We start from the raw sequence: 72089 nt of genomic DNA on the forward strand, positions 1-72089 counted from the left end.
TGGATCTTTGTGGCCCAATAAAGGTAAGAAGTAGAGGGGGATCCAGGTATGTCTTCGTTCTCGTTGATGATTACTCTAGATATATTTGGCCTATATTTCTCAATTAAAAGGATAAAACTTTCGAAGAGTTTGCAGTTCTAATGAAGCTTGCCCAAAATAAGTATAAATTAAAATTAGTTTCCATTCGTACGGATCATGGCACCGAATTTGATAACCATGCTTTTATAGAATACTATAGAGAGAATGGTGTTGGGCATAACTTCTCAGCACCACGAACCCCATAGCAAAATGGTGTTGTTGAATGTATGAATAGAAAATTGGAGGACATGGCATGCACGATGTTGTTGTGTAGCGGCCTACCTCGAAATTTCTGGGCCGAGGCTATTAGTATTGCATGCTATGTTCATAATCGAGCTTTGATTAGACCCATTCTCAAGAAGACTCCTTATGAGCTTCTTAGGGGACGTAAACCTAACATATCACATCTACGTTGCTTCGGGAGTAAATGTTTTTCCATAATAATGGCAAAAATAGATTAAGCAAATTCGATCCCAGAAGTGACGAAGCGGTGTTTGTCGGTTATTCTTATCATAGTAAAGCATATAATGTTTTCAATAAAATAACCTTATGTATCAAAGAAAGTGTTCATGTTGTTTTTGATGAGAATAATATGTTTGACAAAGCTGAACAGGATAAGGAAGAATATTTGATCGAACCTGATTTCCGACTATCCAGGGATGAACTTCCAGAATTGGATGAAGTAGATAACGAAATTGAGGGCACAAATGATGAACAAGGAAGTCCTTAGAATGATAAAGGAAAGAGAACTAAGAGTTTAGTTGATGATACCAAAACCTCTTCTCAATCTAAGCAATTGGAGGATAAAGTTATAACTGATGAAGATATAACTTCAACTCCAAATCAATGAATTAGATCTGATGTTATAACTGATTCTGTTATAACTCCAGGATTGGATTCAGGGGGAACAAGGCTTGAACCTCAGTCATTCGAAGAAGGCGAGACTAGTTCAGATGAAGATGTGCCTCCTGTTTCTAAGAAATGGAAATATAAGGATTCTCAGCCAATGGAAACCATCGTAGGAAATTTGAATGAAGGTGTTCGAACTCGTAGAAGACTTAACAACTTTTGTTCATTCTACTCCTTTCTCTCAACCATTGAGCCAACAAATATCAAAGAAGCACTTGCCGAACCAGATTGGATCGTTGCTATGCAAGAAGAGCTTCAACAGTTCGAACGGAACAAAGTGTGGCATTTGGTTCCAAGACCTAAAGACAGAACGGTTATTGGTACAAGATGGGTCTTTAGAAACAAGCTGGACGATACAGGAGTTATTGTACAAAATAAAGCTAGATTGGTTGTACAAGGGTATAATCAACAAGAAGAAATTGATTATGATGAGACCTTCGCTCCTGTAGCCAGACTTGAGGCTATTAGAAATGAGGAGGTTTTCGTCGAACAACCTCCAGGATTTCATGATAGCAAGTTTCAAAACCATATTTTCAAATTTGATAAAGCCTTGTATGGTTTGAAACACGCTCCGAGGTCGTGGTACGACAGATTGTCAAAATATCTTCTTGAAAGTGGTTTTAAAAGAGGATCTGTCGATAAAACCCTATTCCCGAAAACTGAGGATTCCGATTTATTAGTTATACAAATATACGTTGACGATATTATTTTTGGTTCAACTAATAATCGTTTAATGACCTCAGAATTCGAGATGAGCATGATGGGAGAACTCAAGTTCTTCCTTGGACTCCAGATTCAACAAACTTCTGAAGGAATTATGATACACCAACAAAAATACATCAAGGAGCTAATCAAGAAATTCGGTATGGAAAATTCTAATTCTAAGCCAACTCCTATGGGTACTGAGAAAAAGTTGACTTTTAATGAAAACGGTAAGTCTGTCGATGAGACGACTTATCGAGGTATGATTGGCTCACTTCTTTATTTAACTGCAAGTCGTCCGGATATTATGTTTAGTGTATGCGTATGTGCTCGGTTTCAATCATGCCCTAAGAATCGCATTGATTTCAGTTAAGAGAATCATGAAGTATTTAATCGGTACCTCTAAATTATATCTATGGTATCCTTTTGAGTGTACTTTCGATCTCATAGGGTATTCAGATGCACATTATGCAGGTTGTTCACTTTATAGAAAAAGTACTTCCGGCATAGCTGTGGGAAATAATCTGTATACATCCCTTTAAAAAAAAGGTCTATAACGAATTTATGAGATGATACGATTCAGAAACCTAAATGCATAAACAAGATCGTAAAGGATTAAGAAATAACCTTTGGTCCTTGCTAATTCGGCCTAAGAACAATATCGCAATAATATTCGCCTATTAGTTGCACCCAAGATGCTCCGAGAAATCCCCTCAAATTGCTAGAATGAGATCCTTAATTTCTGTAAATATTAGGGTTTATTTTTGTGTGGTTTTCTGATGAGAGAAATGATGAGCAAAAATTAGGTTAAGAGAAAATGATCTCCCTTTCACCTCTTATGCAAACCGAAAATGGGAGTGAATTAGGGAGATATAATCTTCCCTAATTCGGCCCATATCACCGAAATAAGGAGAATATTTTCCTTATTTTCGGTTATTCCAAAAATGTATAAAATGTTGTTAAATTGTCATCTAGTGAGGATCGAACCCATGACCTCTTGGTTTGTGTACCCTCACTATTACCACTATGACACATTCATCTTGTTGATATTAAATATAACCAATTACATTTAATTACGAATTAACAGATTAATTCGTCCAAGCTAACATTACATACATTTAATTAAATATAACTTATTATATTCAATGTTACGAATTGACAGTTAATTCGTCTCAACTAATATTATTTAATCTTCATTAAATAATTGTCTCATCAACACATTGACTAACTGTTTAGTCATATTAGGCATCAATGTGATCATATTTCTATAACCACATCTCTCAAACACATCCTATAGGTGTGACCTTTAGGGACAAATTGATCACCGCCATCTGTATGATAATAACATCAAACTGTCTAGCAAGCCAACCGTTATTAGGTAAACGTTAATCAACTGATTAAATATACGAAATATACGATGTATATTTACAAATGTTATCACACTAATTTGTGGAGGACACAAGCTCCAACAAACTTCCACTTGTCCTCACAAGTGTATGTGCGATAACCGATTCTCATATCCTAAAATTTCTCCCACTCAATGTAAAACAATTTGCAAATCCGTATTCACAAAGGTCGTATTTTACAAGCGATCATTATCAAGAGTGGTTTCCCCGACTAGAGAGTAACTTAACTGATAAACGAATCATCATTCGAGCATGGCCATGCATTTCGATTCAACTCCTCGAGTGGCCCCGAGAAATAACTATACCGATAAGGGTTGGATATTTTCCTCAACTCGAATCCTGCCGATGTAAGCACAAAAGATGAAATGACCCGAAAAAAATCAACTTAGCCTCCATTCACTGGGACCGTGAGAAAGAAACCAAAGTCACCCAAAAACTGCCTTAATCTCAAGAGACAGTCGATAGTCAAAAGAATCGACTCTAGGAACACAACGGATGTCCTATCCACGACCTGGCACCGAATGTTTTTAAACATTTAGGACTCCATTACGTTGTCACAAAAATTTGTCCTACGAGCTATCGTTATAATCTCGCATCTGTGATCGATCAGTCAACCGTTTGACTTATGGCTCGTTGAACCCATCATCAATCGACTGCACAATATAATAGCCGGAGTTATCAGCTCACATTGGCGATTACGGACCAAAACAAATATAATGTAATTCAGTTCACTTTGTGGCGTTCAATGTTGTCAGTACAATCCACATGAAAAACAAAATATTATATATAAAACGATGAAGTTATAAATAGTATATGAAAAAGATAATGTATCAAATCCATAATCAAGTACTACAACTCAGGAACACGTTTAATTCCCATGGAATTAACGTGCCCTACATGCTTATCATAATTCAACGATTCAGTAGTAGAATCTGCTACAACACTCTATTTGGAACTCTTCCAGTTGACCGTAGCACCATTAAGAGTGAAGACGAACCCGGACTGAGATTTTGAATCATCTCGATCCGTTTGGAAGCTAGCATCTGTGTAACCGATTGCGCATAGCTCAGTATCGCCTCCATAAGTCAATACCCAATCCTTAGTCCTTCGTAGGTACTTGAGGATGTTTTTGACAGCTATCCAGTGTGTTCACTTGGAGTCTTTTGGTATCGACTCGTCATACTCAATGCATATGCCACGTCTGGACGTGTGCATATCATGGCATACATGATCGATCCTATTGCAGATGCATAAGGAACACGACTCATGCGCTCAATCCCTTCAGGCGTCGTAGGTGACTGAGACTTGCTCAACTGCATCCCAGTCGTCATTGGAAGGTTCCCCTTCTTGGAGTTGGTCATGCTGAACTTCTCAAGAATCTTATCCAAACAAGACTCATGACTAAGTGATAACGTTCGTCGTGATCTATCTCGGTAGATACGGATTCCCAAAATGCACTGTGCCTCACCCAGATCTTTCATCTGGAAGTGGTTCTTCAACCATTCTTTAACCGAAGATAGGAGAGGAATGTCATTCCCAATCAAGAGTATGTCATCGACATACAATATCAAGAATACAATCTTGCTCCCACTCGACTTGATATATAAGCATGGTTCTTCGACCGATCGAGTGAAACCAGACTCTTTTATCACCTGATCGAAACGATGATTCCAACTCCGGGAAGCTTGATTAAGTCCATAAATGGAACGCTTAAGCTTGCATACTTTCTTAGGATGCTCAGGATCTATGAACCCTTCGGATTGCACAAAGTACAACTCTTCCTCCAAATAACCGTTTAAGAAGGCGGTTTTCACATCCATTTGCCAAATCTCATAATCATGAAATGCGGCAATCGCTAAGATTATCCGAATGGAACGTAGCATGACTACAGGTGCAAAACTCTCATCATAATGCAATCCGTGCACTTGAGTGAAACCTCTTGCCACCAGTCGTGCCTTATAGGTATCTGGTTGTGCGTCTACAGAACGCTTTATTTTGTAAAGCCATTTGCACTGTAGAGGTTTTACCTTATTAGGTAAATCAACTAGATCCCATACGTCATTCTCATACATGGAGTCCATCTCGGATTGCATGGCTTTGAGCCATAGCTTTGAGTCGGAACAGGTCATAGCACCTTTATAGGTAACGGGTTCATTACTCTCTAGGAGTAAAATGTCATTCTCCTCGACCATACCAATGTATCTGTCCGGAGGATTAGAGACTCTACCCGACCTCCTAGGTTCCTCAGGAATATTAACCGTATCATCAGTTGGAGGAACAACTTCATTCATCTGTTCCTCGGTTGTTGGTTCTGAAATCTCTAACAGCTCGAAGGTTCTATTACTCGTCTTGTTCTCGAGAAATTCTTTCTCTAAGAACGTCGCACTAGCCGCAACAAAAACTCGATGTTCGATAGGCGAATAGAAGTAATGACCAAATGTCCCTTTTGGATAACCTATAAAGTATGTCTTGACCGATCGCAGGCCGAGCTTATCCTCGTGTCTCCACTTGACATAAGCCCCGCAGCCCCAAACCCGAATAAAGGACAAGTTAGGTACCGTTCCCTTCCATATTTCATATGGAGTCTTGTCGACAGCTTTAGACGGACTTCGGTTAAGTATAAGAGCAGCTGACAAAAGAGCAAAACCCCATAATGAATCAGGCACTACCGTGTGACTCATCATGGATCGAACCATATCAAGTAAGGTTCAATTTCTCCATTCGGACACACCATTCAATTGAGGTGTTCCAAGTGGAGTTAACTGCAAAATGATTCCACAGTCTTTCAGGTGTTGATCAAACTCATTTGAAAGATATTCGCCACCCCAATCTGAACGGAGTGCTTTAATCTTTCTACCCAGTTGGTTCTGTACCCTGTTCTAGTATTCCTTGAATTTTTCAAAAGTCTCACTTGTATGCTTCATTAAGTAGACATATCCGTATCTACTTAAATCGTCCGTGAAAGTGATAAAATATCTATAGCCATCTCTAGCGGTAATTGACATAGGTCCACAAACATCAGTATGTATGAGTTCTAATAGGTCACTAGCGCGCATTCCTACACCTTTGAAGAAAATTCGAGTCATCTTTCCAATGAGACATGATTCACACGTGCCATATGAAGAAAATTCGAATGCGGGAATAGTCCCATTATCGACGAGTTTCTTTACACGTTTCTCATTTATGTGTCCCATTCTACAATGCCATAGATAGGTTTGATCTTTGTCACCAACCTTTAATTTCTTATTATTCACGTGTAATACTTCCGTGGTTTGATCTAAGATGTAAATTCCATTCATGGAAACTGCTTTGCCATAAATTATTTCATAAAAAGAAAATACAGCTATTATCCTTTATTGAAAATGCAAAACCAACTATATCAAGTACGGAAATAGAAATACAGTCCTTAGATAAACTTGGTACATAGTAACAGTTATAAAAATAACTCAAAACCACTAGGGAGTTGGATTACGTATGTTCCCTTCGAGACTGCAGCAACTCGTGCTCCATTCCCGACTCGCAGGTCCACATCATCCTTTGCGAGAGGTGTGATGTTCTTTAGGCCCTACAAATGATTACACAGATGAGAACCACAACCAGTGTCTAGTACCCAAGTTCCGAAACTTGCATGGTTAATCTCAATCATATGAATATAAGATGACATACCAACAGGAGCGACGCGGCCTGCTTTGATGTCCTCACGGTAGACGGGACAGTTCCTCCTCCAATGTCCAATCTTGTGACAATGGTGGCACTCATTGTCACCGCACTTGCTCTTTGCCTTGCCCTGTGAGCCACTAGTCTCACCAGGCACACTCTTACCGTTTCCTGGCTTCTTAAACTTTGGCTTACCTACAGCTAGGTCGCCATGAGCCTTGCCTGTACCTTTGAACTTGTTTGAAATCATGAGAACATCCTGCTTCATGCTCCCACTCAATTTCATATCCTTCTCGGTCTGTACGAGAAGGGAGTGTAGCTCATGAGGACTCTTTTTCAAGTCATTCATGTAGTAGTTCGCCCTGAAAAGGGCAAAACCATCATGAAGAGAATGAAGCATTCGGTCAATGACAATGCTCTCACTGATTTTACAATTCAGTGCCTCAAGCTTCTCGACATTCTCAATCATGTGAAGAATGTGTGGGCTAACCGGTTGGACCTTCTGGTGTTTCGCATCAAAGAAGCGACAGGTATGATCATATGTAACGATTCTCGGTGCTTTTGAGAACTCGTTAGTGAGCGTGGTGAAAATCTTGTTTGCACCTTGGGCAATGAAGCGTCTCTGCAAATTGGTTTCCATTGCAAAGATGAGTACGTTCTTTATCGCACCCGCTTCCATAACGAAATCACTATAAGCGAGTGACTCGTTGACTCCTGCATTGGGGCATAGGTTAACCGGTATTGGCTCAGTTAAGTACTTGAGCTTACCGTCAGCAATGGCAGCATTCCGTAGTGCCGCCTCCCAGTCCCCAAAGTTGGACCCGTCGTTTTTCAGACGTGTGAACTGATTCATCTGGTCCATAAAAATTTTAAGCCAGGACGCGCGATCAAGTGTGGCACTAGGCATTGGGATTGCGTTATTTCCAGCCATTTAGTTGTAACAATATTATCAAAATATACGTGTTCTACACTGCGAGAAGAAGAATAAAAATAATAAGCATGTGCATCGTTTATATTTTTAAGTCTAATGAACTACTGTCATAACGCGAAGACTCAAAACATTTATACAATTGATCTCCCTCAAGAATTATATAAATGATCCCAAGACTCAATTCTCTGTAAATTGATAAGCTAACCTTTTAGCTAATTCTACCGTTAGAATTCTTGGTCGATAAATTTCTGTAAATTCTATCTTTAGTCCATCATAATCACGAGAAACTCTTCGGACTATGATGTTGAGGTAAACTAAGTCAACACAACTACTTACCCAGAGTAGAAGGGGTCATATTATGCCTACCGACGAAGAAGAGATTCATAGTTGTTTGCCCTTATAAAGACTAATCTCAATTTCCGTTTTAGAGGAAGATCCTATCAACTTTATTTTAATTCATTTTAAGTGAAATAATATCTAGCATGCGAGAATGAATAAACTAAGGTGATGGCTTAAAGACTGTGACATCTGTATGTCCATGAAAACTAACATACAACCTATATGAGTCAATTTTCATGCATTTTAGTAGTAGGTGGTTTGGTTTTAGGCGGAATATGATGCATAAACTATCATGTGAATGAAAAGCAATAAGAATGAAAACGTAAAAAAAAACAAGAAAAGTCCTAGTGTGGCCTATCCTATCAAAATGAACAATAAATACAAGTTTGGAATCCATCCTTGGACCCGAGAAGCTTGTCTTGATGTTCCATCTTGATCCATGTAGCGGGAGTGAGCTCCAATCTCCATCTTTAGTCTTCTTTTGAAAAATATAATAAATAAAATTTACATAATAAACCTATTTATTACATTCTAATTTCAAAACCCAAAACTAAAGAAAAATAAAGGAGATTCGAGATCTCATAATTACATAAAAAATCATGTTTCCTTGATTACGAAAACATAATTTGACTAAGGCCACACTAAGTATTACAAATTACAACCGATTGCAAAAAATAAATACGTAAATAAATTCATTCAATCGATTCATTCAACAAAATTAAAGTAAAATGCATAAACTAAAAATAAATTAAACATACATGACACAATTCCTTAATTATGTTAATTAATTTATCCAAACCACCTTTTTAAATGATCAAATTAAGTGACAATTCCTCAATTAATCACATTAATTTCAATCTTAATTCATATTAAACTTGTAATATGAATTTAATCCAATCATTATTTTAAACCGCTTTAAAATAATTAGTTATCTTTATATGTGAACCTTTTCACTACAAATAATCATACATTAAAATGTATAATTATAATTATTGGCCAAAAACAACAAAAAAATTTTCTTTAAAAATTTTTCTCGGCCAAAAACCGAAAAACCCAATAAAAAAAACTTTTCTCAGTTTTACAGCTAAAACCGAATGAAAAAAAAAAACAAAAAAAAATTTTTTTTTTTTATATCTGCTGTACGTGAACAGTACAGAAACGAAAAAAAATTCCACGGTTTAAAAAAAAACAGGAACCCTAATGCCCTTTTTTTCTTTTTGCGGCAAACATGCCCTAAACAAAAACATTAAGATGAAAAAAAATCGTTTATAGATGCTATTAGAACGAGATTAACATATGGATTAATGAAACATGATTAACTGTATATGCCAAATCTATATAGCAAAAACAAATTTGTATATCATCAACAAGACGATTCCATTTACAGTTTAATTTAATCCGAATTAAATCAAAGCTTCTACCAATTCTTCATATAATCATTCTAACTGATTAAAACAACAATATGAAAAATCAAAATGGAAATATCGCATCAAAAGAAGAACAAAAACACGGCTGCCAAAATTTTCATCTCGGCAAAAAATTCAGACGGCAAAAATTTTTTTTTCACTGCTGGAAATTTTTTTCGATCCTTCAAATTTTATTGTTTAAATTCAATTTTATGAAAATCATCAAAATAAAAATCGTGGCTTTTGCTCTGATACCACTTGTGGGAAATAATCTGTATACATCCCTTTAAAAAAAAGGACTATAACGAATTTATGAGATGATACGAGTCATAAAACTAAATGCATAAACAAGATCGTAAAGGATTAAGAAATAACCTTTGGTCCTTGCTAATTCGGCCTAAGAACAATATCGCAATGATATTCGCCTATTAGTTGCACCCAAGATGCTGCGAGAAATGCCCCTCAAATTGCTAGAATGAGATCCCCAATTTCTGTAAATATTAGGGTTTATTTTTGTGTGGTTTTCTGATGAGAGAAATGATGAGCAAAAATTAGGTTAAGAGAAAATGATCTCCTTTTCACCTCTTATGCAAACCGAAAATGGGAGTGAATTAGGGAGATATAATCTTCCCTTATTCGGCCCATATCACCGAAATAAGGAGAATATTTTCCTTATTTTCGGTTATTCCAAAAATGTATAAAATGTTGTTAAATTGTCATCTAGTGAGGATCGAACCCATGACCTCTTGGTTTGTGTACCCTCACTATTACCACTATGACACATTCATCTTGTTGATATTAAATATAACCGATTACATTTAATTACGAATTAACAGATTAATTCGTCCAAGCTAACATTACATACATTTAATTAAATATAACTTATTATATTCAATGTTACGAATTCACAGTTAATTCGTCTCAACTAATATTATTTAATCTTCATTAAATAATTGTCTCATCAACACATTGACTAACTGTTTAGTCATATTAGGCATCAATGTGATCATATTTCTATAACCACATCTCTCAAACACATCCTATAGGTGTGACCTTTAGGGACAAATTGATCACCGCCATCTGTATGATAATAACATCAAACTGTCTAGCAAGCCAACCGTTATTAGGTAAACGTTAATCAAGTGATTAAATATACGAAGTATACCCTTGTGAACCTGTAAGAGATTTATAAATGTTATCGCACTAATTTGTGGAGGACACAAGCTCCAACAATAGCCACGTTTGTTGGACCGTGTATTATTACTTGGGGGTCAAAGAAGCAAAATTCCGTTGCGTTATCTACAGCTGAGGCCGAATACATTGCTGCTGGATTGGTATGTTCTCAACTTTTATGGCTTAAGCAACAATTATGTGATTACGGTGTTAATGTTGGGTGTATACGTATTTTGTGCGATAACACGAGTGCTATAATCATATCTAAGAACCCGGCACAACACTCACGAACTAAGCATATAGACATCAGACACCATTTTCTAAGTGATCATCTAGATAAGGGCAACATAAGACTGGAATTTTGTAGTACAGAAAAACAATGGGCTGACATTTTTACCAAAGCATTGGCTAGAGAACGTTTTGAGATTTTACGGTTGGAAATTAGTTTAATTTGTGGCAACTAAACTTGTCACAAATATTCTACTCTCCGTATGACTGACTATATTTGACGAGATTGTATGACTGTGTCCGTATTTTTCGTTGCAAGTTTATTTATGTCAAATGTTATTTTATAATATGAGAATATTCTATTTGCTAGTCATGAATATTTTGAGTTTTATTACGAATCATAAAGTCGTAACAAATTGCCTCTTTATTTTTTCCCTTAACCGAAATTCTCTACCAAAATTTTATCTCTTGCCATATCTTATCTTATCATATCTTATAAATTATCTACCCTAACCACTTATATTATTTTATGGTATGTAAATAATTAACAAAAAAAGGAGAATATTTACCTACCTAATTCCACACGTCACCTCCACCTTCCTTATCTCACTCAACCTCTTTTACCATAATTCACAATTAACACTCCCCATAAATACCCCACCCTCTACCGTCACCATCAACACACAACTCTCAATATTTACTTTTTCTTTCTACACCATTCCATAGTCAACCTCCAAAATAAAATCATCATCATGACTCCTCCCTCAACTCGCCTCCACTCACCCTCAACTCAGTCCAAAACTCGGAAAGGATCCTCCAAATCACCATGAAACAAAACATATGTCCCTCTCAAAACTCCCTCACCTTCATCAAACCAAAAACCAACTAATCCCGATCATAACCGGGTTGATCCTAACTTAGAAGGGAAAAGACGGAAGTTAAATAAGGGGAAGAAGAAGGCCGTGGGGTTTGAAGGCTCGGTGGAGGAAACCGAGGTCGTAGCTACTCAAGAAGGTCATCAAAGAGCAATGTTCCGAGAGTATATGCCAAATGCAACATCATTGGGACTTGATAAGCTTCGACTTACCGCGGACGAAAGAACCCGAGTCAACAATGTTATGCGGTATGGTATTCATGGTGGTCGTTCTTACTCCGAAAGATGGTATGGGAAAATTGTAGCTTTACAATTTTTTAAGGATTTCTTGAATTTTCAAGAATGGAAGAAAGGTAGTTCCTTTGTTGGTCCGGTTTATCCTATTGAGGTAATCTAGTTTTATTCTTCTGTCTCCGTAAAAATAACGTGTTGCATGCTATGGTGAATGAATCAGAAGTCAAAATCTCCCTTGCCGATTTTTGTACTCTGTTTTCGGTCCCTAATGATGGGATTGAAATAAATCCGAGTGCGGAATGGGGAGATGCGACGGAGGAAGAACAGCTTAAAATTAAGAAGTCTTTTTATGTTGATGCTACGGGGTCGAGTAATATGCTTGCGGGGTCGTTCACTCCAAAATTGAAATTCTTTCTCAATTTTCTTTGGAACATGGTTGTCCCGAAGAGGGGTGGTCGTGATAAATTGTCGAGTTATGAGATGGTATTGATGTCTAAGTGGCTTGAAAGGTCAAAAGTTAGTCTTCCTCGTCTCGTGTTTCATAAAATCGTCCAAACAAGTATTTCCGTCACCGAGGAAAAGTTTTATACTACTTTGGATTTGCCGTATGGTATGTGGGTCTCTCGACTTTTGGAACAAAAAGGGGTAATTGGGTCTTCTAGCTATGGTGTAATTGTCAAAGATGAGATGTGTGACACTCATCTTAAATTCATGAAAATTGGTGCAATTGGACCCGATTTGGTGTTTTTGGCTAAGGGGAATGTGGTGGAGAAATCGTCGGATATGGTCTCGGTTGTTGAACAAAAGTTGGACTCGTTTATGGCGAGTATTTGTGAGAAAATGGATGCACAAAATAAGATGGTTGCGTAATTGGTCTCGGGTTTGGATCAAGACAGGAATAGGGCTTGGGGTTTAAAGGGTTCGGATCTTGCCGAGGTCTTCTCCTATTTGCATGGGTTGGAAGCTCGGGTTGATGCTATGGCTCAGGATGCGGCTAGGGCGGCTAAGAAGTGTGTCCGTCATTCCTGGTCATTGGCTAACTTATCTAGTTAAGGAGGGGCAATATGGTGTGAAGGGAAGGCTATGCATGAGGATATGCGGGTTGTTTACGAGGCTACTAAAGCCTTGTCATTGAAAGTGCTCAATTTCGAGACGTGTCTCACGGCACAAGCTAACCATGTCCGCTCATGCTTTGATCGTCTTGACTCTCTTGAGTTTAGGACCCGCCCCGGTTATGTGAAACCAAATGTCGTGAAACGCGACTACCCTTAACCCGTCATCATCCTTACCTTGCTTTTATTTTTATTAGACTTTCTATTTTGAATAATTGTCTAATTCGGCCCATTTTGGCTTGCTCTTCCATTCGGCCCATTTGGCTTTATCACTTGTCTCTTTATTCAGCCCATTGGTAATTAGACTACTTTGGTTTGTAGTACTCTTATATTATATTTGGCATGCTTAATGTAGATTATCTTCTTGTATTATAATCTTTCTTTGCATGATTAATACGTGTCTCGATCTATATCATTCTAGTTGTTTTATGTCTTTTCTCGTCTTTTCGATGATGTCAAGAGGGGGAAGAAAATTATCGTGACTTAAATATTTGCCTAAGCTTACTCCTTGTCAGAACCTTTAATCTCTTAAGGTCCTTAGATGCTATACTTTGTATATTAGTGGATTGTTCTTGCGTTTGACTGGCTATAACCTTTATAGTATTATGTTGAGGGGGAACGTTCACTTAGTCACAAATCATAACATACTTGTCATCATCAAAAAGAGGGAATTTGTTGGACCATATAGATATATGATTAAGTTTTGATAATGACAAGTGTGTGCTTCGTTATATATACTCTTGCTCGTAATCATTTGTTTAGTCTTTGTTAGATTGAGTTAGGTTTACAAGTTTAGCAAGTAATGTTGTATCATTCTTAGCTATAACATTGAAGATTTGTGAGGCATCATTCAAGTAATGTTATAGCAGCTTGAGCTATAACATTGAAGATTCTTAAAGCGTCATAGTAACTGTAACAAGTTTCAAGTATGATGATCACTCAAGCAAAAGGCTAGATCAAATCTTTAACAAGCTCAAGATGAAGAGCTTTTGGTCAAGATAAAGAGAAGATCCTATCACTGAAGATCTCTAGGAAGATTAGCTAGTATAGGTCTTCATCTAATGACGACATCTTAAGAAAAGAATATTGGGAAGGTAAAGTTATAGCTATTTCACCTATAACTTTACTTACCAAACTTAAAGTTATAGCTTTTTCTACTATAACTTTGGGTAGCATTTTAATAGCACGATTTTAATAGTTTTAAAATCATTTTTCAAAGGATAAAATTCTTTAAACATATTTCGAAATCATATGTATCTATAGTGGAGTTGATATATGGGTTGTTATAATGGATAACTTGCATATCTCTATTGGTTAGTAAAACGACTTATGGGTCGTCATGCTACCTAGGGTTTGCTAGTTTATTTTAACCTAACCCTAATCCAAGAAGAGGGATTTTCGTCTAGATGGACACGGACCTAGGGTTTCGGCCGCTGGCTTTGAACCTTTAGGTTTTACAAGTCCTCTAGTACAAGTAACCTATCTAGTTAAATCTAGCTTATATTTTTATAAGATATTTTCTTATCTTAAATATATACATGATTTAATTTGTTTACTTATCTGAAAATCTTAAAGATATAGTTATAGAAAAATAAGATTCACTTTTATCTTATTTACCTAATCTAATATATCTTGGATTGAATTAGGAAAGAGATAGAGATTTATCTCTTGCAAGATAAACCGCCTATCTCACGTCATCCTAGGGTTTCGTGCAAACCTTAGTTCTTTTCTCTACTATAAATACATACGATCATTCTTTATTCTTGTTAAGCTTTTCGAAATATTAAAAATCCCTGGCAAACAAAATTGAGTTTAATTTTTAATTGGCTATTCTTATTGTTTTGCGTTTGGAAATCTTGCGAAAAGTCGTGCTCTTTAATTTGCTTATTTTCTTAAGGTTACATCATAAGATAATAGTACTTCATATTGTTTCTTACTCGTTCAATTGTGTAAACACTTAGAAGAACATTCAAGTGCTTTCTTAGTAACTTAAGATAGTCATAACCGAATATCTAGTGATATTCAAATTGAGTTATAGCTAGAGTTAGCTATACGAGTTGGGTTGATAATTTTGTAATCCAGAGAAAGGTACTAAAATTATTAATCGAGAATAGTGGACGTAGGCTTCGACATGTGAAGCTGAACCACTTCAAATATCGTGTGTCCTTGCAGTTTTTCTTTTCGTTCATTTCATTACGCTCATAATCACTTAGTTAATTAGTTAAAGTTAAATTAATAAACTTTAAGTAATTAATCATTGATATAAAATAAAAAGTGGGCTTAAGTTTTTAAATATTCAATTCACCCCCCCCCCCTCTCGAGTATTTCGGATGTGATAGACTCTTCAGTAACTCTTGCCACGACCAGGCTTTATAAATATTACCAAAACTCTATAAGTGGTCACTGCCCGACAGAGTGTCCCATACAGTCTGCCTATATGATCGACTAGTCATCCCTTATGACCCTATGGCACTTGAACTTGCCATCAATCGTATCACACTCAAGTTACTTCGAGACGTCACCTCATATAAGCTACTAGGGGCAAATACTATGTTAATCCAGTTCACTTTAATAGGGTTCAAAGTTGTCCATACAACCTATTTGGATATAACAAAGTAATAAAAGAGTTTAATATAAAACTCAAACGATGAATGCATTATCACATATGTAAAATTGATACCATATCAATTACTTCATAATTTATAATCCATACTTAATATTGTATATAACTATACATCTCAACTCAATTGCAATGGCATGACTTATCATGCTTTGCCTATGAAAAAGCCTTGGTTAGCAAGTTTTAGCAATACTTTGCACTTTCCCTAACCTTACTATATACTATTTCCCATTCTTGTGAATAATCTTGTATTATAAGAACTTTTTTGAGTACGTGTGAAGATCCAATCTGGACATAGGCTCTGTTGCCTTTGAATAACTCCCACTGTCCTCACAGTGTGTAGGGATAGGACTTTCGGTTATTGGAACGAACTACCATAGTTCCTGCAATTCATAAAACCGAATCCTAATATCATCCCCTCCTTCTTGCATATCTCATTATCGCAAGTGAACTCAATTTTCGTTGTGTATATCTCATTTTTCAACTGCCTACGATGTTCCTAGCAGTTATCCTCCTTAAATAATATAGCCAAGATGGTTCTCTAAACATCCTTATGTGTTTATGATATAGTTTTGTGCAACTCCTTGCACATAAATCCATCTCATTTCTAAATGCTCAACTTCATTTCTTTATTACTTTCCTGAGTACTAACCAATGAACTATGTGGCTATATGGAGACTTCTCTCAAGGGTTCGATTTATAACTTCTCGTAATAATCCAAGTATGCGAAGTTTAAGAATGGTAATACATGTTAGCGTAACGAATTAATTTTGCAGCGGAAGCATGTGATTCAATTTCCACATGTTCAATACTGTTGAACTTGTGAAGATTCTTATTAATATAAGAATATTCATTTAACGCTAATATCATTTTAGAACTATCTTTATAGGTCTGGATTACTTAGAGATGTATTATTCTTCTCCTAAGTCTTCCATCATTCAAAATGATCAATATGTCCCTTACATATAAGACTAGTAATACCACATTGCTCCCACTAAACTCCATGTATAAACAGAACTACTCGACAATTCGAGAAAAGTTTATCACATGACTCATGACCAAAACACAAAATTCAACTCTTTGGTATCTACTTAAGATTTCTTCTTAAGTTTGTATCCTACCTTAGGATAGTTGCGATTTTTAAAACTCATGCAAGATGATTTTCAAAATCTAACTATAAAATCCAAATTTAATGAGGCGTTGTTGTTGCGTGCAAAACCCTTTGCCACCAACCAACCAAGCTAAATAAACATCTTTATGTTTACGCTTACTTCGGATTTTTGCGGAGTTGAAACTAGATAAAGCATCTTAATAAGTTACAGGCTTGTTACTCACAAAAATAACATGACACTTGTCCACTTTAGATTTCGAAGAAATAATTATTGATTTTGACCAAGAAGGAACATCTTCCTACGTCTTATTCTCAGTTTGTGGCTCTTGAACATTTTCTCTCACTCTGTCTTTAAGAAATACTCCTCATTTCTTTAATAGACAGCATCACGAGGCACAAACCCTTTGTTCTCGTGATCATGTAGGAAGAGAGAGCACATGTTTACTATCGAAACAAGTTACAACTTAGGTGCCTGGCCTAACCATATCTCATATAAATTGTACTTGATTGCCTTAACTATATTCTGTTTTAGTGGAAAAAAATGCTAGACAAATTAGCGACAGAAACTATCTCCAATTTAATAGTAAAGATTAAATCATATCATATAGGATTCTTTGTAACTTTCTAATACACCTTATCTTGATAGGGTGTGATTATGAAAGTGATCTTGTGATACCATATCACACTCCTTTTGGTGCAATTAAAAGTCTTCACTTTATTCTTCCCTATATAAACAAAGTACTAATACTTTGGTTTTAAACAGTCATTGAATTTATTCAATGAATTTGTCTTCTTACCTCATTAAGTGGATACCAAGTATCTACCTAGTTCTTTGGTAAAAGAGATGAAGAAGTAATAACCTTCTCTGATTGAAATTTTATTCGACCATACACTTCAAAGTGTAATTAGGGCGAATATCTTGCTCTATTCATAATCATTTTCAAGGAAAAATCATGAATTATCTTGCTTTGAATACAAGATTCGTACACACTAAGAGATTTCCAATCAAATGGTTTGGGAAACTAGTCAAAATTAGTTTCTAAATGCGATTTTCAATCAAGAATTGAGAAATGATTGGGGTCACTAACTTGAGTCTTGTAAATATGACATTTATTTCTAGTTTGAATATAATTACCATGATTTGTATGGTCTCACCATAAACTTAATCGTGGTATATTAGGGCACAACGCTTGTTTTAATTGCATAATAGAGAAACCCTTTGTGTTTTATGCAAAACTTGAATTATATTCTTATTTAGAGTTAATGTACATCATAACAATTATTGAGGTACATTTCTAAATACAAAACTAAAATGAGTACACTACAACATTCATATGTTCATGGATGAAATGGCAACTACCCTAGTTCCATTCATGCAAATTTCTAAACTTGTTTTTTGCTAGTCGTTACACGATAATGCCAAAAATCACAAATTTGTATCAAATACTCATGACGTGGTGATTGGTAATAATGCAATGTCAATGTCATAGATATTCAAGAAGGAATATGTTGGAGTCACACGACCAACTTCCTTGATCTTTACCTATTGGGGTTTGTATCTATTTTAGTGTCTAGCACCTTCTCTTTCGAGCCTAGTTCTATCCTTAACAATTAAGATAGGTACTTACTTCTTATTGCTACCACTTACTTCAAGAATTTCTACTTGATGAAAACTTATCTTCATATAAATTTCTAGTTAATCTTTCACAAGGATGAACTCTGTCGTGGTATTTGGTCAATCAAAATTTCTAACAAATCAATTTACCAATTTAACATTGTCATATTCCTAACAACTTAAGTGCTTGAAGACAAGTGTTTAGGTTGAGTAATAAGACTTTTGAACCATGGATGCATAGAATATATAATCAAAACATATTTTGACTAATCATTACTGTAAGATTCATTAATCTCTTATTAGACATTTCTAATAACTATATATGTTTAGTTTAGTCATAAACTAATAAGATCTTATGCATGCATAACATTATTAAAAAAAACTAAGAAGAAATCAATCTACTCCTCAAGGATTTGTACCAAGATAATCACCCTTAATACATATACTAATTTGAATACTAGAATTAGTATATGAGCCCTTAAAATAACAACTAATATTATTATTTACAACTACTAGTAATGGTATAATAATATTGGAGGTGTTGTGAGATTATTTTTCTAGTGTGTTCATAACAAAAACTAGAGAGTGAAATAAATTATCAATCTCATAATCAATATAGATTGAATTGTGTGAAATAGAAGTGAATAACTCTACCAGTTCACAAGGAGTGGCCGGAATGGTCTAGAGTAGAATGCCCAATGCTTTTTCAAGTTTCTCTTCTCAAGAGTCTAGGCATGCAACCCTATGATTAGTAGGGTATGATTGTGTTCCCTTCAATTAAATGAACACAACACAACCAACTCCCTATCCACCCCCATTTACACGGCACCCTAATGTTAATAAGGGTCCATTTTAAGTTTCTCAATTGTTCAATTTGAGTAGTGTGATATATTGGGCATGTTACTAGACATGTTATTAAATAATGCATTTTTAACTTATTAAAAATTATTATATTAACAAAATAAATCACATACAAAAATTAACTAGTAATCCATGATTACATGTACTTAAAATGGGTCATAGAATTATAAATCACAACAACTTATATTTATAATAAACCATTCATTGTTATTTTAATTGTTTCATAAACAATAACAAAAACTAAGTCATAAAACAATTTAATTACTTAGCACGAATCTTATTATTTAATCAAATTATAATAAGATACGTATTCTCACTCACAAAATCATTTGTTCAATTTTAAGAAATTAATTAACTTGTATCAACATACAATTAATTAATTAATTAATTAATTAATTAAGAGTGTTACCCTAGAGGTATGACCTTAAGGGATCAACTGATCACCACCGTCATACGATAGTAATGTCAAACTCTAGTTAGCCAATCATTACCAATTAATGTGGATTAGTTGAAAATAAATATTACTTTCCCTCATGCATTCTTAATATGAGATTAAAACATGTGATCGCATTATTGTCGAAGACACATACTCCAACAATCTCCCACTTGTCCGCGACAAGTGTACGTCACCAATTCTCTTGTCCTATTACAATCTCCCACTCAATGCAAGGTGTCTTGCAGGTCGTACTTGCATTTGATCATATCATGAGTGGTTTCCTCGATCCGGAGAATAACTGTCTGACCGGAATTATCTACCGTAGATACCTTCCGAGCGAGGCCATACATTTCCAGTTCATTACTCCCCGAGTGGCCTTGAGATATAAGATAACCCTGACAGGGATGGATAATTCCTATTGCACTCTTCCCTTCGAATAGCCACAGCTCATCATAACCCAAAATGTGCCCATTTGACCCCAATTATGAAGGTCGTAGAACATAAATCAAAGTCATTCTGAAACTGTGCCATCTTAGGCGAACAATCTTTAGTTAAAGAATCGACTCATAAGGATACTATAGTAGCTCTCGCCACGACCAGGCTATAAAAATTTCCAGAACTCTATAAGCGGTCATAAGCCCGATAGAGTGTCCCATACAGTCTGCTTATGTGATCGACTAGTCATCTCTCATGACTCTATGGCACTTGAACTCGCCATCAATCGCATCACACTCTAGTTACTTCGAGACGTCACCTCATATAAGCAACTAGGGGCGAATACTATGTTAATCCAGTTCACTTTAATGGGGTTCAATATTGTCTCAACAACCTGTTGATACCCAGTATCTGCTGAGACTCCAACAAACACACGATGATTATCGGACTAGAACATGTTTTGGGATCGCAGCGTTTGATCGACAGTTTGTGTACAACTTTACGTCGGAAAACTTAAAACGATTTCGAAAACAAAACATTTCAAAACATTTCAAAAATACCTGTAGTGTTTAATGCACGACGACGGGGTTGCGATGACACTAACTAGAGTCAAAACCGACACCGGACCAAAAACCGACTCGAAAATTCAAATCCCGACTCCAACAACGAGTCAAACCGAGTCAACCACAAAAACAAAATATCTTCAAGCCTTCTATGCTAAGTTTTCCCGAATTCATGAATGGTCAAGTACCAAACATGTGACTACAAAACCTAGGATAGAACAAATCACGATTGCATTTGTTGTGAAAGCGACAACACCACTCGAAGACCCACGGCATGGCTCGCGCCTCTTTGAGTAGCCCAGGTGGCCACGTCGCTCAAAACTCACACAACCACTCATTCTCCTATAAATACCCCTCAAATTCCACCCATTTGAGACTTACGCGAGTGTCCGCCACCTCTTTTCTCCCTTAAAATTCTCGACTCGACTTCTAAAGTCACAATCCGACGCGTCTTTACGACCTACCGATCGTAAACACGAGCCTTACACATTTTTTGGTACCGTCATCGTGCATTAAATCACTTGTCCGATCACTTTGACCACTACACCATCACTAAACTTTTAAAACACTCTTTTACTTACCAAAACGGTTTTAAACCGAGTTTTTTCCGATCAAACGATTTGTTACACTTACGTCGGTCACTCGCCATAACCAAACATGTAAGTATGAGGGTGTAAAAATCCTCTTTTATTATGTTTTCATTTGTTTCATGACTTTAACATGCTAAAACATGCATAACATTAACCAAAACATGGAATAAACGAGCCAAAACTGATTTTTGGTCTGAGGCAGAAGCTCCTTAGGTCGCCAACAGGCTCGTGCCTAAATGGGGTGCTCAGACCAGAGATCAATCGTGTTTGGTCTCGTCATTTCCCTTAATCCATTTTTCATATTTGTAATCGGTTTTTACCATTTCAAGTATTTTCGAAACCTTTTGTTTCATTTCACATGTTTTAACCATAAACCATTTTGCACCCTTGGTTCTTCATACCATGACGGTTAAATCCGTGTTTCGGTGATAATATTTGGTTAATGACATTTAAGAGGTATTTTAAAGCCTTTTATTTCATTTCTTTACATTTTTCAAACAAACATATTAGTCACCAACATAAAGTCATCCTTGGTTATACATACTATGCCGGATTTTAACCCGGGTACGATGATGAGTACCGACTAATTACATTCAAAATGGACATAAAACAATTAGTCCATAATCATTTTCAAAACTATTCATGTCAAGCTTGTCAAACCGAACCCGACACCGAATATTATCAAATAATGATGATTATTCGAGTCTAGTTCTTCAAATCGACAAATGCGGTCTAAACGACCCTTTCAAATCAAACCGGGTTCAAATACCCATTTTTAACACGTTTTATAACGTTTTCTAAATAGTCAGAACACGGCATACAACCGTTGGCTAACCCGTGCCTCAAGCAGGCCTTTTCTTTCTCATTTTTAAAACCAGAGGGAGGCCCCTTACACCGTCGGCTGGCTCGCGCCTCTTATAGCCGTATGGTACAGGGCCTGTTCCCTTCCAGCATTAGTCTAGGACGATCCCGACTCCGGTTAACCCGGATATAGGATGGATCAGATGACTATTCAATTATTCAAAACCATATTTGCAAAATGCCTTACTAAGACAAATGGATCATGTTATGCACCCTAAACCTAATTCGGTAAATAGATGTTTAATTTCCGTCTTGCATGCAAATCAATCATTAATCCAACTCGACATCTTATACTTGATACTTGGATTAAATCAAACGACTTAGAAAGCTCTCACATGTTAGGTTTAAATCATTGGATGCGCATTCATGCATTTAAACCGTTTTATCAACTTCTGCATTCAACCAACCAAGATCGATCAGTAGAGGCCGCTAAACGCGGGCGGGATTGAGTGTCTGATTAAAGGGCTTCCCAATACGTACCTTCACCTCTTACTCAGAAACTTTGGATAGTGGACGACCTTATCCAGGGCGTACGAGAGTCATTCTAGAGATATGATGCTAAAGAGGGACGATTTCCTTATCTTTAGTACCTATGTCAAACGCTGCTTTGTCCTTCGATTTGACCGAGGTATAAAGTGGAATTCGAACGGGTTCCAGGCATCCCACAAATGCTTGTTGGCGACTCCGAACATCTCTAATCGTTTCGAGACCCTTACCGAGACGAAACCGACCGATCTAAAACGATTCGGTCGAAGGCATCTTTACGCCGCCGAGCGTGGCTTTCAAAAAGACCGCTGTATGTCCACAAATCAGCTGGGCTTGCAGGTGGGCCATGTCCACAGATTGGCGACTCCGCTGGGGAAAACTAGGACACTTACGTCTTTGTGATCCCTAGATGGTGAGACTCGAACGAGGTCTTGGTTGGAATGCATTAATTGATATTACGGTCACGGTCGGGTTCCTTGTCCGGGCCCACAACCTAACCCTTTTCGACCAATTGGCTTGTCCGTCGGCGTGAGTTTTCTCATCCCCGCGTTTTGAATCCCGATTGAGTCAAGCATACCATTGACGTTACACATTTCTGTTTCGTCAAAGAGCTTTCATCACTTTCGAGCACGAGGCTAGGGCACCCTCCTTACACATTTTGTTTGGATTGGTATCCCTCTCGCAAATCGGGGTTTGATTACTTGGTGTGTAACCCACCCTTTTAAGCCAAAACCCGTGTCAGCATGATGCATAATATAATGAAACTGTGAGTGCTTATGTGCTACTTGATCATAAGTCCTTCCGTGTCATTTCAAACTTTCAAAACACCTTTTTGCGCCGTTATAATGGCCATTTCAAACCTCGGTCTTTCGCCGACCGATGCACGCCTTTCTAGGCTGTCGTAATGATGATTTTTCAAACTCGGTTTTGTATAACCATTTCAACACGCCTTTCTAGGCCGTCGTAATGACGATTTTCAAACTCGGTTTTGTATAACCATTTCAACACGCCTTTCTAGGCCGTCATAATGACGATTTTCAAACCCGGTTTCGTATAACCATTTCAAATCACCTTTTTACGCCGTTATAATCGCCGCGTCTAGACACGGATTTTAACCCGTTTCGCGCCGACAATGGCCCTTTCAAAACCCGAGAAAAGCACACACCATTTTCTCGAGACACTTTCGGGATCCCGAGGACCATACACCATCCCCGAGAACTCTTCAAACATTTCAAACTCGATTTTCAAAACATACAATTTTGAATTTCAAAACCGTCTTGGGAAACAATACACCGCTTTCCGAGCCGACTCAAACTCAAACCGTCTTTTGAAAATAAACTTAAGACAACCCTTTTCAACTGATCGACTTGCGGAGATCTCGAGCCGCCCATCAAAGCGACAAATTAATCTTTTTGAAAATTTCTATTTTTGAAAACTTCAGTCCACCATTCCAATTCCGCCTCGTGTCTATCGAGTCAAAGCAAATGTACTTATGGGTCTTTATTTATGAGTCGTCTCACCACGAGACCCGTCCAATGACGTCACGCCGTCATGATTGGACTCGTGTCAAAGGTTCGGTCAAACACCGTCACGTCATAAATCGAGTCAGCACCGAGGCACCACACACGATCACCCCGTCTTGTTGAGTCGATCTTGGTCTCGTCCTCTGTGTTGTCTGCGTTCAGTCTTGGAACCGTGTCGGATTGAGTTGTAATGTGAGCCGTTTTTCTGCCTCAGAGCCATGGCCCCGTCTTCAACTTCGTCTGTCAACCACAACAACAATGATAACAACAGAGATGTCACAACTAATCGCTAGCTAGCCACCGCTTTACCGCTCTTAAGGTCACCCTGGATCGCGTCGAGACCCGTATCGACGCCCTGGAGAACAAGGAAATTGGGGAACATAATACCCCACCTCTAACTGAGACTGAAAAGAGGCTGAAACTCTTGGAAGAACAACTCCTAGCCCGGGGTAACAACATCCACCTTGAAAATAACCGAAGGTTCGAACCTGTTGGGGACCAGTTACCTGACAACTTCACCCTGACTGATGTGCCTAAATTCAAGGGAGTGGAGGACCCACTCAACCACATTCATGCTTTCAAAGACTACATGGCCATTAATGGGGTCAAACAGGAACTTTTTACCAGGATCTTCCCATCCTCTTTGGAGCCGATTCCTCGCCAATGGTACTACTCCTTGGACCCGAAAAACCTTACCACCTGGGATGAGATCACAGTTGAGTTTGCCAAACAGTATGCCGACAATGTCGAGATCCAGGCCAACACCCATACTCTCGAGGTGTTAACCCAAAACGACAAGGAAGGATTCACTGAGTTCCTAACCCGTTGGAGGAGGGTGAGTACTCGGTTGGTCGATGAAGCCGAGTGAGTCAACTCGTGGAAAAATTTGTCAACAACTTCCGCCCGGTTTCTGCCGCAACCTACTGAGGTATCAGAATATCAAAACTTTGCAAGATCTGCAGATTCTGGGGACACGTATTGAGGACGAGCTCCGAAAGGGTGTCTTAGCAAAGACCACTGGCAGGGGTTATCAAGGATCCACCTCAACCGGATCTCGCCCTTACGGTCAGACGAACAAGATTGATGAGTTTAACCTCATCGAACCATCTGCCAAGAAAATTGAACGCCCCCAGAGAGTGTTCACCAACATAGGGTCAACTTATGCAAGTGCCCTGAAAAGGCTCATGGACCAGGGGAAGCTACAACCGATCGGGCCCACCCCGGACCCGGCCGACGCCAAGAAATCCCGATTTTGGAACCCCAACGCCTACTACCAGTATCATCGAGGGAAAGGGCATGATACCAAAAATTGCTTCAAACTCAAGCACCTCATTCTAGACATGATTGAGAAGGGAGATTTGCCTATACCCCCACCAACTAAGCCAAACAACAAGACGAATCCTCTGGGAATTCACGCCATCTCTGACGATGAGCCGACCCTAGACTGCTCTCATCTCATCTTGCCAATTGACGACGAGGTGAATGTTCTGGAAAAGGATCCTTCAGACGGAGTGTTTGTGTTCAGTGCTGCCACTATGCTCACTATGTTTTAGCAAGTTGAGGAGGCCATTGCCAGCCTTTCTGAGAGAATCACCTGACTCGACGACGCCTACCGTCGGCTCATCTTCAATCCCCAGGCACGACGTCCAAGGGAAAATTCCCCAAGCATTCAAAACTACCCACCCCAGGATGGATTGCTCCCGCGACCATTCTGGCATAGACCCCACGAAAATCACCTTCAAAATAACCACCTTCACGAGAATTACCCTCAAAATAACTACCCTCAAAATAACTACCCTCACAAAAATCGCCCTCACAAAAATATCCCCCACAAGAACTACCCACCGAGGAATACCCCTCCAAGGTATCCTCGAGACCCTGAAATTAACGGCATATGGCGGGATGATGTTGAGGATGTCTATGTCATCCCGGGGAAGGAAAAGCGGACGAAGTAAATCGGACATCTCACCCGGTCCAGACGCCCCTATCAAAATCCGAACAACCCAATGGTCGTTCCAACAACGAACGACCAAATCGTCCCAGAGGTTGACACTCAACCAAAGGCTCCCGAGAACTCAATCCTGAAATAGCTCCAGAAAGCAAAAGCCGAGATCTCAATTTGGCAGTTGATCGCAACGTCTTTTGAGCACCGACAGCCTTGCTGCGCAGCCTTGGGAAATTAACCGTGCCCTCCACCTCTTCCCCAGAAGAAATAGTGGCACACATGACGAGAGACGCCCCTGATCTGAGTAACCCGGTCGTCTTCTCTGACGAGGATATCCCCCTGTTCGGAGCCAATCATAACCTGGCCCTGTATATCACCGTACAATGCCTCCAGAAAAATATACCGATGGTCCTCGTGGATGACGGTTCCGCCGTGAATGTCATTCCTCTCAAAAATGCCAACAGGCTGGGTATTAAGGAATCTGATTTAATCCCAACAAATCAAGGAGTACGCGCCTACGACGACACTCGTTGCAAGGTCGCTGGGCTAGTCACTTTGACCGTCGTAACCGGGCCATTAGAAAGACAAACCAGTTTTCAAGTGGTCGACATCGACGCATCCTTCAACATGCTCCTGGGACGTCCCTGGATTCACGCCGTCAAAGCGGTCACCTCAACGCTCCACCAAAAGATCAGGGTTCCCTTCAACGGGAAAATAATCACGATCCCCGCTGATGCGTGTCTTTTATATGATGTTTTACATCCCATTTTACACGCATTTCAAAGCTCATTTGTGTAGTTTAAGCTACCATTTCCCCTATTTTCGTCTACTTTCGTGTTTTTGTACTTTATTGCAGAAATGTGAAGAATCCAGTGGAAATCGAGCTAAATCCGTCCCCGAGTATCCTGCATTGCATTTGACGTGAAGTATTCGCTTAAGGAACGAGCTTGGTGCGCAATTCAAGGCCCAAAAGACAAATCCACGAGATTATAGAAGTCAAGTAGCAGCTAAAGCAGTCGATCGACCACTACCTTGATCAAATCGACCAACTGCGGGTTCCGAAGCTTATCAGACATCAAGAGCGATCGATCGATGCCATGCTTAGTCGATCGACCAAGTGCTATCCCGACGAGAATTAAAAGATCGAGGAACTTGAAGCCCATTATGTTTAGGTTTTGATAATAAGTGTTACGTATGTTTGCTATATAACGTAACCTAGAACATCGAATCTGAGCATCCAGTTTTGATCGAGTTTTTATCTAAGTTTCACATTCAGTTTTAGAATATCATAGTTAGGGTTTGGAATATTGGTTGCATCGGATTTTCATTCATACTTCTAATCATTCCGTTACTATTCTTCTGCAATTTTCGGTATTCCTTCTGTTCTACTTTCAGTTCATCTTTATTGCGTTGTTAGATATAGAATTGTTAGTTAGAATCCAAGCCAATTATCGTTTATGTTAATTGTCTGTTCTATTATTTCAAGCATGAATTCTTCTGTCTATTTTGTTAGTTTTATTGTTGTTATCATCCTTAGTATGAGTAGCTAAATAGTTTGTGCTAGGATGTAGGGGAATTGTAGTGTAGGCGGCAATATAATGAACACGGCCTGATTCGCGTGTTGGTCGATCGACCACACTACCCGGTCGATCGACTGACCACGTGAGGTTTTATTTTCATTTTAATTGTTTTAATTCTTTATTCGATGAATCGAGTGCACACGACTAGTTGAATGCTTAGGATATGGCTGGCCCATTAGATGGAGAGATAGGGACAGTTGCTAGATCACCAATTAAAATGACTAAACTATGCTGAGATCGGAAGATAGGTAAAGTTTAGACCGTAAATCACTTTTCAGGACGAAAGTTAGTATTAGTGATATTAGGGACCTATAGCGAGATCGAAAGATGCTATTTGTTAAGAGTGGACCGAGAGGACCTCTTTATTTCCCGCCTCATGTGTTTGATTTAGACTGTTTAATATCTTTGCCAAACCAAACTATAACGAACCGACCATCCTAGTACCTGTTTTATAATTGATTTTATATATTTCATTAGTTTACTTTTCTTTTATTGTTATTAGCTATAAACCAAACCCAATCAAACCCCCACCTTTTGTTACCTTAGACCGAATTTAAACAACTAGAAATTACGTCCCGCCTCTCGTGGTTCGACCCGACCGCTAGCTATAGTTGTAGTTGGAGTTTATAAATATTATTTTTGACACCTCACGACGGGTATCAAATTTTGGCGCCGTTGCCGGGGAGGCAATTGTTCTAATTTTTAGTTGTTTTTATTCAGTCTTTCTTTAGTTTAAGGGACTTCACAAAGGGTATTACCGACAGAGTCAGTCACAGGGTGGTGAACTAGTACCATTAAATCCTGAGATCGGGAAATCCTTGCGCGAGTTGAGACAATCACAAAGGGTATTACCGACAGAGGAAGAGCTGAGTACTCTGTCAAGCTACTACGAGAACGCTCTGTTCGAAGGAGATCCACCTACATCTCCTGCTTCAATTTCTTCAGCTGAGACAGTTACTTCTCCAGAAATCCCAGTCATGGCTGAAGAAGCAACCATTGCTAGTCACTCAGAGCCTACAGATGCGAATCTCTACAAAGGATTCGAACTACCTGGGGAGGTGAGAAAATTCGAGCCAAAGCCTTCCTATATTAACCTGGTTGAGAGAAACCAGTTCGGGGGAGCTGCAAATGAAGATGCAGCCAAGCACATGGAGATTTTTATTGATTATTGCTGCTCTATACCCCCGCCGGCCGGTGTGACCCAAGATCAGATCAAGGAGACCATGTTCATTTTCTCTCTTCGTGACGCTGCAAGAGAGTGGTATAGAGATCTGGACCGAGCCGCTCATGGGATCACCGACTGGAATTCCTTAGCCCTGGCATTCTACAAAAAGTACTTCTCTGCCTCGAAGACGAATGCCATTAGAGCTCAGATCACGAGCTTTAAACAAGGGCCTGATGAGAACTTCCATGAAGCATGGGCCCGTTTCAAGAAACTGGTGCGAACCATACCACACCATGGGTTCGAAAAATGGAGTCTTTGCAACCAGTTCTACAATGGGTTGTATGACGATCAGAGGGCTATTTTGGATGCTGCAGCCAATGGCCGATTTGCTGAGAATATGGGAGAGACTAAGGGGTGGAAGATCATCGATGATTTGGCCACTCATAAGGCTGAATATGGGAATTCGAGAGGAAACCAGAGGAGAGCTGCTGAATCTTCCTCTGTTGCTGCACTAGAAGCTCTCACTGCAAGGTTTGACAAATATGAGTTGGGAGGAGCTTCTAAAGGAGGGATGTACCACGTTAACGCTGTTTCAGAGGGTCCTTTCGTCTGTAGAAGATGTGGAGCTGAGGGGCATGTCTCAGAAAATTGTTCTGTCCTCTTTGAGTCTTGTGCTGCCTTTCAACACTATTGGCAGACAAACACGTACTATGAGCCGAATGTCCACCCCAACTTGAGGTGGAGTAGCCAGAATGTCCTGAATCCGACTCAACCTCCACAACAGTAGCAGCAGCAAGCTTATGTGCCCCCTCATCATAAGCAACAACAATACCAAAAACTCCCTATGTGCCGCAGCAGCAACAATCCCAGAATTCCGATTTTGCTGAGTTTAAGAACTTGCTGCTGAAGGAGTCCCAAGCTAGAGAGGCCGGGATGAAGCTACTAGAGAGCCAAATTGCTCAATTGGCTAGTAAGAGTACCACTGGAGCTCCCGGACACTTACCGACTCAAACTGACGAGAAAGAGACCCTGAATGCCATTACTTTGAGGAGTGGGTCTACCCTGGAGGGGCCTGCTATGGTCGAGGATGCCCCTGGAAAGAATGAGGCGGAATCGAGTCAAAAGAAAGCTTTAACGAAAAATACCAAAAACAAGGCGTCTACCAGGTACATCAGTCGATCGACTGATATACCCGATCGATCGACTGATATACGGGTTACAGGAGCTTCTGGAACTGTACACCTCAGTCGATCAACTGAGCAAGGTGGTCGATCGACTGAGGCCCCTGCTGATATTGAGAAATTTCGTCCTTCAATGCCCGACAATTTGAGAGACCATTTGTTCCGGGGTTCGACAACTCCGAAAGTATCGGGGCAAGACCCGAGTGCTGATGGGTCCGTCCCGATTCCGAAGTTCGACCCAATGTCGGTCAATGGCTCACATTTGAGACGATCTGAGGAGGGTTCAAGCTTCAATAAGGAGAAGGTGGTGGACTTTCAGCCTAAGTCCACGGATGCCGGCATGCGAGACTTAGAGGAGAGGGCTAAGGTGCTTCTCTCAGCCCCATATCCAGAGAGACTAGTGCCGACAAAGGAACAGGTATCTTTCAATAAATTTGAAAAGGTTATTCGTAGTTTGAATGTACAAGTTCCTTTCCTTGAGTTGGTCAATCAAGTGCCTGCCTACACTAAATTCATGAAACAACTCCTGTCTAAGAAAAAGTCACTTGAAACAGTGCATACCGTCGCACTGACTGAGGAAACTTGTTCTTATCTGTCTCACAATGCGCCCCATAAAATAGCTGACCCGGGTAGCTTTTCTGTTCCTTGCAATATAGGTATCTTCTCTATTGAGAAGGCATTATGTGACCTAGGAGCTAGTATAAGTGTCATGCCCCTGAGCCTTGCTAGGAAGCTCAAATTGACTAGGTTCGTAGTGACAGATAAGACAGTACAGATGGCTGACCGATCTGCGGTCCAGCCAATAGGAGTCTTAGAGGACATCCCTGTCCAAATAGGGATGTTTTTCTTCCCCGTCGACTTCGTTGTACTTGACATGCCTGAGGATGCCCACATTCCCATTATTTTGGGTAGGCCATTTCTGCACACTGCTGGTGCAGTTATTGATGTTGGTCTAGGTACCTTGACTTTTAAAGTAGGCAAGAATTCTATTGTCTTTGCCCAACCTACTAAGAAAAAGGACCCCATATGGCCTGTGACTTGTAATACGGTTTCTGATAACAAATCGTACTTTGTGCTTCCTAATATGCCTGTCTCTATTCCTGTATAACCCCTCCGCCCCAGATTGGGAGCAAATTGGAGGAAGATTTGTCTATTTCTGATATTGCAGGAGCTGGTTTGGGGAAGGAAGAGCTGAAAGTCACTCTAGCTGCGAAGAAGCCAATCATTTCACAAGGAGGTCTTGGCTGCCTTAGCTATGCCACCGATGAGGAAGTTGATGACGAGCCGGTCAAGGCATGGAAGTCCGACTTGGACTTTGATGAGCAAGAAGAGGTCATCGACTGGGGAGATGATGAAAGTGTTGATTCGTTGAGCCATACGGACGTGGAAGCTAAGAAGGGTGTAGCTGAGAAGATAAGCACCGTTGAGGCTACCTCTAGTAGCCAGAAGCCGACGAAGTGGGCCATTCCGTGGCCGTTCTTGATCAACTACTAGTTGATCACATGTTTTCCAAACTTTTTATTTGCTTTTGTTACACTTTTTATCGCTTTTGTGTGCGCGAAACTTCGCATTTTATTTTGCTTGCTTAGGATTTTATACGTTTTAGACTTTAGTTTGGGTTTTGCGCAATTTTGGGCGCGTATTATTGTGCATTTGCAGGTTTTTAGACCTCTTTAGCTCAAGTAATTGAGCAAACACGAAGAAATAAGAAGTAACAGCAGTATTTTCAGTCGATCGACTGGCCTGAGTGGTCGATCGACTGATCTGCAGGTTCCAGGAGCTACTGTTCCTTTCACCTCGGTCGATCGACTGAGTGATGTGGTCGATCGACCGACCTGCACTGTTGTACCTGTTTACGACCTCTCTCCTTCTATGTTTGGTCGATTTGCGGACTTAAGGGAGTTTTCTACTCCACTTTATCTTCCGTCATTTTATTTATTTCTTCTATTTTTCCCAATTATGCACATAATACCGCTTCATTATTGTCCTTCTCGATTTTATGCGTGGGTTTTGTTTTGTCTTTCAGGTACTTATTAGTAGCATCATTGCTCTGAAACCTCCTAGCTCACGCTGGTTTGGGGAGGTTTCCTTTGCTGCGCTTAAAGTCTTGTAAGTTCCCGATTTCCACTTCATGTCATGTTTTATTTGTTTAAATTTTCTCGCAAATTCCCATTTCTCTTTTCTTCATTACATGATTTTGCACAATGGGGACATTGTGGGATTTGGTTTGGGGAAGGGTTTTGCGTCGCATATCATTTGCTTGCATTCACGATTACATTTTGTTTTGCATTGTTTATTTCATTCTTATATTCAAAAATCCAAAAAAATTGAAAAATTTCAAAAAAATTCAAATAAAATGCACGTTTATTTTAGCATATAGGTTGAGTCGGAACGGTAGTATTTCAAGGATGACATTGCATTTGCATCTGTTTTTTTTGCCTAAGTCTTGCTAATTGACATGTTATTAGTAGAATCATATATGCATATCCACGAGTTTTCGTTAATTACTTGCCGAACTTGAGACTTGACTTTAAAAATTGGCAAACTACATCATATTTCTAAGATTTAGAGCCTATAACTGGTGACATCTATGACCAGTTTATCTAGGATGTGAGTAGTACTCCTTATGAGGCATGTTACATAAATTTGCTTAAATATGAACTTAATCTGCTTAATACTTGTATGCATTCGGTTTGTGGTTTGTTGACACATGTGGTAGAGGTTTTCCTTTATTCGTTTTGCCCATGAACTCCACACTGCCAAAAATATCCTTTTTGTCCAATTACTACATCCTACATATAGCCTGTCCTTTGTCAAGCTAGTAGTCCGTGTTCTTGGGATTGTTACTTCGTTTTTGGTGGTAAATGCTCTTATTGAGATTTAGTTGGGAGAATGAAAAGAAAGGAAGGAAAGAAAAAAAATAGAAAACAAAAGAAGTGAAAAAAATGATTCAAAAAGAAAGAGAAACGCATGTGTACTGTTTAAGCGGTCGATCGACTGGCATTATAGGTCGATCGACCGAGGTTCGAGAGAAAGGAAAAGAAATCAAATTCGCATAATTCAAATCCTTATCTTTTGGCGATTTTTTCTCCCATGTATTATCCATATCTTATGGGGAGTTAGTTGATTACCTTTATACCTGGAGATTGTGAGATTTGTGCTTGCTATAGCACAGTTTCATTTGTTTCTGAGCAAGAAGTTGGATGTTGCCATATGGTTCCGTTTCGGTACTAGCTTGATCACCTGTACCTCCACTTTTCCATAAATTTTTTGCCTCTTCTTACCCATACCTCACATATCCACATATATACCTCGGCATGTGTCATGGTCTTTTGTTGGTTGTAATGCATATGTACGGTCATAGAGATTACTTTCATATTATATTGCAGGCATGTTCTTATAGGTCGTAGTTAGGTGAGTGTCACTACAAATGAATTCTTTCCATCTTTACATTATTCACCTGTGCTTATTTGAGTGATATGAGCGACCCGTGAGAGTCCGATTTGATAAGTCTCTATGGTTGACGGTTCAGCAGTTTTTAACGACTCCATAACTCGCTTGCATGATTCATTTGCTAATTGATTGTTGGTTGTGAATTATATTGGTTTAGGCTTTACATGTTGCATTTCACTCTGAGATTGAACTCGTTCCATTAGGTTATTAGATCAAGTCTAGTTCTTGCTTGGGGACAAGCAAGGGTTTGGTTTGGGGAAGTTTGATGCGTGTCTTTTATATGATGTTTTACATCCCATTTTACATGCATTTCAGAGCTCATTTGTGTAGTTTAAGCTACCATTTCCCCTATTTCCGTCTACTTTCGTGTTTTTGTACTTTATTGCAGAAATGTGAAGAATCCAGCGGAAATCGAGCTAAATCCGTCCCCGAGTATCCTGCATTGCATTTGACGTGAAGTATTCGCTTAAGGAACGAGCTAGGTGCGCAATTCAAGGCCCAAAAGACAAATCCACGAGATTATAGAAGTCAAGTAGCAGCTAAAGCAGTCGATCGACCACTACCTTCGGTCGATCGACCAACCTGCGGGTTCCAGAAGCTACTGTACACTGAAGAGCAGTCGATCGACTGCCATGCTTAGTCGATCGACCAAGCTGCTATCCCAGACGAGAATTAAAAGATCGAGGAACTTGAAGCCCGTTATGTTTAGGTTTTGATAATAAGTGTTACGTATGTTTGCTATATAACGTAACCTAGAACATCAGATACAGGCATCCGGTTTTGATCGAGTTTTTATCTAAGTTTCACATTCAGTTTTAGAATATCATAGTTAGGGTTTGGAATATTGGTTGCATCGGATTTTCATTCATACTTCTAATCATTCCGTTACTATTCTTCTGCAATTTTCGGTATTCCTTCTGTTCTACTTTCAGTTCATCTTTATTGCGTTGTTAGATATAGAATTGTTAGTTAGAATCCAAGCCAATTATCGTTTATGTTAATTGTCTGTTCTATTATTTCAAGCATGAATTCTTCTGTCTTTTTTGTTAGTTTTATTGTTGTTATCATCCTTAATATGAGTAGCTAAATAGTTTGTGCTAGGATGTAGGGGAATTGTAGTGTAGGCGGCAATATAATGAACATGGCCTGATTCGCGTGTTGGTCGATCGACCACCCTACCCGGTCGATCGACTGACCACGTGAGGTTTTATTTTCGTTTTAATTGTTTTAATTCTTTATTCGACGAATCGAGTGCACACGACTAGTTGAATGCTAAGGATATGGCTGACCCATTAGATCGAGAGATAGGGACAGTTGGTAGATCACCAATTAAAATGACTAAACTATGCTGAGATCGGAAGATAGGTAAAGTTTAGACCGTAAATCACTTTTCAGGACGAAAGTTAGTATTAGTGATATTAGGGACCTATAGCGAGATCGAAAGATGCTATTTGTTAAGAGTGGACCGAGAGGACCTTTTTATTTCCCGCCTCATGTGTTTGATTTAGACCTGTTTAATATGCTGCCGCCGAAACTATAACGAACCGACCATCCTTGTACCTCTTTTATACTTGATTTTATATATTTCATTAGTTTACTTTTCTTTTATTGTTATTAGATATAGACCAAACCCAATCAAACCCCCACCTTTTGTTACCTTAGACCGAATTTAAACAACTAGAAATTACGTCTGCCTCTCTGTGGTTCGACCCGACTGCCGCTAGCTATAGTTGTAGTTGGAGTTTATAAATATTATTTTTGACACCTCACGACGGCTATCACCCGCTTCCCCAATCAAAGCAGTTATGAGAAGAGGGGTAGCCTCCCAAGCCATTGAGGAGGACGACAATGAAATGTGGGGTTTCCAGGCTGTAATCGCCATAACTGATGAATTGGCAACCTCTGGTGGCGACCCGTTCACCAACCTCACGATCAACCGTATCATGATGCGTCAGGGTTATTTCCCGGGTTTGCCGCTCACTCCACTAAAGGACCCATTGCCTCCTTTGAAACAGGCTAAGGTCCCCAACATTCCCTTTGGGCTGGGATACGAACCCAGTGATGATGATATCCAGGAGATGAACCTCCTAGTCCGAAAACGCAAGAAGCACGGAGTCATCCTCCGTCCATACCACCTAACCCTCAACGGATACTTCGTCCCTGAGGGAGAGTCTGAACTCTACCACGGCTTTCCGAAGCCCATCTATGACTCTGTCGCCAGGGCTAGATACCCAGGAGTGGAAGTCTTCTAGGACTGCTACTTTATCCCCGACAACATCGAAGCTGCATCAACCGAGTCCAAACCGTCACCATGCCTCGACGGACAAGCTGTCACACTACTCTTTGGGGAAGATAACGTTAAACGCCTCGACTATGAGGACATCATCAACATCGCCCTGAAAGATAATCAGTTTGATCCAACCGCCTTGATCTCCGATACTGACCCGGAGAAAGCCACCCAGGACTGGAGGAAGACCGTCAAGTGGACCGATCGCCAAGGCCGCATTCTCAAGATCACAACTGGAGAAGGCCCTATGTTAAAGAAGGAAAGTGAAGAAGGATCTGAGTCTGAGTCTGAGTCAGAGTCAGAGTCTGTTATAACTCCTAACACTCCGGAAGTCCCTGTCAAGGTCCCTTTCCCACTATTTTATCACAAAGTCGTGGCTGATTCAGAGGCTGAGTCTACTAAGGTCACCCCCACTCCCATGAAAGGTGACAACCTGGAGCCTGTTCCAAGGGTCACTTCTTCTGTCGTGTCGCCTCTGACTGACCACGAGATGTCTGTCCTCTCCGAGCTTTTCGCTCGTGTCAACTTAATGAACGCCAAGTTTGCTTATGACTCGTCTCAATTTAACTGCAATGCGATTCTGAATGATTATGAGGAATTTGACTTGAGTGACTAGAACGGGAAACCAGAACCCCCATCATTGAGGAAACCGAGCCTATTAACGTAGGAACCTACAATACACCTCAAGAACTTAGGATAAGGACAACCTTGGACCCCTCGGAAAGACAACAGTTCATTGACCTCCTCTACGAATACAAGGACGTGTCCGCCTGGTCTTACAGAGATATGCCTGGGATTGCCAGAGAAATTGCAGAGCACCGGATACCCATCAAACCCTGGGGCTAAACCTGTGAAACAGAAGCTACGCCGGATGCATCCTGAGTGGGCCTTAAAAATCAAAGAAGAGGTGGACAAACAGTTCAAAGCCGGGTTCATCAAAGTATCTGAATACTCGGATTGGGTGGCCAACATTGTGCCGGTACCAAAGAAAGACGGAAGAATTCGGGTCTGCGTCGACTTCCGAAATCTAAACAAGGCGAGTCCAAAAGACGACTTCCCTTTGCCACATGTTGACATTCTGGTAGACAACACCGCCGAACATGCTCTCCTATCATTCATGGACGGGTATGCCGGGTACAACCAGATTAAAATGGCTGAGGAAGACATGTATAAGACTGCGTTCACTACACAGTGGGGTATATATTGCTACACGGTCATGCCTTTCGGCCTCATCAACGCCGGAGAAACCTATCAGAGAACCGCTACCACTCTCCTACATGATATGATGCATAAGGAGGAAGAGGTATATGTCGATGACATGATTGTCAAATCAAAAGAACGGGACGGCCACATCAGCGCCCTCCGGAAATTCTTCGCTCGTCTGCGGAAATATAACATGAGACTAAATGCTCAGAAGTGTGCATTCGGGGTCACCTCCGGAAAACTCTTGGGACATGTCGTCAGCAAAAGCGGCATTGAGATTGATCTAACCAAAATCAAAGCCCTTCAACAAATGCCTCGGCCTAAGAACGAGAAGGAGATTCGGGGATTTCTCGGTCAGGTCCAGTACATCAGCCGGTTCGTTGCCAAGCTCACTATGATCTGTGAACCGATATTCAAGAAGCTTCGTGCATCCGATCACACCGATTGGGATGACGACTGTCAAAAAGCCTTCGACAGGATAAAGGAAATCCTATCCAAACCTCCTGTCCTCATGCCACCTCAACCGGGGATTCCTCTATCCCCTGTGCACATTTCATTCTTGATCGACACGCCATGGGAGCAATGCTAGCATAAACAGTTGGCAACGAGGAGCGAGCCATCTACTACATCAGCAAAAAGTTCATTGAGTACGAGACGAGGTATACCCAACTGGAAAACACATGCCTTGCCCTAGTATGGTCAACAAAGAAGCTGCGGCATTACATGCTCACCTACTCGGTCCACATCTACTCTAAGATGGACCCGGTTAAATACATCTTCGAAAAACCCGTACTAAACGGAAGGTCATCTAGGTGGACACTCATGCTTGTCTCGAATTCGATCTCAAGTTTGTACCCCTCAAGGTTATCAAGGGAAGAGCAGTCGCCGACTTCCTAGCAGAAAATCCCGTCAATGAGGATCCAACGACCGACACATGGTCAATTCCTGACGAAGACATCCTTTGTGCCGACTCCGACGCATGGGACCTATATTTTGATGGTGCATCTAATCTGAGAGGCTTCAGGGTAGGAATCCTTTAATTTCACCAGAGGGAGAACATGTTCCGATCTCGGTCAAGCTAGACTTCGCCGTCACCAACAATGCCGCTGAATATGAAGCATGCCTCATCGGCCTACAAGCAGCCATCACACTTGGCATCAAGAGATTGAGGGTCCATGGTGATTCCTCACTCATCATCAATCAGGTATCCGGATCATGGAAAATCCGATCTGACATCTTTGCTCCCTACCGAGCAAAGATCAATCAAGAGGCCGAGTTCTTCGACCAAGTCGACTACTTCCACTTCCCGCGAGAGGAAAATCAATTTGCTGATGCCCTGGAAAAGCTTGCCGCGCTCGTCAACATGCCTGACGACATGACATCGATGCCCCTATGTGTCGAGAGAAGGAGCGAGCCAGCTCACATTTGTGCCATTATCGACGACGAGAAAAGCCATGATGAACCTTGGTACCAAGCCATCCTCAATTACAAAAACAAAAACGAATTTCCTCCCAACTCTGATCAAAGAGAACAAAGACCCATCCGTTTACTTGCATCACAATTCGTGATAAACCAAAATCAACTCTACAAAAGAACACCCCAAGGAATTCTCCTCCTTTGCATTGACCATCACAAAGCCAAAAAAGTCATGGGAGAGGTCCACGACAGAGAATGTGGCCCTCACATGAGTGCAATGATGCTTACACGGAAAATCATGCGGCTAAGTTACTACTGGACAACCATGGAAGCCGATTGCCGTAACTACGTCAAACATTGCCACAATTGCCAAATCTTCGCCAATATACAACATATAACACCATCCCTTTTATTCACCATGACGTCACCCTGGCCTTTCTCAACCTGGGGCATCGACATCATCGGGAAAGCCAACCCGGTAGGCACCAAGGGGCATTGATTCGTCCTTGTCGCCATCGACTACTTCACCAAATGGGTGGAAGCGCAGTCATATGCAGTCTTGACCGCCAAACAAGTGGCCAACTTCATTCAAAACAACATCATCTGCCGATATGGGGTACCCCATGAAATCATCAGCGATCAAGGCTCTCACTTCCGGGCGGAAACTCAAGCTTTGCTGGACAAATACAAGATCAAACGACATCGATCATCCCCCTACCCTCCCCAAACCAACGGAGCGGTGGAGGCAGCGAACAAAACTGTTGTTACCATTATCAAGAAAATGCAAGACAACAACCGCGATCGGCCGAGCAAACTCCCATTCGCACTTTGGGGATACCGAACCTCCATTCGAACACCGACAGGCACCACACCCTTCTACCTAGCATACGGTATGGAGGCGGTTCAACCGGTGGAGTTAGAGGTCCCATCTCTACGCATCCTACTAGAGAGTCAAGTCCCTGAGGCGGAATGGACCCGTCGAAGGTACGAACAGCTCACTCTTCTAGACGAACGACGACTCAACGCCTTGCACAACGTCCAGCTATACCAACGACGTATACAACGGGCATTCAACAAGAAGGTTAAACCCAGAAACATCCAGGAGGGCGACTTGGTCCTCAAGTCAGTTCGAGCACCATTACCCGTCGATCCGAGGGGAAAATTCAAACCCAACTAGGCCGGGCCATACCTAGTCAAAAAAATACTTTCGAGGGGTGCAGTGAGACTGAGTGACCTAGATGGGGAGGACTTTACAAACCTGACCAACCTAGACAAACTCAAAAAATACTACCCTTGATCCCTATCAACCAACAACCTAGCCTAGTTTTTGCAACTAGCAACCACCTCAACCCTTTTCAAGTCAAGTTCATCAATATGTTCTGATTTGAAATTGCATGTTTTATCGAGTCTAAGCTGCGGCACCTTGCCCGTTTCGAATGTCCTTTGATCCGTCAAAGGCAACGTCCATTTGCACTACAAAAACAAACCCCCTGAACTAAGAGCATGGTTTGATTTCACCTCTTCAGGTGAATACGTAGGCAGTCCCTCTTATGCCTGAGGGTTACAACCACAAAACCCAATTCAAATTCAACAAAACATTTCGAACTATGATCATGGTTTGATTTCACCTCTTCAGGTGGATACGTAGGCAGTCCTTTCTTACACAAGAAGGATACAACCATCCCCACAATAAAACATTACCCACATACAAAAAAACATCCCCATCAAAAAAGAAGAAAGGGAAAACCATTCCCTTTCCCACAAAATACAAAAATGAGCCTTTCTCCTTTTCCACAAAATACCACTTTCCCAAGTGCAATTGTTTAGGACGATTCAAATCGAGTTGCCTTCACAAAACGAATGGAAGAAACAAGCGTTCACAACTTTCCGACACAAGCAATCCTCTTATTTAATTAATAATGGGAGGGATTACAATTTCAACAACAAATAAAGCTCGATGAGTCTGTAACTTGTCAAAGCTAAAGTGTCAACTAACACACCTCACATAGTAAAACTAGCACAAAACACACAATAACTAGCTAGTACAACATAATACAAACTCACAACAATAATACAACATAATAATAAAGTGGGTAATGGAGGTCTTCACTCTTCCATTCTACCCTTGCCTTTTCTTTCGGGGTACATCTTCCCCCTGTTCTTCTTGTTGGCCCGCCTAGCATGGACTTCTTCCTCGGAACGGATCCTCAACGGATCTAAGACGGGAACGGCCTTCGGTCTAGCACAAGACCCCGTATTCGACCCAAGACGAGCCAATGCACGGCTCAACATATTCTTGGGGCTGGAACTCCTCCTCTTCGGTGGTCTCATCACATCGGGGGTAGCTCCATCAACATATTCCTCAAAGAAGGCACGGTTGGCCTTGCCAACCTCTCGGTACTTCAAGTCGACAACCTCGTCCTTACAGAATTTGGATCTCTCTTCCAAAGACGAAGCATGTGACCACTTGACATAAGGGGGAGCCACCCATGTCGTGGCAACGAGGTTTGGCACCTCCCAAAGCGGCCGAGTGGCCCACCACCTTTCGAAGAATTCCACAAGCTCGGAGTTCCGGAAAACATTCTCTTGGACAAGAGTATCTTGAGCGGGCACCTTTTGTTGACGCCCCATTTGCCTCATGAGCCTTTCGAGATAAATGAAGGAAACAACCTTCAAAACCACCACCATCAAAGAACGAGGACTAGCACCCAAAGCGGGCAACCCCGTGAAGGACCTCAAGTGCCACCACGGCACCACCCAACGGATATGAGGACCACCCTCCTCCGCCAATCTTGCGGCCCAATAGGCCTCGGTGGAAGCAAAACTATCCGGGTACAACTTCTTCCTCATGGCAAGGTGACGGAAGGAGTAAGAAGAAGGATTAACCGGAGGCTCTACATACCTTAGCCTCTCCAATAGCCATACTTGGAGGATCCTTGGCGATCCAAAAGAGGGAGCTTTTCCACAAGAGCCTTCCTTGTCCAAAGCTTGGATAATCTCTCCAAGCACCAACCATGACGGATCTCTACCATGCTCCATTTGCTCAATCACATGGATGAGGGTCATGCTACCATGACATCTTAGCCCCTCCTTCTTCAAGACATCAACAAAGAGGTACACGTGGACAAGGCAAAATGCAAGAGCCCTTCTCCTAGCCACCTCCGAGACATTAGCATCTAACCGATTCGAGAAGATGTTGATAAGAGCCAACATATCCACACCATGTGGAGCAAGAAGGAAGTTGACTTGGCTTGTTGATAAGCCCAACATGGAACGGAATTTCTCCTTGTAGCACAACCGACTCGGAGGAAGCACCGGAGCACAACCCGGCCACCCACCAATGACTCCAACTTCTTCGGCAAGAGGACAAATCTCACCTTTCGGGAAAATGAAAACATGATGTTTCGAATCCCAAAACCGAGAGCATGCTTCAAGAAACGGAGGTTGCACCTTGACTTGACGAAGCACCAACAATTGACCAACTCCTATGCAATCGAGTTGATACTTCTCGGAAGGCGACAAATCCCGGCACCATTGTCGCAATGCGTTCTCAAAAGCATCCATGAAATATTTTTGTGGAAGAAGAAGAGGTTTCGTAGAGATGTTTTTTGTGTTTCGGATGATGAAATGATGAAGCGCAAACGTCCCTATTTATACAAAATGATCAGCGCATTTTTTCAGAAAAAGAGGAGAGTCGGCTTCCATCGCCGAGCAGCTCGCGCCTCTTTGAGGCCTCTCCAGGATTCCCGCTGTTGACTTGTCTCTTTCAACATGTGTTTTCTCCTGACACCTCAAAACTCCCGCCAGGAACCTCGCGCCTCTTCGGGATGATCAGGGAAATTTTGTGTTTCTTCACACTCACATTTCCTTGTTTTCGCGTTTTACGAAATCCGACATAGTTTCCATGACGCAGCTTTAAACATACGGATTTTTCTTTCTTTCTTTAGGGGGAAGGGCTAGTCGCCCCGATCCGCGATGGATCTATTCCATGTCAGTCGAAATTCCGAAATTTTTTTCGCTTTTTCGCAATTTTCCATCAAAAAAATCAAAATCGAAAATTGATAACACGACATCAATTTTCCTCAAAAATTCAAGCACTCACAAATTCGAGTCTTGACATCAAAAGCCAAATATACTCGCAAAAATCCTTTTCTAAAAATTCTTTCCTGACGGTTTGAGTTTGAATTTTTCAAGTCAAATTTCAAAATTTCGATGCAATTTAATTCACGACACGAGTTAATTGCTCAAATTTTCAGCAATTCCTTTGAATTCCGAACGTGACGATTTGTCACGGAATTTTCAAAATTCATTTTAAAATTTCAATTTTACCTTCAAGTCATCTTGGTTAATTTTGATTTTCAAACAAATGCTTTACGTGATTTTCAATCAAATGCTTTTACGTGTTTACGTTTATGCGTATATGCTATCTGTTGCCTGTTTTCTACACTAACGATGCGGGAACTGGTGCAAACATCATAAGGAGAATCAACAGCCGACAAGTGCTCCTCCGAAACACAACACAAAAAGCCAAAAATCACAAAACAAGCCACAATCCAAAAACACACATATACACCGCCTCACGCAAAATGTAAATATGTACAGACAAAAGTCCAAGACATGGACAAACTACAACGACTACTCGACGTCTCCCGTCGGACCAGTCCTGGTCTCACTAGGAGTCGCCACCAACGCAGACACCACCACCAGCTCAGACTCCCTCTCCGGGGAACTCTCCAGCGTCTCACGCTCCATCTCGACGTGAAGCTCCTCCGCTGCAGCCAACTGAGCCTTCAGGGAGCCAATCTCCGCGTCTCGGCTCCGCAGCTCGTCCTCATGACGCCTCAAGTCCTGGTCCCGACAGATGATCCCCAGCTCCTGGCCTGCGATCGTCGACCTGGCTGCCTCCAACTCAGCACGGACCCGAGCAAGCTCCACTGGATCCGCTGTCCCCTGCCAAACACAATAACAGATCCTCAAGATCTAAAAACGTTAAATACAACACCAAATATACAAAAACAACACACAAAATATACCTGAGAAAGCCGAGCCTCCCTCGTAGCCAGGTCACTAGCCAGCGCCCTCCAGCGGTTAGCCATCCGCCACAAGTTCTGGTGACTAACAGTCGTCACCTACAAAACAAAAATGTCCTTCAATACAATGTAAGGCAATGTATAATTGGAGAAAGTGTTCAAGTCAGGAACTCACCCTCAGAACAGCCAACCTCCACTCCATGCCGGCATCGGCTACCTCGGCCACCGCGGGCTCCGGTAAGCGCAGCTGAAGCTCCTCGCCACCCGGCCCCTAAAAAGTGGTCTCCATCGGGAAAGCTGGGGGCTGAGTCCTCATCAGCGGGCCGACTCCCTGCCATTTGGATCCACTTAAAAATGAGAAACCCTCCTATCAAGGGGGCAATGAAAACAAAGAAAAGAGGAGAACATACCTCGATCGGGTACCAAGCAAGCCTCGACAACCGGAAGGTGTCGTAGTCGGCGTCTCGCAGCAACAACTCCTCACCTCCTCGACCGTGAAGGTGCTCCTCAACCTCATCAGGAGTCGACTCCTGGAACAACACCTCAGGTGGGTCAACCGGCATGACGAAAGTCTCGATAAAGCAATGCGAACTAGACGCTAGCCCAAGTACCAAACCGGCTCAATCCCCGTCTCCAAGTACAGGCGCATGGAGCTGCGAGGTCGCAAACGCTCCGTGACGACAGCCGGCACACCCGTGTAGTGCTCCCAAGGCCGCCCAACAAACTGCACTCGAAACAAAGCTACTCAGCTAAGTGGGGCTCCCTAAGCTACCTAATCATCCTATCTCTAGCTACTTCTATAAAGGAGAAGGGAAAGCAGAAACTTACATCAGCAACCCGAAGCTTGTTCACGCGACGCCTGCAGTCCTCGTAAGTCGACTTAGTCGACTTCTTCCGACCCACCGTCCAACCCCTCACAGCAGGGTAAGCAGAGGGAACACCGTCCGTAGTACCCGAACGCAGAGGAGTGAAGTAAGCTACCTCAAAAATTGCCAAAGTCAAAAAAAAAAAAAAACTACCTCAAAAAAAACGCTCGTACGTCAAAGATGAGGCCGTGACCAACCAGAGCAGGAGCACTACCCGCTCCCACTGTCTCCGGACGCACCGCCGCGTGCAAGTACCGGGTGAAACTCGCCAAAGCCGGCGTAACCCAGTCAAACCGACCCAAAGCGTCAAGGTCGGCAAGAAGAGGAAGCACCTTGGTCGACAAGCGCTCGCCCCTGTCGCCAAAGTACGTGGCACCCAAGAAGTACCACAACCACAGCCGCGCCTCCTCCGCATCAGCCACAGCCTCTGCCTCCGGGCTCGCCAACGGCGCCAAAGCAACACCTACCACACTCTCAGTGAAGTGGTCCTTCACCTATGAACTCGCAACCAGGTACGGGGTGACGTCGGAAGGCTCCGGCAAAGCAGTACCGATCAAAGCAGTGACCGCAGGAGAGGACACCCTCTCCGGTGTCGCGGTAAACTCAATGGGCAGCTCACCATAGGGAAGGCCGGATACCATGGCGAAGTCCTCTAAAGTCACGCCGACCTCCCCAAACTCCATGTGGAACGACGACGTCGTGTCCCAATACCAATCCAACATGGCGCGGATCAAACACAAGTTCGCCCTAATCTAGGACCTGTGAATGTCCCGCCAAGCGGCCACCAACGGCCCAAACGCCGACCTCTCTATCAACGCCCTCGACCCGGCTCGAAGAACGTCGTAGAGGCCCAAGCAGGTAGAGTAGCAGAGAAAGTCCTCATGGTGCCGATCTCCTGAAATCAAAAACAGACAATGTCAGAATGCCTATTTAGGCTCGACACTTCAAAAATGAATGACAAATTTCAACCGGGGAATGCGACTCACCATGCCCTCGTGAGCACGGCAGGAAAGGTCCCGGTCCAGTCGAAGTAACAACTGGCTACCGACAAAACCCTCGGCCCACTCTGGCGCCGCCCGTAAAAGCAACCCCCATGGGGCCGTAACACGCCTGGCTCTGAAACTCGCGACGTCAGCATCATCCTCGACCGTCTCCGCTCTCCGCCTCTTATGGCCGCGAGACTCAATGTGGTGGACAGGGCCCAACTCAACAACCCTGTTGACGTCCTGCAACGACCGCCTATTCGCCCGAGGACGTCGCTCCCTCAAAGAAACCCTCCTCCCGGAGGTACCCGCCTCAGCCCCAGTCTGAGCTCTACCAGCAATAACAGCCCCAACAGCGGGCTCCGCACGCTCCTCGACGGCCCCTGAGGCCCCAACAGTCTGCTCAGGAGGTCTTTCCTCCTCAGTAACGTCCTCTGCGACCACGGCGGACGTGCTAACCGGAGTACTAACCGGGCCCGGCCCGAACAACTCCTCAAAAGTCGTAGCCATGAACCCGGCCTGCTCCGAATACTCTCCTACAAACAAAAAAACGTCAGCCGAAATTTCGGCATTACGACGGCATGAAATGGATAAATCCAAAAACAAAAAAAAATAACCTGCAATACAAAAGCAAGGGCAATCCCGCCCAAAATCCAACCAAACAAAACGGTTCACAAAAAAAACACACAAAAACGACTCGCCCCTCTTTTCAAGAAAAAGACGAGTCAAAACACACAAGGTCTGCCAATAACCCAAAATATATTCCCGACACAATAGGGATTTTTCTGCGGCTCAAAAAGGCAATTCATACGCTAATTTGAGCCTGAGCCGGTCAAAAATTCAAAAACGACCGCAAAAAGGCAAACGTGATTTTATCATGCTTCAACACGACCTAAATTACCAATAAGGTCCATTTCAAGGCAAACTGACTCAATTCAAGCCCAGACAGGCACTTATTTGGTCAGACGTAAGACCGTCGTAAAAGGCAAAACTTCAATTTTGCCCACAAACATCCAACGAAGGTCCTTAAATGGCAAATACGGGTTTTCCCAACTACAATGCAACCTAGTGGGACCCACTACCCAAGCAAATAAACTTGGCATTGTGAAATGAGACGGCTTCTCGCCTCAATCACGTTTTTTGAGCCTAGGGAGCGGGAACGGGGACCAAAATGCAAACCAAAAGCACCCCTATACTCCTAAACAGGTTTCTAACCTAATGTAAACATCAATTTCACTCGAAATTGGCTCAATCAAAAACGCCCAATTCGATTTTTTAGGGCAAAATCCGCCCTAATTCAACTAAGCTTGAAGGTCCTTTAATGGCGATTTTGGCGAGTTTTCGAGGTTGAAGATGAATAATCATCCGCAGCTCAACCTCGCGTCTTTTTAACAAGAAATAGGGAAGCCGGCTTGCATCGCCAGGTGGCTCGCGCCTAAACCAGGCCTCCCCTTTTCTTTTTCAGCGAAATGTGGGCTTTGGCCCAATTTCCCATGACAAACTTCAAAATTTTCGTTGACAATATTGAATATTGTCATTTCCTCGAAAAACAAACAAAACCAAATAGTGAAAATTTAAATTCGCTATTTTCAAAAAACTTCAAGCAAAACGGCGATCAAAACCGCCAACTTCAAAAAATAATGGCGAAAATTCAAAAACCGCTATTTCTAGCAACGACAATTAAAACCGTCAATTTCAAAATAATAGTTGGAAATTGAATTCCACTATTTTCACCACACATGTCAACGGCGACACATAAACCGTCACTTCAATTAATAGTGAAGATTCCAAATTCACTATTTCTTTCAAAATGTCAACGGCAGCACATAAACCGTCACTTCAATTAATAGTGAAGATTCCAAATTCACTGTTTCTTTCAAAATAGCAACGGCGGCACATAAACCGTCACTTCAATCGATAGTGAAGATTCCAAATTCACTGTTTCTTTCAAAATGTCAACGGCGGCACATAAACCGTCACTTCAATTAATAGTGAAGATTCCAAATTCACTATTCCTTCAAATACCAGCAGGGGGCTTCCTCGCGAAACCCACTCATTCCAAAAATAGTGATAGTGAGAACCCCTACTCACTATTTCCACAGCGGCATCACGAGTTCGCTACTTTCAAAACAAGCCCCTTCGACGCGGCTACCCCCATGGTCCATTAACCCGACCATATCATTTGGCTGGCGAGCCTTACAACACACCATGGCTGGCGAGCCTTTGTCCGCAACCTTTCAAGGACACATCCCGAAGATGCCTCGGGTACATTTCCTTGTCTCGGCTGGCGAGCCTTATAACGTATCGCGGCTGGCGAGCCCTCCTTACATACGCACCATGGCTGGCGAGCCTTACAACGCACCATGGCTGGCGAGCCTTACAACGCACCACGGCTGGCGAGCCTTACAATGCATCGCGGCTGGCAAGCCTTACAACGCACCACGGCTGGCGAGCCTTACAACGCATCGCGGCTGGCGAGCCTTACAACGCACCACAGCTGGCGAGCCTTACAACGCACCATGGGTGGCGAGCCTTACAACGCACCATGGGTGGCGAGCCTTACAACGCATTGCGGCTGGCGAGCCCTCCTCACATACGCACCATGACTGGCGAGCCTTACAACGCACCATGACTGGCGAGCCTTACAACGCACCACGGCTGGCGAGCCTTACAACGCATCGTGGCTGGCGAGCCTTACAACGCACTACGGCTGGCGAGCCTTACAACGCATCGCGGCTGGCGAGCCTTACAACGCACCACGGCTGGCGAGCCTTACAACGCATCGCGGCTGGCGAGCCTTACAACGCACCACGGCTGGCGAGCCTTACCACGCATCATGGCTGGCGAGCCCTCCTCACATTCGCACCACGGCTGGCGAGCCTTACAACGCACCACGGCTGGCGAGCCTTTGTCCGCACCCTTTTAAGGATACATCCCGAAGATGCCTCGGGTACATTTCCTTTCCTTTTCAAGGACACATCCCGAAGATACCTCGGGTACATTTCCTTGTCTCGGTTGGCGAGCCTTACAACGCACCGTGGCTGGCGAGCCCTCCTCACGTACGCACCGCAGCTGGCGAGCATTTATCCGCAAGCATGCAAGGACATATCCGAAGATGCCTCAGGTATGACTCCTTCTTGTGGCTGGCGAGCCTTTGCACGTAGTCTAATGGACTTTAAACGACCCGCACGGACAGTCGACAGACTTTAAAATGTTCCCGACGACAGGTCCTTTGACTCGTACCCTCGAGTCGCCTTGGCGTCGCCCTTCCCAAAGGCACGTCGTTGGCCCGAATCCTTTAGAGCCGCCTCGACGTCGCTTGGGTCTTCAGGTTGTAATCTTCGATTGACCTGGGGACTCTACTTTGACTTTCGCCCTGTCCAAGCCTCAGTCAAAGTGGGGGCTCAGAGATACCCGATCTGCCGAGACTCCAACAAACACCCGATGATTATCGGACTACAACATGTTTTGGGATCGCAACGTTTGATCGACAGTTTGTGTACAACTTTACGTCGGAAAACTTAAAACGATTTCGAAAACAAAACATTTCAAAACATTTCAAAAATACCTGGAGTGTTTAATGCACGACGACGGGGTCGCGATGACACTAACTAGAGTCAAAACCGACACCGGACCAAAAACGGACTCGAATATTCAAATCCCGGCTCCAACAACGAGTCAAACCGAGTCAACCACAAAAACAAAATATCTTCAAGCCTTCTATGCTAAGTTTTCCCGGATTCATGAATTGTCAAGTACCAAACATGTGACTACAAAACCTAGGATAGAACAAATCATGATTGCGTTTGTTGTGAAAGCGACAACACAATTCGAAGACCTGCGGCATGGCTCACGCCTCTTTGAGCAACCCAGGTGGCCACGTCGCTCAAAACTCACACAACCACTCATTCTCCTATAAATACCCCTCAAATGCCACCCATTTGAAACTTACGCGAGTGTCCGCCCCCTCTTTTCTCCCTTAAAATTCTCGACTCGACTTCTAAAGTCACAATCCGACGCGTGTTTACGACCTACCGATCGTAAACACGAGCCTTACACATTGTTTGGTACCGTCATCGTGCATTAAATCACTTGTCCGACCACTTTGACCACTACACCATCACTAAACTTTTAAAACACTCTTTTACTTACCAAAACGGTTTTAAACCAAGTTTTTTCCGATCAAACGAGTTGTTACACTTATGTCGGTCACTCGCCATAACCAAACATGTAAGTATGAGAGTGTAAAAATCCTCTTTTATTATGTTTTCATTTGTTTCATGACTTTAACATGCTAAAACATGCATAACATGAACCAAAACATGGAATAAACGAGCCAAAACTGAATTTTGGTCTGAGGCAGAAGCCCCTTAGGTCGCCAACAGGCTCACGCCTAAATGGGGTGCTCAGACCAGAGATCAACCGTGTTTGTTCTCGTCATTTCCCTTAATCTATTTTTCATATTTGTAATCGGTTTTTACCATTTCAAGTATTTTCGAAACCTTTTGTTTCATTTCACATGTTTTAACCATAAAGCATTTTTCACCCTTGGTTCTTCATACCATGACGGTTAAATCCGTGTTTCGGTGATAATATTTGGTTACTGACATTTAAGAGGTATTTTAAAGCCTTTTATTTCATTTTTTTACATTTTTCAAACAAACATATTAGTCACCAACACAAAGTCATCCTTGGTTATACATACCATGCCGGATTTTAACCCGGGTACGATGATGAGTACCGACTAATTACATTCAAAATGGACTTAAAACAATTAGTCCATAATCATTTTCAAAACTATTCATGTCAAGCTTGTCAAACCCAACCCGACACCGAATATTATCAAATAATGATAATTATTCGAGTCTAGTTCTTCAAATCGACAAATGCGGTCTAAACGACCCTTTCAAATCAAACCGGGTTCAAATACCCATTTTTAACACGTTTTATAACGTTTTAAAAATAGTAAGAACACGGCATACAACCGTTGGCTAACCCGCGCCTCAAGCAGGCCTTTTCTTTCTCATTTTCAAAACCAGAGGAAGGCCCCTTACACCGCGCTGGCTCGCGCCTCTTATAGCCGTCTGGTACAGGGCCTGTTCCCTTCCAGCATTAGTCTAGGACGATCCCGACTCCGGTTAACCCGGATATAGGACGGATCAGCTGACTATTCAATTATTCAAAACCATATTTGCAAAATGCCTTACGAAGACAAATGGATCATGTTATGCACCCTAAACCTAATTCGGTAAATAGATGTTTAATTTTCGTCTTGCATGCAAATCAATCATTAATCCAACTCGACATCTTATACTTGATACTTGGATTAAATCAAACGACTTAGAAAGCTCTCACATGTTAGGTTTAAATCATTGGATGCGCATTCATGCATTTAAACCGTTTTATCAACTTCTGCATTCAACTAACCAAGATCGATTAGTAGAGGCCGCTAAACGCGGGCGGGATTGGGTGTCTGATTAAAGGGCTTCCCAATACGTACCTTCACCTCTTACTCAGAAACTTTGGATAGTGGACGACCTTATCCAGGGCGTACGAGAGTCATTCTAGAGATAGGATGCGAAAGAGGGACGATTTCCTTATCTTTAGTACCTATGTCAAACGCTGCTTTGTCCTTCGATTTGACCGAGGTATAAAGTGGAATTCGAACGGGTTCCAGGCATCCCACAAATGCTTGGTGGCGACTCCGAACATCTCTAATCGTTTCGAGACCCTTACCGAGACGAAACCGACCGATCTAAAACGATCCGGTCGAAGGCATCTTTACTCCGCCGAGCGTGGCTTTCAAAAAGACCGCTGTATGTCCACAGATCGGCTGGGCTTGCAGGTGGGCCATGTCCACACAACCCATTTGGTTGTAACAAAGTAATAATAGAGTTTAATATAAAACTCAAACGATGAATGCATTATCACATATGTAAAATTGATACAATATCAATTACTATATAATCTATAATCCATAGTTCATTTTGTATATGTCGCACATTTCAACTCAATTGAAATGAAATGACTTATCATGTTAAACCTGTGAAAAGGCTTTTGGTTAGTAAGTCTCAGCAACACATTACACTTTCTCTAACCTTGCTATATGCTTTTTCCCTTTGTTATGTATAATCTTTATTATAAAACTTTTGAGTACGTGTCTAAATCTAATCTAGACATAGGCTCTCTTGCCTTAGGATAGCTCCCACTGTCCTCACATTGTATGGGATAGAACCTTTGGTTACTAGAACGAACTACCATAGTTCCTCCAATTTATAAAACCGAAGCCTAATATCATCCCTTCCTTCTTGCATATCTCATTATTGCAAGTGTACTTAATTTCCGTTGTTAATCCCTCATTGTTCTCTTGCTTAGAATATTTCTAGCATATCTGCTCCTTAAATAATATAGCCAAGATGGTTCTCTAACCATCCTTATGTGTTTTTAGAACATGGTTTTAGTGTAACTCCTTGCACATAAATCCATCTCAATTCTAAATACTTAGCTTCATATCTTTAGTACTTCCTGAGTACTAACTAATGAACTATGTGGCTATATAGAGACTTCTCTCAAAGATTCGATTTATAACTTCTCGTAATACTCCAAGTATACGAAGTTTAAGAATGGTGATACATCTTAGCGTAATGAATTAATCCCGCAGCGGAAGCATGTGGATTCAGTTTCTATATCTTCAATACTTTTGAACTTGTCAAGATTCTTATTAACATAAGAATATTCATTTAACACTAATATCCTCTTAGAACTATCTTTATAGGTCTGCATACCTTAGAGATGTATTATTCTTCTCCTAACTCTTCCATCATTCACAATGACCAATATGTCCCTTACATATAAGACTAGTAACACCACATTACTCCCACTAAACTCCATGTATAAGCAGAATTACTCGACAATTCGAGAAAAGTTTATCACATGATCAAAACATATAATTCAACTCCTTGACTTTTACTTAAAATTCCCTTTTAAGTTTGCATCCTACCTTAGGATAGTTGCGATTATCAAAACTCATGCAAGATGATTTTGAAATCCAACTGTCAAATCATATCCGAATTCAATAATGCGTTGTTGTTGCGTGCAAAACCCTTTGCGACCAATCAACTAAGCTAAGTAAACATCTTCATGTTTATGTTCATATCGGACTTTTGCGGAGTTGAAACTAGATAAAGCATCTTAATAAGTTACAGGTTTGTTACTTTCAAAAATAACATGACTCCTGTCCTCTTTAGATTTCGAAGAAATAATTACTGATTTTGACCAAGAAGGAACATCTTCCTATGTCTTATTCTCAGTTTGTGGCTCCTGAACATTTTCTCCCACTCTGTCTATAAGAAATAATACTCTTTTCTCTAATAGACAGCATCACGAACCACAAACCCTCTGTTCTTGTGATCATGTAGAAAGAGAGACCACACGTTCATTATCAAAACAAGCTACAATTTAGGTACCATGCCTAACCATATCACATATGAAATGTAGATGATTGCTTTAATTATATTTTATTTTAGTGGAATAAGTAAATACTAGATAAGTTGTAATAGAAACTACTTCCAATTTTATAGTAAAGATTCAATCATATCGTATGGGATTAATTGTCACTTTCTAATGCATCTTATCTAATATCATGCGCTTATGAAGGTGAAGTTGTGATACCATATCACACTCCTTTTGGTGCAAATAAAAGTCTTCACTTTATTGTTCCCTATATAAACAAAGTACTAATACTTTGGTTTTATAATATCTAGGTTTTGATACTTTTAAACATTCATTGAACTTGTTCAAAGAATTTCTCTTCTTACCTTATTAAGTGGATACCAAGTATCTACCTAATTCGTTTGGTAAAAGAGATGAAGAAGTAATAACCTTCTCAGATTGAAATTATATTCGACTATACACTTCAAAGTGTAAATAGGGCGAATATTTTGCTCTATTCATAATCCTTTTCCAGAAAAAAAAGACATGAATTAACTTGCTTTGAATACAAGATTCGCACACACCAAAAGATTCCCAATCAAATGGTTTGGGACACTAGTCAAAACTAGTTTCTAAAAGCGATTTTCAATCAAGAATTGAGAAATGATTGGGATCACCAATTTGAGTTATATATATATGACATTTATTTTTTGTTTGAATATAATTACCTTGATTTGTATGATCTCACCATAAACTTAATCGTGATATGTAAGGGCCCAACACTTGTTTTAGTTGCACAATAGTGAAACCCTTTGCGTTTTTCTACAAAAAATTGAATTATATTCTTATTTAGACTTAGCGTACATCAAAACAATTATTGAAGTACAATTCTAAATACAAAACTAAAATGAATACACTATAACCCTAATATGTCCATAGATAAAATGGCAACTACCCTAGTTCCATTCATGTAAATTTCTGAATTTATTCTTGCTAGTCATCATACGATAATTCAATGTTAGGATTCTAAGGATTTAAAAAAAAAACTTTGGATTTTGTTATGAACAAATCCTCCTCTAAATACCCCTTTAGAAAGGTGGTTTTTGACATCCTTTTGCCATATTTCATAATCATGAAATGTTGTATTTTCTAACATTGTTCACAAATTTGTATCAAATACTCATGACGTGATAATTCGCAAGAAGGCTATGTCAATGTCATACATATTCAAGAAGGAATATGTTGGTGTCACACGACCAACTTCCTTGATCTTTACTTATTAGGGATTTGTCTCTATTTTAGTGTCTAACACCTTCTCTTTCGAGCTTTGTTCTATCCTTAACAATTAAGATAGATACTTTACTTCTTATTGGTCCAACTCACTTAAAGAATTTCTACTTGATGAAAACTTATCTTCATATAAATTCCTAGTTAATCCCTTACAAGGATGAACTCTATTGTGGTATTTGGTTAATCAAAATTTCTAGCAAATAAATTTACCAATTTAACATTGTCATATTCTTAACGACTTAAGTGTTTGATGACAAGTGTTTAGGTTGCGGAATAAGACTTTTGAACCATGGATGCATAGAAGATATTATCAAAACATATTTTGATCAAGTACGACTTCTATTCATATTCTTCACAAGAGAATATAGGTATGCAAGGAATTTTAAGATGTTAATCTTATAGTTGCATAGGACGATTCCTATCGAGTTCTATGGAATAGAGAAATTCCTATGGATCTAGTCCACAACCTATGATACGGTTCATTTTAGAAAGAGATACTATTTGTCGTAAGTAATAGTGGTTTAGCGGAGACTCGTGTTAAAATCGAATTGATATCATATATGACTAGGAGCGATAATAAAGAACATAAAACAACGAAATAGTGGGAAAATCAAACATTCATCGTTATATCTAAAAACATTTAAGAATGTTTTAGCATTTATATAGTGACCTCTACCCAAGTATTATAAATGATCCCGAGATCCAAATTCATATTAACTCGGGCACGGTGAGCTGATACATCCCTAATCAATATAATTCGGTGGATTAACTCTTTAATCGATTCTACTTCTAAAACTCTCGGTCGATAAAATTACTTTAATATTTATCTTAAGCCCGGAACACATGCGGCTACGGTCGCGTATACTTTCGTTGAGCTCAATCCAAATTTCGATGTAATAACAATTTCTTACCCACTTACCCAACGTAATAAGTTTAGCACCCCGGTGAGCCGAGCCTACTTACTTATGAAATTGGGATTCATGGTTCTACTATTTGGTAAGGCTAATTCTCAATTATTATTTAGTGAGAGGTCTTGTCAATTTATTATCTATCTCGTTTTAAGTGAACTAAAGCGGTGAACTACGATAATTATAATTGACACGCTCGATGACTCGATTAACAAATAATATGCATGTGTAGTTATGGCGATTTGGCTATGCATGCAAACATATAAAATAAATGCAAAGCAAAAAGATAAAATCTTAGTATGGCCTTCCTAAAATAGTAAATCAAATAAACTATTTACAAACTCGGAAACCAACTCCTTTGGTCCCTTGAACTTCATTTGGCACGCACTTCAAGGCAACACCGTCTTTATCGGAACGCCTTTCCGAATGGCACCGTCTTCAAAGATCTCCAGGATAAATAAATTACATCGCTTTTATACTTTATACATTATAAAAAGAAAAACAAAAATAAAAATAAAAGTGATACAAGATCACATTAATTACAATCGAAACGATATCCCCATTCATATCGGGAAATATCAATTAAAAACTAAGGCCATACTAAGTACAAATTACATAATTCAAAATTATATATAAATTAAAATATGACAATCATAATAAAAATGCGGCATTAATATTTGTATGAAACATGCCATGTGATGTGCCAAATCGCCCTATTTAAGCTAATATCGTATATTCGGTCCGGTTTTATGGATAATTGTGATTATTAACTTATTAAAATCACATAATATTGCATAAATCAAATGTATGTCCAAGTTAATTACCCCAACCTTCTTAGGACTTAAAAATTTAGTCTTCACTAAATATTTGACAATAATTCAACTTGATATTTTATTATTGCTCTTTAAATATTTTTTATTCATAATAATAAAGAAATAATTCCCAATAAGTTATAAAAATTCGAAAATGTCAAAATCATAATTTTGTATATTCTGGAAAATTCCCAACATTTCATAACTTTATTAAAATTTTCCCATAGAATATTTTAATTTATTTCACAAATAAATCGCATAATACTTAACTTTAAACTTTTAATTCCAAATTAAACATAAAAATTATGAAAAGTCAAAATTAAAATTTTGAATATTCTATATAAATTTATAGAACCTGTAAATGACAAATTTTCAAGCTTCAAAAATCGAATTTACAATTATGACTATTTAAAGTTGCTATTTATCAATTTTACAATATAAAAATCAATAAACATCCAAATCAAATGAAATTTGATATGAAACTTTAGAGCTGATGTTCATATCATATATACAACATTGGGAAAAGTTTTCATGCTATAAAATTCATTTTAGCTATTTTTGCTAAAATAGTCACTATATATGTGATTTTTACATCTAAAAATCATAAATCATGCAAAATAAAACCATTTTATCTCAAAATTTACATACAGTGTGTAAATATTGCATGTGACAACATACTAAAATTTCATGGACAGAAACGAAGCCTAACTAATTTTAACAAAACTACCTCCATTTAATCTATTTTTATCATGTAAAAATCATAAAACATGCAATATAAAACACTTTTATATGAAATTTTATATACGATAAGTAAAATATGCATGTGAGGTCGTGTTAAAATTTCAAGGTCAGAATCATAGTCTAACATATTTTAGTATTTAAAAGTCATTTTACCAAATAAAATGTAATAAAAATACTAAAAATAAATAAAACAGCAATATTTATACCATAAATCATCAAAATGACCTAAAATTAATTTAGGACCAGAATGTTATTCATGCAAAAATTTCGTGGTATTTATCCTCATAAATCACAAATTTCTTGTTTTATATGTTAACATTTTAACTCGGAAAAACAATAACCGATTATGCATGCAACAACCATTGCTCTGATACCAATTGTAAGATTCAGTAATCTCTTATTAGACATTTCTAATAGCTATATATGTTTAGTTTAGTCATAAACTAATAAGATCTTATCCATGCATAACATTATTAAAACAAAGTAAGAAGAAATCAATCAACTTACAAGGAGGGCCGAAATGGGTATTCTAATTTGGACACCTTCCAAATTAGTCTTCGTAAGAAAATCCTAGTGCTCCAATAAAACCTTAGATTCAATAATGGAATCTACTCCTTAAGGATTTGTACCAAGATAATCACCCTTAAAAAAATATACTAATTTGAATACTAGAATTAGTATATGAGCCCTTAAAATAACTGAAGGAAATGTAGATCTTTATACATAAACATATTCATATATGATTTAATTTAATTTGTCATAAAATTAAATATGGATTTTATGCATGCAAACAAATGATAAAATAGAGGAGAAATCATGTTCTTACATTGGTGATTTCGGTTTTATGGACACAAAAGAAATCTCCTTTTCTTTTGTTCTTGTGCTTTCCTATGATGGAAGAACCAAGATCCAAGTGTAGGATCTCTCCTTAGGATTAATACCCAAAGCTTTCCCTTAATTTAATTAATATTATATGAACTAGTATAATATTAATGTAGTAGAAAATTGACCCAAAATATTATAAACACTTAAATATTTCGGTATATTGGAGGAAGAAAAAAAGAGCTTTTTATCTCTCTAGAATTCTAATTTTTGGATGATGAAAAGAATGAATAATCACTAACACATTTTAGTGTAATATTAGGTAAAAATGAGATGAAAAACCATAATGGTTTTCTCATCAAAAACCGGGTGGAAGGGGGCTTTTTGGGGAGCCAATGCATGCACACATTTGTCTTCACAATGAATATTAGGGTTGCATGGCTAGGAATGTAGGTAATCATTGTGTTCTCATAATAATTAAACAAACACAAAATTAGCTTCCACCACCCCTTAATTTCGGTACACTTGATAATATGGGATCCATATTATTTTTGTCAATTTGTCAATATGTAGCATGTCACATGTCACATAAATTTATTATGTATTTTTTTAACAAATTAAAAATCAACGTATTAATAAAAATACGTCACATACAAAATCGACTCAGTAATATCATAATTACTTGTACCAAAATATTTTACCATTTATAAATCACAACAGATTGTATTTATAATAATTCATTCAAATTTAATTGTTACCTTAAACAATTATTTCATCCGAGTAATGATACGATTCAATTACTCAAACCGTATCTTATTTAATCACATTTCGATATGATACGTAAATTTTACTTCCAAAATCGTCCGTCAATTTTCAAATAATTTAATTAACTCGTAACATTATACGATTAATTAAATAATCAATTAAGAGTGTTGCCCTATAGGTATGACCTAGGGGGTCAACTGATCACCACCGTCGCACGACAGTAATGTCAAACTCTAGTCAGCCAATCATTACCGATATATGTTGACCAGTTGACAGTAACAAAATTACTTCCCAATTGTATTCTTTATAATGAGATTTATACACGTGATCATTATGATCAACAGTCGTGATCGCATTATTGTCGAAGGACACATATTCCAACAATCTCCCACTTGTCCTCGACAAGTGTGCGTCACCATTTCTCTTGTCCTATTACTATCTCCCACTCAATGCAAGGTGTCTTTCAGGTCGTACTTGCAAGTGATCATATCGAGAGTGGTTTCCTCGATCTGGAGAATAACTGATTGACCGGATTCATCTATCATAGATACATTCCGAGCGTGGCCATGCATTTCCAGTTCATTACTCCTCGAGTGGCCCTGAGATATTGTTATAACCCTGACTAGGGGTGGACAATTCCTATCGCACTCATTCCCTTCGACTAGCCACAGCCATCATAACCCAAAATATGGCCATTTGACCCCATTTACGAAGGTCGTAGTAACACAAATCAAAGTTAATCTGAAACTGTTCCATCTTAGGTGAATAGTCTTTAGTTAAAAGAATCGACTCATTTGAATACTATAGTAGCTCTTGCCACGACCAGGCTATATAAATTTGCCAGAACTCTATATGCGGTCATTAGGCCCGACAAAATGTTCCTAACAGTCTACCTATGTGATCGACTAGTCATCTCACATGACTCTATGGCACTTGAACTTGCCATCAATCGCATCACACTCTAGTCACTTCGAGACGTCACCTCATACAAGTAACCATGGGCAAATACAATGTTAATACGTGTTCACTTTAACGGGGTTCAATTGTCTCCACAACCCGTTTGGATATAACAAAGTACAAGGTGAGTTAATAATAATAACTCAAACGACAAATGTCGACATCACACTCGGGTAGTCAATATCATATTACAACCTTGTGATGTATATCGTAAGTGTAAACACTCATTGATTGCAATAGAAGTTTAACATGCCATGTGTCCATATGTTCAAACTTCTTAAGCTTGCAATTTCCTTTACATTCATGTTCTCTCTCATAGCATGAATCTTACCAAGTACACATCAAGGTTCCCGACCTTGGTTTTGGTTCTTTATCTTGAAAGAACTTCCTTATCGATTATCACATAACGACCGAATTTGTGATGAATGATATAACTTGTACTGATCAAGTACCCCATCCACACACAATGCACTAGGTAAAGTACCCCATCCACACACAATGCACTAGGTATATGTTTTGTAGAGTCTTGCAACAATTTGCCAAGACGATTGGCCTAGCACTTCTCATAAGTCCTAGCATAGTTAGGAAAGATTAGTATTGAGTAACTTCTTATTCAATTAAGTACCTTTCCAAAACTTCTTATTTCTCCTTCTAGCTTGAAAGGTTAAGGATTCTCATAAATCCTTACATGTACTCGGATTTTCATTAATATGCGCAACCTCTTGACACATATAAGAGCATTCTAACAAACACCGAAATCGCTTATCGGATTCTACTCGAGAATTCACGACGTTTCTATTATGGCTTACCAATGATCATCATGCTCTGATGCATATGATTCATAATTGGACATGTACATGATTATTCTAATGGCGGAAACATTAGTAGCTAATGATCATGAGACCAACCGTTCTTAGGTTCAATGAACTACCATGACTGCTAATGGTAATCCCATTTTCATTCATATGAATAACCTATGTGTATGTTGATACAATGAGTATATCTTAATACAAATCCAATATCTTTCAATGTAATTGGATTCATCATAGTCCATGTTCATCCAGAATTGAAAACTCAAATACTTCTTTGTGAAGAAGATATTAGCTCGTCATTCCTTATTGAGTAATGAGTTTTATACATTCAAGGATGATAGCTCCCACTAAATTCCATGTCTTCACATGAGAATTTCCTAACTCCCACTCAATTTCACACATTTCGAAATTGACTTCTCAATCAAGAATTGAAATATAAATTGCACTGCCAAGTTATTAGGATAAAACCATATATGTTCCCATCATATCCTTTCAAAATACCTATTTTGATGTGGTCTCATCTTAACCTTATGGAAAGAGATTTTTAAATTTCCAACACACTCATGTCATAATGATGTGTAGCAATGTCATTATTCCAATATAAATAATATCTAGAATACGTCCTTCGAAAATACCCTTTTGGAAGGAGGTTTAACCATTTCATAATAAGGTTAAGTAATAACATTTGCGTGGTTAAAACTTTGGCCATTGAAGATATCGGTATATCAATCTTTGCAACTCGATCATAACTAGTATGTTATTTTGATTCATTTAGGCTCTTAAGTAAATCTCAAGGTTGAAACTATTGGTCAAAATTTATCATATAGAACTTAGCCAAAAACTTGTTAAGACTTTACATTAGTCATTTTTCTTCCAAAACTTTCTTTTGGTGTCCTCACGTAGTTATCTCAAGAATATGTTCTTTCGATTACTTCATTTGGTCTCTTTAGTCATATAGAACTTACTTGAGACCATAGATCTCATCTATTCGGTATACTATGTAAATAGATATACCTTCATTCAAATCATTCTCTCTTGCGTAGATCTTCATTTACACAAGTACACAATAATATCTTGCCTTGTGTGTTGTGTCCTCATTTTTCTCCCACTCTATCTTTAGAATAAATACACTTTAGATTCAAAGATAGCATATGAGACACAAATAATGATGTTGAAGTATAAGGAGAACTATCTCATAGATTGACTAATAGTTTTAGATTTCATATGTGTACTTGGTGATTGACATACCTTTAAGAGAGTTCATAGACTCAAAATCACTTTATAAATGATCATACACACGCCTTAAGCATGTGGACATATAATGAAACCCGTCATTATATTTGTCTATTAGATCACTTTAAGTGAATAATCTTATGTTCCTAAGAGCAAGCATTTAAAGATGAAATTTTAGAACATAAAAGGATAAATGATAAAACGGATGACTTGGGTTGCAAACCAAGTCACCATTATCCAAAATACAAATCATTATCCAAAATACCTTTCCATGTCGAACACGGAAACTTAAAGTTCTAAAAATCCAAAACATAATTTAAAATAAGACAATGAAAAGCAAAGCTCCATAAAAGCTATCCATAGCTTCTCCATGGTTTTTCATGCTTGCTTTTCCTTTCCCTTGTCTTTGCTTGGTGGAGGCCCTATTTACAATAAAAAGGGAGATACATTATCACAACTTTGCATCATAATACCATAGTTGAATTAGAAACATAAAAGAAGTATAGTCATTTACCTACTGGAGTAAACTTTCCAGCCTTAATATCACCAAGGTATTTGGAATAATTTCTTTTCCAATGTCCCATACCATTACAATAATGGCATTTACCAAGAGGACCCTTCTTGATCTTTGAGGTGCTAGCTTCACAAGTCTTAGCTTTGGTGAATGTGGGAGCTTGCTTCTTGCCCTTTCTCCCATTCTTCTTGAACTTCCCCTTACTCTTAGTGCTTATGTTAAGCACATCCTTGGGTGGGTTCACATTTAACCCCATGTCCCTTTCGGCTTGCACAAGTAACTTATGCAATTCTTCGAGAGACACATCCTTGTCTTGCATGTTGAAATTCACCCGGAATTGCACATATGCCTTGACTTTGGACAAGGAGTGTAGAATCCTATCTACGATGAGTTCTTTTGGGATTTCAACCTTTTGAATTTTCAAGGTCTCGACAAGCTCCAATAGTTTGAGCACATGAGGGCTAACCTTTTGGCCCTCTTTGAGGTCGAGATCAAAGAATGCCGCGGCCGCCTCATATTGGACGATCCGCGGAGTTTGTGAAAACATGGTCACAAGTTTGGAGTAAATCTCATTAGCATTGCCCATTTTAAAGGCTCTCCTTTGGAGGTCCGCCTCCATCGCAAATATCAAGACATTTTTCATTGCGGCGGACTCCTTTTGGTAAGCCTCATATGCTTCCCTAGTGGCCGCGGTGGACCTAGTGGAGGGTTCGGGTGGAGAGGCCTCGGTAAGGTAACGAAGCTTGTCGTCACCTTCGGCGGCTAATTTGAGTTGGGCATCCCAATCGGAGAAATTTGACCCATTCTTTTCAAGTTTACATCGATTCATAAAGGATCGGAGCCATGACGAACTAGCGAGAGGTGTGGCGTTAGGAGTTGGTGTTGGTGTTGCCATTTGTTATGAAAAAGAAGTGGTCTACAAAACAAAATATAAGGAGTAAAACAAATGTCGTTTTAATAATACTCGTAAAAAGTATGATTTAAACAAGTTTTATGCATTTTTCTAGTGACCTCTACCCAACTAGATAAATGATTCCAAGACCCAAATTCATATCGACTTAGGCACGGTATGGCCGATGAAACCTTTATCAATATAACTCGGTGGATTAACGTTTTAATCGATTCTACTTTTAGAACTCTTGGTCGATAAAATTACTCTAATAATTATCTATAGCCCGGAACACATGCAACTACGGTCGCGAATACTTCCATTGAGCTCAATCCAAATTTCGAATAAATGTGTCCATGATCCAAATCCACATCAACTTGGGCACGGTATGGCCGATGAAACCCTCATTAACATGAACTCGGTGGATTAACACTCATCACCCACTTCCCCTACGTAACAAGGTTTGTACCCCGGTAGGGCCGAGTGCACTCCCTCGCGAAATAGGTTTTCATGGTTTCTACTATTTGGTAAGGCTATGTCTCAATTGATTGTTTTAGCGAGAGGTCATGTCAATTTATTATCTATCACGTTTTAAGTGAACTAAAGCGGTGAACTACGATAATTATAATTGACACGGTCGATAAACTCGATAAAAAAAGATGATGATGCATGTTTTAGTTATGGCGATTTAGCGATGCATGTGACATAAAATAAAATGCAAGCATAAAAATAAATAAATCCTAGTATGGCCTTTCCTAAAATAGAAAAACTATTTAACTATTACATATTCGGAAACCAACTCCATCGGTCCCTTGAACTTCGGTTGTGGCACGCATCTCGAGGTAACACCGTCTTTATGTATCGCCATTCTTGAAGAAATCCGTCTTTGGGAACTCCGAGATAAATAAAATTACAAAATAAATTACATAATTTCCTATTATACATTTGTAACTAAAATAAAATAAATCTATTAAATTACAAAACGGTGATACGAGATCACAATAAAATTACAACCGAATCGATATTACCATACATTTCGGGAAATACCAATTAAAATCTAAGGCCATACTAAGTAAAATTACATAATTCAAAATTACATAAATTAAAATTATGACAATCATAAAGAAAAATGCAGCATTATAATATGTATGAACATGCTCAATTTTATGCTAAATCGCCTTTAATTAGCCAATATCGTATATTATTCGGTTTTTACGGATTTGCGTGATTTCAACATTTTACAATCACAAAAATACATAAATTCATATTTATGCATAAGTTAATTACCCTAACCTCTTAGGACTCAAAATTTAGTCTTCACTAATAATTTGACCATAATTAACCCATATTTATAAAATTGTTCATAAATGGACCAAAAATTACAAAAATAAGCTATAAACTTCAAATAAATCACAAAATTTCAAATAAATTCAAAATTTGAAATTTAAACTTATGAATATTCTGGAAAAATACCATGACACTCATAATTTTCAATAACTTAGGTTAAAAATTTCGAAATTTTTCCGGAAAAACAATGTTGCGGTTTATCGATTTTAACTAAAATAATCATAAAAACATGGGAAAAATTATATTCATAGACTTTTCAATTTTAGATCTGAAAAAGATAATAAAATGCAACATTTAGACGTTTTTCCTAAGTCATAGATTATGATTTATTAATTTTTCACTAATAATGTCACTATTTATGCTATTTTTCTTCAAAAATCCATAAATCATGCAAAAAGACTTCTTTATAGCCAATTATTTTACACACATCTTGTAAAATTGCATGTGACAACATATTAATTTTCTATGACCAGATTCGAAATTTAACTCATATTAACCCATTTTTCACCTAAATCCGAATTTAATAATGAAAAACCATTTTTCGAGCATAACAAGTCCAAAAATTATGAAACTTTACAGGTTATCTCAAAATAATATATGTGACAACATATCCAAAAATCAATGGAAAATTCGAAGTATAGCTAATTTTAGACCGAAAATGACATTTTTACTCATAAAATCATATTTAAATGCCATTATTGTATAATATGAACAATAAAAATCCGTAAAATTAACCAAAATATCCTAAAAAATTTTAGAACCATAAATATTAATATGCATGAATTAATTTCGTGCTATATCATAATAACATAAATTTTACAAATTTTATATGTTATTCTTATAACTCGGAAAAACTTTTAACCGATTTGCATGCAAACAACCATGGCTCTTGATACCGATTGAAGGAAATGTAGATCTTTATACATAAACATATTCATATATAATTTAATTTAATTTGTCATAAAATTAAATATGGATTTTATGCATGCAAACAAATGATAAAATAGAGGAGAAATCATGTTCTTACATTGGTGATTTCGGTTTTATGGGCACAAAAGAAATCTCCTTTTCTTTTGTTCTTGTGCTTTCCTATGATGGAAGAACCAAGATCCAAGTGTAGGATCTCTCCTTAGGTTTAATACCCAAAGCTTACCCTTAATTTAATTAATATTATATGAACTAGTATAATATTAATGTAGTAGAAAATTGACCCAAAATATTATAAACACTTAAATATTTCGGTATATTGGAGGAAGAAAAACAGAGCTTTTTATCTCTCTAGAATTCTAATTTTTGGATAGTGAAAATAATGAATAATCACTAACACATTTTAGTGTAATATTAGGTAAAAATGAGATGAAAAACCATAATGGTTTTCTCATCAAAAACCGGGTGGAAGGGGGCTTTTTGGGGAGCCAATGCATGCACACATTTGTCTTCACAATGAATATTAGGGTTGCATGGCTAGGAATGTAGGTAATCATTGTGTTCTCATAATAATTAAACAAACACACTATTAGCTTCCACCACCCCTTAATTTCGGTACACTTGATAATATGGGATCCATATTATTTTTGTCAATTTGTCAATATGTAGCATGTCACATGTCACATAAATTTATTATGTATTTTTTTAACAAATTAAAAATCAACGTATTAATAAAAATACGTCACATACAAAATCGACTCAGTAATATCATAATTACTTGTACCAAAATATTTTACCATTTATAAATCACAACATATTGTATTTATAATAATTCATTCAAATTTAATTGTTACCTTAAACAATTATTTCATCCGAGTAATGATACGATTCAATTACTCAGACCGTATCTTATTTAATCACATTTCGATATGATACGTAAATTTTACTTCCAAAATCGTCCGTCAATTTTCAAATAATTTAATTAACTCGTAACATTATCTGATTAATTAAATAATCAATTAAGAGTGTTGCCCTATAGGTATGACCTAGGGGGTCAACTGATCACCACCGTCGCACGACAGTAATGTCAAACTCTAGTCAGCCAATCATTACCGATATATGTTGACCAGTTGACAGTAACAAAATTACTTCCCAATTGTATTCTTTATAATGAGATTTAAACACGTGATCATTATGATCAACAGTCGTGATCGCATTATTGTCGGAGGACACGTATTCCAACAATAACAACTAATATTATTATTTACTACTACTAGTAATGGTATAATAATATTGGAGGTTTTGTGAGATTATTTTTCTAGTGTGTTCACAACAAAAACTAGAGAGAGGAATAAGTTATCAATCTCATAATCTATATTGAATGAATTGTGTGAATTAGAAGAGAAAAACTCTCCCAATTCACAAGCGGTGGCCGGAATGGTCTAGGGTAGAATGCCCAATGCTTTTTCAAGTTTCTCTTCTTAAGAGTCTAGGCATGCAACCCTATGATTAGTAGGGTATGATTTTATTCCCTTCAATTCAATGAACACAACACAACCAACTCCTATCCACCCCATTTACATGGCACCCTAATGTTAATAAGGGTCCATTTTAAGTTTGTCAATTGTTCAATTTGTGTAGTGTGACATATTGGGCATGTTACTAGACATGTTATTAAATAATGCATTTTTAACTTATTAAAAATCATTATATTAACAAAATAAATCACATACAAAAATTAACTAGTAATTCATGATTACATGTACTTAAAATGGATCATAGAATTATAAATCATAACAACTTGTATTTCTAATAAACCATTCATTCTTATTTTAATTGTTTCATAAACAATAACAAAACCTAATTAGTAAAACAATTTAATTACTTAGCACGAATCTTATTTAATCAAATTAAAATAAGACACGTATTCTCACTCACAACATCATTTGTTCAATTTTAAGAAATTAATTAACTTGTATCAACTTACAATTAATTAATTAAAAAATTAAGAGTGCTACCCTAGAGGTATGTGTTGGAGTTTTGTCCTACACAATAGTGTGTGATAATATTATTAAATCTCATTAAGGAATATGCATGGGATATTCATTGGCAATACTAGTCAGCTGATCAACGTATATCGGTAACGGTTGGCCAACTAGGGTTTGACGTTACTGTCGTGAGACGGCGGTGTTCAGCTGATCCCTTTCGGTCACACCTAAAGGAACGAGCCCCAACACGAAAGCTAATTAATTGTATGAGATACAGTTTAAATTAGTCCCTTGATAAATAGACTAAAAAGTTAGTCGATTAATTAATTTACAGAGATATCGAGTTGTGAACTCGAGGTGCGGAAATTATTATTTAATTATGCGATAATTGAATAATAAATTTTGGAAGACGGGTTTTAGTTAATTAATTGTTAATTCACTAAAATTGTACTAATTGATTAATGTGATTAATATTAGTACGTAAATAATATGTATAGCGGTACACATATATTTACGGAGTGATTTGGACGAAATTAATTGGAAGCATTTAAACACGAAATGATGTTTAAATAAAATTTACACGTATTTGTGCGACAAATATAAGAACCAAAATAGACCCGTAAATGGGACATTGGACCGTGTAAATGGAGTGTAGTGGATGATTATAGACATAATCATTTCACTTTACTTTATTTTTCCATAAGTTGTCATAACATCATTATGCATGTCATAATGATTGGACAAAAATAAAGTAAAGTCACTCCCTCACTCCACCCTCTTCCATCCGTCACTTTTCCTCCATATACACTCCAAAATTGTTGTTTATTTTTGTACATACTACACTTTGAATATTTTGCATGTGTACATCTCTCATCTCTCTAAAAATAATAAAACCCATTATTTACTAAGTTGTTAGTAAACAAAAATTATTACTAAGATTGTTAGTAATATTTACATATTATCAAGGGTAATCTTACTTAATATCTAGTTAATACTCCCTCCTATTCTATATATTCTTCCCTATTTCCTAAAACGGATTATTCAGGTTTTCTTCCCCTTTCTTATTTTGGAAACTTTTACTCTTATTTTATTCATTTCTCTCTCCTATCACCAAACTCCACCCAACTCTTTTACTCATATTTTATTACTTTTCTTAATATTTTGGCCCCACCATTTCTTATTTAACTCATAATTATTCATCCATCTCTCCTACTACCAAACCCCACCCAACTTTTTACTCTTATTTTATTCTTCTACTTAATTCTCGTACCCACAAACAAAGGGAAGAATACATAGAATTGGAGGGAGTATTAGTAAGGTTGTTGGGTAAGTTCTTGGGTGCTTAAAAAAGAGGTGTTCTATTTTGGACACTTGAAGATGGAGGATCTTGCCATTTATTTTTAGCTCAAGAACAACCAATATGGGTGATCTTGGTTGTGCCCAAATACTACCATTTCTCAATGTAAGAAAAATCGTTTTCCTCTTCTTTTATATTAATATGCTTTTATATTGCATGCATGTTACATAGATCACATAAACTCAAATTATGAGATAATTTGATAATTAATTAGAGAGTCTAATTAGGATCTATGATCTTTAAAGTGGTATCAGAGCATAGGCTTGTAATTTGCATGTTGATTTTAAGCATATTAATAAATTATGTGATAATTTATAAAAACTCAAAAATTGTGTTAGAAGACCTACTGATCTCAAAATATTTGTGGTAAAGCTTGGTGATTTATGAAGTTATTTTGCTATTTTTAATGATTTTTGGTAGAAAACCGATTCAAAATGCCGTATTTTAGTTATAAATTGACTAAAAATAGTTAAATGTTGATTCGGGTCATGGAATTTTTATGATGTTTCATGCATGTTTTCTACTGATTTTATGCAAAATGTTGAAGGTTGGTTTGAAGTTTTGCATGTTTATTGATTTTATGAGATAAAAGTCGATAAAAGTGAAATAAATTAATCATAATTTTGAAATGATTGATTATGCCCTTGATAAATTTATGTACATTTGAAAATATTATTTAAAGGTTAAATTGAAATTTAAAATGTTTTTTCACGTTGTTTTGATGTTTATTGGTTTTAGTGGTTAAAAACCGATAAATATCGATCTTTTTCTTCATAAATTTTATCCGGATTTTTTGGGGCAATTTTTCTGACATTTTGGTGTTCTTGGGAGTGTTCCAGAATACTCAAAATTTTTGTTTCAATTTTTGGGTAATTTTTCAATTATTTTGGATTTTTACTTAAAAATTATGATTTTACCGATTAAATTAGCAAAATATCACCAAATCAAACTAATTATTCATCATAAAATTAGTGAGGACTAATTTTGAGGTCCAAAACAGTTTGGACAATTAGTTTGACTTAAATGAGATTTAAGAGTTGATTATTGATTTTTACATGTTAAAAATCGATTAAATCAACAAACACCGAGATGGATACCAACGATTGATGAATAGGGCGGTTTTGGCATCATTTTACAGTATTTTAAGCATATTTATTTAATTTGAATGAATGATTGTCATTTATTTAAAGTATTTATCTTGTTGTACCTAGTATGGCCTAGTTTATTTTAATTGTTATTACCCGAAATGAATTGGAATATCGATTTGTTTGTAACTAAATACGATCTCGTATCGCCTGTTTGTAATTAATTAATAGTTTTATTTATTTTATTAATTAATGTATAATAGGAATAGCTATGTAATTCATTTGTAATAGTTATTTTTACCGGCGTTTCCAAAAGACGGATTACATCGAGATTTTAGTCTATTTTTGGAAGGTGTTCCAAATCCCACAAGAAGAAGCCACTTTTGGAATGAAGAGGCAAGGGACCAAGGAGTTGGTTTCCGAAATGTAATAGACTAGTTTATATTAACTAGGTGGCCATACTAGGATTTATTCATATGCTTACTTGTTTGCTTGTTTTATTTTCGCGCATGCCAAAATCGCCATTCACATGCATTTTATGTTCGCGATTGTCAATTCACGTCATTTACATTCACCGACTTAGTTCACTTATAGGGAATTTATGACTAAATTGACAAGATCTCTCACATAACTAAAATTGAGATTAGCCTTACTAATTAGTAACACCTATGAATCCCTTGTTCATTAGAGCCACGCTCGCCCAAGCGGGGTGTTCTCTTTACCTTGGGTAAGTAGGGTGGTAAACGGTTATCATGTGCCAAAGTTGGTTGGACTCAACGGGGTATAAGATGGTCTTGTATTCCGGGGCTAGTAGATGGGTTTGTTGAAAGCCGTCGACCAAGAGTTCTCATGGTAGAATTAGTCAAGCGTTGACTTACCGAATTTTGATAATTATGGGATGTTTCGCCCAAGCGATGCCTATTTTTGTCTAAAGACGGATCGTGGAATCATTTATATAATTTAGTGGGAGATCATTATATAAATGTTAAAACTCGTTGAACATGTTTTCACAAGTATTTTTAAAACATTGAATGCTAATGTTTCCATTTTTTCGTTCTTTTTCATTAATTTATATACTATGACATCACGCGCTTCATCCTCCTTTCATCCTCTATTTATTATTATAATTGTTTCGTTCGTTCATAGAAAGCGGTTTCTTTGAAGGAATTAATGATTGGTAACATGATTTGCCAATTCACCTACATAAGCTTACAACGATTTTTGCGGTTATTATACAACTTAATTAACGACCATACATATTAAAAAGGGGTGTCATGTTGCAAACTCATATTACGAGTTTAAAAGGAAGTCACATTTTATCAAGAGAGTCTTGATTTCGGAAGTGACACCTCCGTCATGATGATGACATATTAGTTTTAATTACTCAAGTGTAATTCAAAAGTTTGCGAAAAGAGTTTTCAAAAACATTTATAATACTCCAATATGATACCGTGCATAGTACGTTAGGGTATGTGAGATAACATTCGGGTAGTATTCACGAGTCTGCATGACTCGATCGAGTGGGTTTGATTCGATCGAGTGGGTATTTGTCGTTATTTTGACCAGAATCGTGTTTTTGGGCACTCGATCGAGTACCTCGGGCACTCGATCGAGTATGGGGTCACTCGATCGAGTATCCGGGCTACTCGGTCGAGTAAGTCGAGATCGAAGGTCTGTTTGGGTTAAGAGTCGGGGCACTCGATCGAGCATGTTGGGCACTCGATCGAGTAGCCTCAACTCGATCGAGTAGGTTACGTACTCGATCGAGTGGGGTCTGTGCAGGTCATATGCGTGTTTCAGGTCATATGTTTATCTTTTGACATTCGTTGCATATTATGTTTAATTCAAAGGTGTTGTATTACTTCTTTATGCATTGTTTTACGTATGTGTTGGTCCTGAAGCGTAAGTTACCCAATCTTATGTTGTAAAGAGTGGCACTATGATGAGTATGAGTTCGGTGGGGAGGACATGAATTATAAGTGATTATGATAGATGGTGGAAAAAGAAAAGGAAGATTGGTATAGTTTATTGAGGCATGGCGCACGTTTTGCGAGATGGGATGAGTGATATGATTGTGTGTTGAGTAATGTAAAAATAAGTGAATATAGGCAAGGGATGATGTGAGTATAATGAACGTGAGAATGAAAAGATTGAAAGTAAGAATGTGGATAGTGGCAGCTTGAGATGTGTAAAGAGTTATGGAAGGAAATGGTTAGGAGTCGTGTGGGTTATGGATTTATGTAGTGAAAGTTCGTTTAAAGGAGTTGAGAAGAGTAATATATAGTGAACTTTGTGGAGACATGTCGCGAGGTGTATTTATAGACAGTGAGTGAGTTTGGGAGGTTTATTAAAAGATGAAACTACTGTGTGAGTTCCTTGGGTAATTAACGGTATTAAATGAATTACGATTTCTAGAGATGTAAAAAGGGAGATGCAATTGTTTGAACATTAAACGTTGGTTCTATGGATAGATTAGTGGCAAGTATGAGTGATAGCATAATAAGAGAAGATCCATGGGAAGAAAGAGTGAGATGATGTCGGTAGAAAATAATGGAATTAAGTTTTGGAGCAACGAAGGGGTAACCAGATTTCTAAAGAGTTAGCTAGAAGGAATAAGGAGTTGAATTATTAATTGGTATTATTGAGTGTAAAGAGAAAGGAAGGATAAAAAGTAAGTCGAGGAAAATGTTCACCGGAGCTATGTGATATAAAGATAAGGAATCATCGAAATGTGTGATGGTATCACGAGGATGTTAGCTAAAGGTTATATAGGAGTTTCAGGACAACATGATTGGTAATGAGTTTCGAGGAATTAAGGGAGTAAGAAGTTGGTGGAGTATTGGCACGATACGAGGTATTTGGTGGAGAGCTGGATGACAACACAAATAAGATAGCATTGGGAATAATGTTGAGGTAATTTTGTGGATGGGTTTGATGTTCGTTATTTGCAAT

The 72089-nt window shown here is 38.9% G+C and overlaps 1 non-coding gene across 1 annotated transcript; it reads right to left on the minus strand.

The window, feature by feature from the left end:
- Positions 1-29033: 29033 nt before the first annotated feature.
- Positions 29034-29140, minus strand: LOC141635928 (small nucleolar RNA R71). The gene has a single exon (XR_012540581.1). It is a non-coding gene; the product is annotated as a small nucleolar RNA R71 (small nucleolar RNA).
- Between the last annotated feature and the right edge of the window lie 42949 nt (positions 29141-72089).

The sequence above is a fragment of the Silene latifolia genome, chromosome Y (genome assembly GCF_048544455.1).
Source record: "Silene latifolia isolate original U9 population chromosome Y, ASM4854445v1, whole genome shotgun sequence".
NCBI classification, from domain to species: domain Eukaryota; kingdom Viridiplantae; phylum Streptophyta; class Magnoliopsida; order Caryophyllales; family Caryophyllaceae; genus Silene; species Silene latifolia.